Source organism: Hemitrygon akajei, chromosome 5 (assembly GCF_048418815.1).
Source record: "Hemitrygon akajei chromosome 5, sHemAka1.3, whole genome shotgun sequence".
Taxonomy (NCBI): Eukaryota; Metazoa; Chordata; class Chondrichthyes; order Myliobatiformes; family Dasyatidae; genus Hemitrygon; species Hemitrygon akajei.
Window position 1 is genome coordinate 77,983,465 of NC_133128.1, and position 72,089 is coordinate 78,055,553.

Genomic DNA, 72,089 nt, shown 5'->3' on the forward strand with positions numbered 1-72,089 from the left:
CAAAACTTCCTAAAAGTATTCAGGAAGCAAAATCTTTGTTGCTCAGTGTATTGGGAGAACTATATATTTGTTATATGGATTAAACATATTTTGTAATACACAGCAGAGTAGATCTTCAAATTGATGGCCATGTGACGAATATTCCTCAAATGTAGTAGGAATCATATGAGTTCAGCTCTTTTCAAGGTGGTGGAAGAGGTGATGGAGGAACAGGAGACTGAAGAAAAAAAGAAGAAAGGAGGAAGGGAGAAGATAAAGAGATACATCAGGAGCCCTTTTCTGGCCAGTCAGTGTGAGACCAAATGAAATAACTATAAAATCTCAATCTTACATTCCCTCCGGCATCAATCATCACAATGTCAACATAAAAGCCAACAATAATCAATATTTCCAAATTACCAAATTATGAGAAAAGCTACTCAAATGTCAACTACTCATTTTTGTGCTTTCCATTGTTGCTTTCTTTCCACATATATTTGCCACCTAGTACTGTAATTCCTATGCAGAGTGGAGCATATTGTTGCCTGAGGACATGGAGAAATTCTGAAATGGGTGAGATAGGTGATTGGTGATAAAGGATACTTAGTGAAGTCAGGACAAGGGCTCAAAGTAAAGGTTCATTTAAAAAATGTGAAAGGCCCAGATGTTTAACTCGAGAGAAGCAGTATGCTTTTATACTCTTTTCTCCAATGTTCGTTCAGAGTTTTCTCATACAGCTATTGGCAAATTCCAACCTGAAACTAGCAAGTGGGGTAAAGCCTGATAAAGAGCACAACACACTCATTCCCACGAGAAAAAGATGACATGATTTAAAATATTCTGGGATATTATATACTAAAATGACCACAAAAATTGAGTGAGCATATACAGTTTCAACATTGTTAAGTTCAATGTACAGTTAGTATCCTTCAGGTGGCCAGAAATGGTGCTAAATATTCTAGTTTATATGATATTTCAAAGGAACAGGCTCAAAGGGAAAGTAGAATAGCATTGTTAATCAAGAAAGGTATCAGAGCTGTGTAGAATCGTGACATAGACGCAGTGGGTAGAAATTAAAACTGATTTGGATTGAATCGAGTTGTGTTGAATAACAGGGAAAAGAAGATATGGGTGGGACTAGTCTCATAAGCCCCCAAAATGTGACTTCTCAATAAAGCAGAGCATAAATCAGGAAATATCCAGAAGAAAGGCAGATAGTAGATGCTTTCATGAGTGAGAGAGTTAGAAGTGAATGGAAGGAAGGGACAAAGATGCAAAGTGAGCCAGTCATTTAAATACAAAGGGATTTCTTCTGTAAGAGGGTGGTGAATCTCTGAATTCTCTGCCCCAAGGGTGGTAGAGGCCTGATTACAAAATATACACTGTTAAGGTGGAAATAGGTAAATATTTGGAAGTTGAAGTAACTGAGGGCTATGGGGAACCTGAATGGAAGAGAAGTTAAGGCCAACACAGATCAATAGTGATCACATTGCAAAGTGGGTCAGGCTTGATGGACCTATTCCTGCTCCTGTATTGTATTTTTGTGACCAACAGTAACATTCCAGTAATGTCACATAATAGACTTTATAGTGACAGCTATGCTAATATGAAATTATACAATGTGCTTAGTATGGGGCAGCGGTATAGCATAATGGCTAGCATAACACTTCACCGTGCCGGTGATTGGGATTCAAGTCCCTGTGAGTGTGAGGGTTTCCTCTGGGTGTCCCGGTTTCCTCCCACATTCCAGGGCAGGGTAAGTAAGTTGTGAGCCTGTTATATTGGGAAAGAAAGTATGGCAGTACTTGCGAACTGTCCACAGCACATCCTCGCACTGTGTTGGTCATTGACACAAACAACGCACTTCACTGTACGTTTCGATGTACATGTGACAAATAAAGCAAATCTTTAATACTTAATTACATATGGAAGAGATGCAAGCGCTGGAAATCTAGAATAACACACACAAAATGCCAGAGGAACCCAGCAGGCCAGCTAGCATCTATGAAAATGAATAAGCAGTCGGCATTTCAAGCCAAGACCCTTCATCGGGGCTGTTGATGCTATAATGCTTTTAATGTCATGAAGCAGATGACTTTCCTTGAGGAGACCTTATTAGTAATATTAATTACCAATCTTGCTGTAAGTGGAACACCTCAATGATTATACGTTATGTATAACGTACATGTAAAGCCAGAACAAATAGACTGAGGAACAGCTTCCACCCCAGAGCTGTGGCCTCCATCGCACCACTCCCACAGAACAATGACTGAAACTGTGAGCACACACAAGGACTCAAATACTTGCACTAACGACACTTTGTGCATTACTGTGATACTCTGGTGCTGCTGTGACTTATTTTCTGTTTCTTTTCTATTTATTACTGTCTTGTTTTTATCTACAGCTTTATTTAATTGCCTGAGAGGAAGCCAAACAGAGTTACATTGTATCTATGTATAATGACAATAAAGATCATACATCATCTTCATCTTCTTCAAATTCGAGGCATACTTGTTGGCCTACCACAACTTTGAAAGGTTCTATTGAACAAATGGGAGAAAAGTTGCTGGTTTAAGTGCATTTGGCAATCTGGCCACAAACTGTACCCATTGTACACTACCTCAGATTTCTACTCTAGCTCACAGGCATATTGCCAAGTGGAACATCTGATTGTTCAGCTAAGGGAGAGCAATGTAAGAGGGAACCAAGGGGCAAATTCTTCATACAGAGGATGACACATAGCTAGAATGAGCTGCCAGAGGGACTGGTTAAGGCATGCACAATAACATTTAAAAGACATTTGGATTTGGTAAATGGATAGGAAAGTTTAGAGCAGTGGTTTCCAAACTTGTTTGGTTAACATCTGCTTGGCTCCCAGACCATTTTCCCTTTCTGGCTATTGCATAAAAACAATAAAGAATTTTGATTTATGATGCACAGTGAATGAAAATAGGAATGGTAAATTCATAACACTGACAAATAATTGCAAATATATTCAAATCAATTTAAAGCTATAAAAGCTACAAATGGTTGATTTTCATCAACCATTTTAGTGCATACATTAGTAATCCAACTATTCACTTCTTCTTTGCTTTTTCATTTTTCAGTGAGATGGATGGTCTTAGTGCAATGATATCAGCTTCTCAATATCCAGCTGAGTGTCACTCAGAAAGTGTCTCAAATCCCTACATTCAGTAATTTGCAGTATGTTTCAATGCCTTGAAAGAAATTAGGTGACTGCACTGAAACCGTGTTCCAGTAAATACGATATTGGAAAGGCAATAAAGAACATTTTGACCATCTTCTGCAGAGCAAGATAGTGTTCAAAGATTTCTCTCTGGAACCAAAAGTCTTGATACGATAGTCTTGATAGTCTCAGCTTCAGCTCAAAATCATTTTGTAACAAGATTAGTTCTTCCTCCATCCTTCCTGTTGATTCCTCATCAGGAATGGATTTATTACCCAATTTGGAATTTGTATCAAAAGAAGATCCTGAAATCTCTTTGACTTGCCTTCATGCAGCTCACCCAGGTGGGCACAGTATACTTAATGTTTGATGATCATCTTCTGAAATTCTTTCTTTCTCTTCTGACTCAGTGAGCGTCAGAAATTGGAAAAGGTCACAACAGCCAATGTTGCTCTTAAATAGGGTTAACTCGGACGGACACTGATTTGACTTTGATAAGATTCACATAACTTATTTGCAATTGCAGATTGATTTCATTAAAATTTGCCAAAGTCATGTTTTGAAGTGTTTTCCATTCTGAAAGTTTTCACAAAGTGACTGAAAATAAGACAAGCTCGTGTTTGCTTTATCAGATGCATCCTCTTCAGATGTTCAAGGAGTCTTAACGGTTTCTCGCCTCTTTTGAAAAACATTTTCACACAACAGACACATTGCCTGCTGTTTGTTGCTTGGTTCTGGCATAAATCCATATTTCAGATCCTCCACACTATACTGTCAACACTTCTTTTTCATTTGGTCTGTTTCTACACTTTTCATGATGGATTAATGACTACGATCAATCACTGATTGTTTAAGTCCAAACTCAAGGGCTGCAATCAATAAGGGGAAAGTTATGACATTATCACAGCTCAGGCAAAACCTGACTCTTTGTCTGAAGGTACATAAAGTGGGGCAGTGATATCTCGGTTGGACCATGGGCAAGAGAAATGTGGTCAAGGGCAGATTCTGAATTTTACCATATTGAATGTCCTAATTCACAGAAATTGTGTGACTGCGTGATTAGATAATGGGAACTTTACTAACTAACACTGTACTACAGAAGTGAATGGCAATAATGCATGGGCAGGGCCCTAATATGATATAATTCCTTCAGTCCAGATTTCTCATGATATGCCAAGGACTGGAGCTTTCCAACAACCATAATGTGCTTCAAGCAAAGTCTATGAGAATGGTGGGTTAGCAAGAGTTGAGGTGTTTAAGTGATCATTGTAATTAAATATGAGGCACCAAGAGTCAAATGTTTACAACATCATATAATTCATTTCTTAAATTAAGCCTATAATCACTCAGCAGCACCAATGTTGAGAAATATTGAATTACCTGGCTCTGTGTGAAATTATAACAATTGCAGTAAATGAGCAATTATGGAAGTAAAAGAGCATCCTGACTTGGCTGTGTCATCGCCTGGTACAGGAACTGTATTACCCTCAATCGCAGGTCACTGCAGAGAGTGGTATGGACAGCCAAGCACATCTGTGGACGTGAACCTTCCTCTATTCAGGACATTTACAGCAGCAGGTGTGTAAAAAGGGGCCCGGAGGATCATCAGAATCTCCAGCCACCCCAACCACAAACTGTCTCAGCTGTTTCCGTCTGGCAAACGGTACTGCAGTGTTAAGGCCAGGACCAACAGGCTACAGGCTAGTTTCTTTCCCCAGGCCATCAGAATGACCAATACACATTGATCTGATTGCAGTCCTGCTGAAGGGTTTCTGCTCGAAACGTCAACTGCACTTTTTTCCGTAGATGCTGCCTGGCCTGCTGAGTTCGTCCAGCATTTTGTGTGTGTTGCTCGGATTTCCAGCATCTGTAGATTTTCTCTTGTTTGAGATTTGATCTGATTGCATATCTGACTGTACATTGACATATACAAAACAATTCTCTATACAATCTTAGTGTTTGGCAATATCCTCCCACATTTCCCTTCATTAATTGTACATAGAGACAGAGATGCAACATAAAGATTTTTACTCCCTCATGTTGTGAATTGGATGTAAGAAATAAATACTAATCTAATTAATGAGCAAGGAAGTCATGATTAAAATTTACAAAATGCTGGTTTGGCCACAACTGGAAAATTGTATCCATTTGTGGACACCACACTTAATGAAAGAAACCAAGTTTTTGAAACGTATAGAAGATATTTACAAAAATGATTCCAGGAATAAAGGACCTTAGATTCAAATAGTTGGAGTTGTTCTCATTGGAAGAAAGATGCAAGGAAACATGAAAGGAGCATTTGAAATTATGAAGTGTATAGACGGAATTGGCTGAGGGGACATGACTGAAGATGGGGACATCTTCAAAAGGTAGGGGACATAGACTGAATATGGTTGGCACAAGAACAAAAAGTGACACAAGGAGAAATGAGGGACCGAGACCTTCAGAGCTGCTCTTCCATGCGGCCGAGATAAATAATAATTTCATGTAGTAAGAGCAGGAGGGCAACAAATTAAGTGCAGAATATTGCAGGATATTTTAACTAAATAAACATTAAAATAAGCATCGCTTCTTATTCTTTAGGAATGGTTAAATTCTTCAAGGATTAAAAGTCAATTGTTTAATCTACTATGTGTATTCAAAGGTTCAAAGGTCCAATTTAATGTCAGAGAAATGTATACAATATACGTCCTGAAATGCTTTTTCTTCACAAGCATCCACGAAAACAGAGGAGTGCCCCAAAGAGTGAACAACAGTTAAACATAAGAACCCCAAAGTCTCCCCACAAGCTCTCCTCCCTCCCACCAGCAAAAAGAAGCATCAGCACCTGCCACCGAGCACTCAAGTGTGAGCAAAGCAATAGCAAAGACACAGACTTGCAGTTACCCCAAAGACTTTGCGTTTCACCCGGCATTCGACATACCACAGGCTCTCTCTCTCCCTAGTAAGGGAAAAGGAGGTGTCTCCATTTTTCCCAGCAAGTGGGGAGACATAACAAACAACTCGCTGGTTTATGATGTTAAAAGTCCGTTATGTTGCTTTTTCCGAGCTCTGTTCTCAAAGATCTCAAAGATCCCGGGTCTCTGGGCACACAGCGGTAGATTTTCCGACTCCCCCGACGACACATGGTTCTCTTGTCGTGACACCAACTCTCGAACTGTCCATCTCCAGAGCCCCGAGATCTTAGGCTTCCAAATCCGAGCCGGACTCTCAGGCCAGACCCTTGGCGTGCCGAACATCAGCCAGTCCTGACACCCCGAGAACAGGTCCCATTCCCACAAAGAACAGAAGTCAGCATGTAACTCCAGGTCAGGGTCTTCAAAAGAACAATGAAAGAGAAAAATTAAGATATCAAAGATGGAAATGGAGCTGTTTCCGAAGATGCAAGCAAAGGAGTCGCCGTTTAGCGCCATCTTAACTTTGCCCCGCCTCCAGATCTCAATATGCTGTTTTATTTTACAAAATTTCATTAGCATGTTCAAACTGGATTCCTGGTTTACCAAACTGACAGAAATTGTGAAAAATTCAAACCAAAAACACCAGCAAAGTCTCCAGAATTCATAGTCACCAGGACCAGGACCATAGGTGTTGAACTTCCAGATGGTATCTTTCATACTGGCAAAATTTTAAAACACAGGGAGGGATAAATCATTTGACTTTCAAAAGAGTACACTGGAATTCCGATGGCTGCTTGCTGTCCTCTGCTTTATTCACCAGTCACGCTGCAATCCCACTAACGTGGCCTTAGCACAAAAACTACCTGGCAGAGTTCATGAGCAGAGAGCAGAAGGTCAAGCTAACAGTGATGACTAAAGCCAGCCAGTATTTCACAAAGAGGAGCTATCCTACGACTGAAACTGGGCAATGAAAGTAATTTGCAAATATTATCAGTTTTCACAGAAGGAGATGAGACACCCAGATCTCCTGGTGTGTCTCTGAAGATTCTTACCCACAGACACAAAATCTTCCAGTCTTCCAGTCAGACGGTCATGTTGTAACAGGAAATGGCACCAATTCAGAGGACCAGAGTGAGTCACACTCCACTGTCATTGTGCCTGATTTGCATTTACCTCAGAGCCACATCACAGAGCTCCAGCTTTAATCAGACAAATAAAAAATACAAGACCTCATAGCATGCAAGCTAGATCACCTATGAAGACCTGAGGCATCAATCAGTCAGATGCGCAATTTTCCGAGGAAGAGTACAGAAAGAGGAACAATATTCAGGACTGCCGAAAGGGCAGTCTATGGGACCTACAATTTGTATAATTGCAAATGGTCTTCAGCCCAAATTGTTTTCTGTCCTTCTCAAACAGAGGACAGCCTATTAATGTCCCGAAATCAGACCCGGTGGAGGTTAGCATAGGGGACCCAGATTTACATCGCACCTTTGTACTTTCTCCGGATGTGCCTGTAAACTTGTGTGGAAGAGATTTATTGTGTAAAATGTCGTGCACTCCTGAGGGACTTAATGTGTGTATACCAGACAGCCACTGTGGACTGAACAATTTCAGTAATAGTCAACCTACCTTGTAAAAGTGGCAGATACTCACAACCCACATATCAAGGAGTCTGGAACATTTTTACATGAATGCCTTGAAAGCCTCTGGAGATTTCCCAGGATTCTGTTTAGAACTACAACCCAGTGGCACTGTTATCTTCACTATACAGCTTCCCTATATCTAGACTCAGCTGCAAATGACCATTTTACTCAGCGGAAATTGGAGACCTAAATCAGTGAGGAAATTATTCTATACACTGCTGAAATATACATGGGTGATTCCAATATTGCAGAGCCAGGGTGACTCCCCCACGAGTTTCAGTGGATGGTAGAAGATCAAGAGAACAGGGAACCCACCTAACCCTAGCAGCTTCTAGAGGTAAGGCAACAAAGGACCCTGGACCAATGGTTAAGGGTCGGCGAGGTCTGCACAACAGAATGTCCTGGCAATGACTGGGCGGAGTCTGTGGTGATTGGAAGGAGGTAAGGGCATTCTTTTATCTCTCCCCAGTAATTAAGAGCAGACGCAACCTTTGAGCAGGAAGTTGTAGGAGGGTTGATGTTCAGTGTTGATGTGGAACCTTTACTCTACAAGTCACTCCACAACGTTGGTCCCTCCAGCCAAATGAGAGGGATAGGGTGTTCACAGCTGAGCCGCATAATATGACCATCAATCCAAGTGCTCCACTGCCAAGCAGGGCACTGTACCCTCTTTGCCTGGAAGCTGAAGAGTGGATTGAGAGATCCTATAAATCAAACATGGTATGCCCCTGGTTTATCGCAAGCTGCGAATAAAGTTTGTGAACAATGTATGATGTGTATTTTACAAAATCCAGGAAAATTAGTGAAGGTGGAAGGTTCTCATACACCACCTTCTGATGGACTGTTTGTGAACTTACAGATGGATTTTATTGGATTACCTTTGTGTGAAGGATATAAATATGTATTGGTCATTATTGATGTCTTTGCATGATGGGTTGAAGCACTTACTTGTAGAAAGAATGATGCAATTACAGTAGCTTAATGTTTATTGAAGGAAATCATCCTGAGGTTTGGGATCCCTTGGAAACTATCTACTGACAACGGTACCCACTTTATTGGGAAGGTAATGAAAGACATATATCAGGCCTTACAGATTGACCAACATTTCAATTGTAGCTTCCATCCTTAGTCGGCAGGCTTAGTAGAAAAGGTGAATGGAATGATTGAAAACAAACTTAGTAAAATATGTGAGTGATTGAAAGTTAACAAGGTGAGCAAAATCTTTTACTAATCAGAAAAAATTCCAAACATGTGATCAACTACAAAAACAGCATGAGACAGTGAAATATCTGGAGAGCAAATCTTTGCATTAACCAAACAAGTGAAATAACACTGTAGTTCAATCAATACGCATTGTAAAACCTACTTCTGAAGCTCCGCCCAAGGAACATCAAAAAGTCTCCCTGTACAGCCCCACAATCCAAACTCAGGAGAAGTTTGGACTCTGGGAAAAACAACACCATCCGAGCTCTGAGGAATTCCAGGATGGGCGTGACATGGACTCTACAGGGGCCCCCAGTAACTCAGATGAGAACGACAGTGAGAAAACTAAAAGCTTGTCAGCTATGTCAGGTGAAACTATTGCTAACTAATATAGAAACATAGAAAACCTACAGCACAATACAGGCCCTTCAGCCCACAAAGTTGAGTCAAACATGTCCTTACATTAGAAACTACTAGGCTTACCCATCGCCCTCTGTTTTTCTAAGCTCCATATACCTATCCAAAAGTCTCTTAAAAGACCCTGTAGTATCTGCCTCCACCACCGTTGCTGGCAACCCATTCCACGCACTTACCAGTCTCTGCGTAAAAAATTTACCCCTGATATCTCCTCTGTACCTACTCCCCCACCTTAAACCTGTGTCCTCTCATGCTAGCCATTTCAGCCCTGGGAGAAAGCCTCTGACTATCCACATGATCAATGCCTCTCATCATCTTATACACCTCTATCAGGTCACCTCTCATCCTCCGTTGCTCCAAGGAGAAAAGGCCGAGTTCACTCAACCTATTCTCATAAGGCATACTCCCCAATCCAGGCAACATCCTTGTAAGTATATTGACAAGATACTGGTAGAGCAATCGACTATTGATCAGCCGCTCAACAATCTGCTGAAGGACCATTCCAGGTACTGCTGGTTACTGATACAGTATCAAGGTAAGAGGGAAATCATTGTGGAAATACACATTGCACTGTAAAAAGCAGTGACTTTGCTGTCTGTTTCCTGATGCTACCACCAGCACTTGTACAGCGATGGACTTCCCTTGCAGCAAGTAAAATAAACGCACTTATGATTGATCCACCCTGAGTTAATTGGTGTTTGTTATAAGCTGTAGTGAAAAGATGTTTAACACATTCTTTGTTGTTTACATAACTCATTACAGGTTAAATGTAAAAGTATGTGAATGTTATACGTCATTACACCACCACTGCCTATTTACACACCTCACTAAAGTAAAAACAAAGCATACATTCTCCAGGTCTCCCCGTACTTTTCCTTCAATTCGTTTTTAAGTTTTGAAGTTAAAAACATAACACTTACTAAATCAAGAGCTTATCAACCTCTGCTTTAAATATATTCAATGATTTGGCCTCCACTGCCCCCTGTGGCAATGAATTGCACAGATTTATCACACTCAAGCTAAAGAAATTCCTCCTCATCTCAGTTCTAAAGAGATGTCCTATTCTGAGGCTGTGCCCTCTGATCCAAGAGTCTTCCACAATAGGAAACATCCTCTCCTTGTTCACTCTACTTAGGCCTTCTAATATTCAGTATGTTTCAAAGAGATCGCCCCTCATTCTTCCAAACTGTAATTCTCTCCCTCTCTCTCTCTCTCTCTCTCTCCCCCCCCCCCCCCTCTCTCTCTCTCCCTCCCTCCTTCCCTCCTCTGATAAGGGTGCCATAAATATTGAGGACGTGAGAGTCCATGAAAGTGAGTCCCTAGGTTGTGGCAACAGTTCAGTGATGGGTCAAGTGAAGTTGAGTGAAGTCATCCACACTGGTTCAAGAGTCTGATGGTTGAGGGGTAATAACTGTTCCTGAACCTGGTGGTGAGAGTCCTGAGGCTCTCGCGGGGTTTGCCTCAAGTTTAGTGAGGTTACAATCATTACAGCAGTTCCTGGATACTTGTGGAATTTTTACAAGTTTTCTAATGATGAAACAGAAGCTCTGAACCAACAATTAATCATCACCAAACCTTCACCTACAGTGACCTCTGATCACTTTAAAGAGCTCACATCATTAAGATCCAATTTAACAAGCCTGCAAACTAATGTATATTGCCCACAGTGATGTCAGGCTCTGCTTGCTTTACATAAGCTGCCAAGTGAGTGGCTGAAATTGTGAGATGGTATAGAGCGTAATGGTACTGTCTGGTTTATTGTAAATAATTTTATTGTGAATAAACTATATTTTGTTAAAAAAATAAGCTTGTCAAAAGCTACAATCCTTCCAAACGTAGCAGCACAAGCCAAACTCAAAATGCACAGAAATTTGTTTCTACTGTATGTGACATTAAAGGAGATAATTTCAGCACATTCAGTCAATGCGGCTCAGAGTGTGGTAACTTCTACTTTACAAAAAGACCACTCGACAACTTGATAGCCAAAAGAGCATCTTTATCTGGGACGGCAAATGATATTTACAATACAGAGGCTTCCAGGTACCTCGTGCGGCCTGGGTGGAGGAACTATATACAATGCATACTGGGAGTAAAAAGAGCGGAAGTAAAGACCCCGCCAACCCCGGATCCCGCCTCTCGTTACCAACAGCTCCCCGATTAGTATTAACTTACTTTTAATAATACTCACATTACAACACTTCTCCCCCTTTAAAATCCAACATTCCCCAAATATAGAAGAACTGGGAAATAAAAACAGTGGTATCATTAGCAATAGGTTACCAATACAAAAACACCTAAAAAACATGACAAAATCAACATTCAATCTAACAACAAAAAAATCTATCCAATCAAAGATTCAGTCTGTCAGGAGGTTTGTGAGATCTATGCACTACCCCCAGTGACCCAGCAGGCACCGCTGGTGAGGATGTTTTGGGTGGATCTACTGTTGGGGACAAGAGAGGGGTCCGTATGTCCGTGTGAGAATGTCCATCCTCTTCAGGGGACTCTGCCCCCTCTGCCAGTGTCTCTCCCTCTAGCAAAGTCACTGGTGGACATGCTTTCCTGGTATGCATGAAGTGGTCATTGCTCCTTAACTGTTTTGGACTACTGAGCTTCTTTGAAATCGGTGGCAAGCTATTCTCAGCATTATTGGGATAAACGGCATCTGCAGGTTTGCCACCTGGCTTGGAACGCACTGAAGAAGGAACTTTGGTTTTTGAACCATCGTCACGACCGTGGCTCAGAATAGACCCAATTGCAAATTTTTAATAGAGTTCCTTGTTATAACTTGGAACTATCTGGAGTTCAACAGCAGGAAATCATAATGTGTTTCGGAAAACCTCTTGTGCTTGAACAAAGGTTTTGTCTGTTAAATCACAGTCATTGACTTTGATGATACATTCATTCTCCTGGAGCAGGTTCTCTTTTCTTGAACGGCTATTCTCTTCAATACCATGAATATTCAGGCCAAGGAATCTTCCACTCAGCGTAGAGTTAAAAGGCACCACCTGGATTCCCAGGGGGCCGCCATCTCCAGAAAATTCTACTTTCTTTGTCAAATCACTTAGAGTGCTTTCTGAATGCTTGTCCGATGGTCCTGGAGGTTCTGTTCTTACATCGTCTGCGGGTGCCCCGTTTGCTACTGTTACGATTGGCTTCACATGCAGGTTCCTGTTAGCGGGATCGTCAGGCTGAGATGCACCTTGCTGTAACTGGGCAGGTGGTACAAGAGCTGGGTCACTGCTTCGCCGTACTAGAAGTGGCGTGCTGGCTTTCAGTGCCGAGGAGGTGACGTCAATTGCTCCTGTAATAGGCTGACGAGACACAAGCTGCGCTGCGAGCTCACTCTCAAATGTGTCCGGACTATGTCTGTCACTCACATTGCCATCGGCGACTTCATCTGCCCGCTGCAGCTCTTGTTCTTCCGTCATGTGTGCAGACTTAAATTCGTGCCAGTTGAGCCGGATTTTGTGAAGCCAATCGCGGCCCAGAAGACTGGACCCACTGCCCTTAGCTATCACCAGCCTGGCTTCAGCCTTCTGGCCCCCAGCTGAAATATCCACATATAACACCCCTAAGTGAGGTATGGGCTGCCCCGTATAGGTCCTGAGTTGGAGCTTAGATGGTCTGATGGGAGGCAGGTTGGATCCCCATGTCCTCCTGTAGGTCTCTGCACTAATGACCGATGCAGTAGCCCCTGAATCAATCTCAAACTTAATGTCCTTTCCCCTGACAGTGACTGTGGCATAATGTGGTTCAGGTGGTCCCTCATCTGTTTCCACCCCAAACACGTTGTAGGCACACGCTGCCTCTTCGTCTGCTTCCCCTAGGTGGTGTGTGGCTGCCCGAGTCTGTTGAGCTTTCCCCTGTCCAGGCTTAACCTCACCCTTTATGCTCCTGCACTTTTTAACGAAATGTCCCTTCTTGCTACAAGCATGGCAGACAGTATCTTTGAATTTGCAATCATTTACATAGTGCGTTCCTCCACACCGAAAACATTTCACCCGCTTTTCCTGTTTACCAGTCTCCCTCCTGACCTGGAGCACTGCCGCCGACTGCGACCCCCCATATCCTTTCTGTATATCCTTGGCATTATCAGCGGCCATCTCCATGCCTTGAGCAATCTCTAGGGCTGTCTTGAAAGTCAACGGTGGGGTTTCCCCCAACAAGCGGCATTGTACGGCAGCATTATTAATGCTGCATACTAATCTGTCACGGAGCATGTCATCCAACACGGCTCCGAAATCGCAATGCTCCGACAGCTGCCGAAGCTCGGCCACAAAATCGGCCACAGACGCTTGTAATCAGCTTGTACGTCTTTGCCCCACACACGCTCAGGAGAATAGAGTGCTTCTCAGCCTCCTCAGTGACTCCATTAGCACAGAAAAAGTGTCCCAACCTTTCCTCATACTCCGGCCACCCCTCGATTCGCTCGTCGAAAACACCGATCGTTCCGAACGTAGCCATCCGAACACTGGGTTCCTTGTCCACTCACAGCTCCTGATCGAAAACGGAGCCGACCCGTCCACAAAACCAGTTTACCTCATCGTCCAAAATATGTGGTAACTTCTACTTTACAAAAAGACCACTCGACAACTTGATGGCCAAAAGTGCATCTTTATCTGGGATGGCAAATGATATTTACAATACAGAGGCTTCCAGGTACCTCGTGCGGCCTGGGTGGAGGAACTATATACAATGCATACTGGGAGTAAAAAAAGTGGAAGTAAAGACCCCGCCATCCCCGGATCCCGCCTCTCGTTACCAACAGCTTCCTGATTAGTATTAACTTACTTTTAATAATACTCACATTACAACACAGAGTATAACCCCATTCCCAACTAGGTTACCCTGCAACCTCTTCTCTCTATATTCCCATCAAGATCCCCAGATCCAGCACTCATGTACGTAGTACTGCTAATTTGTATTGGCCCACTAATATACTGACCCACATACCATTGTGATGTGAGAGGAAACTGGGAGCAAACCAAACTAGTGCCCAAGAGAATGCAACAGGCAGCACCAGAGATCAGGTTGCTGCAGCAATGAAACAGCAGCTCCACTAGCTACACCGCTGGGCCTTGTGTAAAGTTCCAACCAAAATGGTAACCATGGCAACCAAACAATAGACTTTACACAGAACGATAACATGGCAAATATCTAGATACTGCTATTCAAGATATACAAAAATGCATTTGCCTTTATTACATATTACATTTTTACCAAGTGCTAAAATAAAATCTTCAGCTTTATTTGCAGGATATAAAGTGAATTAGCTAGAAATCTTCATAAATCTCAATCTAGTTAAAATGAGTACTACAAAATAAGCACTGAAATATACGGAGGTTTTCACTTTTATCTCTCCCACTCATGAACTTATCAAATCAATTTATAAATAGTTATAAAATTATTGTTTGGAAGTAAAACCTGAATTAGAATGCAAAGCTATATGTATGCTATATATATATATATGCACACACACGCATACATATATTAGTATATATGTATATAACCGTATATATACTATATGTTTATATACATGTTACTGTTTATATCTAAGTATATAAACAGATCCAAGTGTTTGAATGCCCATGAACATCTCAGAGAATCTATCCTGGGCTCTACATATTAATGCAGTCATGAAAGAGGCATGCCAGCGGCTATACCTTTACTAGGAATTAGCAAAGATTTGGTATATCGCCAAAGACTCATGCAAATTTCTACAGATGTACCATGGAGAGCATTCTGACTAGCTACATTACTGCCTCCTATGGAAGCTCCAATGCACAGGATCGAAAGAGGCTTCCGAAGTTTGTAGACCCAGCCTACTCCATCAAGGGCACAAAGCTCCCCACCATCAAAGACACCTTCAAAAGACTACCCTCAGGTAGTCGGCATCCATAATTAAGGACCCTCACCATCCAGCACGTGGCCTCTTCTCATTACTATCATCATGGGGGAGGTACAGGAGCCTGAAGACATGAACTCAACATGATAGGTACATCTTCTTCCTCTCCGCCAACACATGTATTCTATAAACACTACCTCACTTTTCCTTTTTTGCACTAAATATTCATTTTATTTCTTACTGTAATGTACAATTTTTAATGTCTTGTGCTGTACTTGTGCCACAAAACAAATTTCACGACATATGTCAGTAATGATAAACCCGATTCTGATTCTAAATTCACTCCATATCACAAGAAGGAAGAATTTAAATGCATTCATTATTATTCACATATTTTAGACTTATTATCTCTATTACATGCATATACAGCACATTAATTTAAAGCCATTTTGTATTTTAGCAAGTTTACAGAAGTAAATATAAATGTTTCCTCGCGCTAGCCAAGGAAAAGACGATCAATAGCACCATCTAGTGGTAGAGAGGCTTACACCAAGAGAGGTTATCTCATCAGATGCAGGCAGAGAAAATCAGAATCTGAATCAGATATTTTATCACGGATTTAGATGACGTTACAATTGTTTACATTGTTTATTAAGTGTTGCACATGAACTTCAGGTACTGTATGGAACACTGAAGGGAGGTAAAAGAGAAAGTGTGAGCTGGAAATGATCTTAATTCCAAACAGCGATTCTCCACACAAAATTTTCACCATAAGTTATGGCAGGGTTCCACTCCTGTGAACTGTTCGTAATTGGAACAGTTTGTAAGTCAGAAATGCGACCACGCGAAACACTCACAAAAGGCTGGAGGAACTCAGCAACTCAGGCAGCATCTATGGAAGTAATTAAACAGTTGACATTTTGGGTCGAGACCCCTTCTTCAGGACTGTGAAAGAAGGGGGAAGGTGCCAGAATAAAAAGATGGGGGAAGGGGAAGTAAGCTAGATGAAAGGTGATAGGTGAAGCCTGTGGGAGGGAAGTTCTCACATGACAGAAGATGCCTGCAGCCCTCTAGCGGCCAGCAAATCCGTACCGCTAGTCTCCCAAGTGCTTGTTCACATACAGTAGCAACTGCTCAAGTAAGAGTTGATATTTCCTATACTGAACTTACCTAGACATTCGCTTGGTAGGTGTAAATGATATAGTTGGAAATATGCTGAAGCACATTGGAGCACAGGTCTTCACCATTATACCAGGACTGTTATAGAACCTATGGCTTGATTCACTCAGACTTCTCTTCAGGTCACAAGAAGTGTATTGGCGGATGAATACCATCTGAGAAGTGATACAGGTTCTTCCCGATGAATGGCCCACAGTTTGAAATGTTGGCTCATGCTGATGATACTGTGTATTGTATATACCTTGCTCAGCAAGTCCAGGGAATAGATTTTTAATTTTTTCCACCAAATATTGATGATAGTGAGGTCAACTTTGGAAGGTTACAAAACTGACTGTTCATAGTTGTTCCTTTGCAGTATTGTTAACTCCAGTGAAAGCTGAGAGGCCCAGGAAGTTTTGGCATTTTAATTAGCAGCATTTTGATGGAGCAAAATGTTTACTAGCTTTTGTTAGAGAATAGGCCAAATTGTTCAATTCTACCCTGCTCATGCCGGGGAAAAATTAAAGGTGTATTAAAGGTATTGTAATGTTTCTTAAAATATTCAATGAAATGATTTGCCCTTTTATTATATTATTTGTCTTTAGCGCTCATAAAAATAGTTTGTCCTTCAAGGTAGTGGCAATCTACATCTCTGTATAATAAAATAAGTTGGGTTTAAGCTTGGAAGTGTGCCTGTTAGCCCTCAGACTAGAGTTGGACATTCCACACCAGGGGTGAGTAAAATGAGCTACTTTTTAATCAGAACGACGATTGAGATTTCAAAGTTAGAGTTTCACAGCAGTTTTCTCTGAGTTGAGAAGCAACCAATCAGCAAGAGGCATTGTGTAAAAAGAGCTACCTTTCAGTCAGATCAGCATTCATCGTTTAAAAAGCAGAGCTTCGAACCAGTTTCCTCTGAGTTGGACAACACACACAGGAGTGCATAAAAATGTGGCAATCGAGATTTCAAAGGCAGAGTTTCACGGCAGTTTTCTCTGAGTTGAGGAGCGACCAATCGGCAAGAAGGATTCCACAGAAAGGGCCAATAAGAATTATTCAATTACAAGCAGAGCAGCCACTCTTTGAGCAGCTTTGGCCTCTTCAAGTTTAGGTGATATTGGGCTTGGGTGAGATAGTTATTGTAAGTTACACTCTCTCTCTCTCTCTCTTCTTATTTGTTCTTTCCTCATCTATTAGTGCTTGGTATAGTGAGAATGAGGTTTATAGTGAGACCCTCATTCTCCCAGATAACCACACTTGCACCACGTGCACTGAGTTGCAGCTCCTGAGAGAATGTATTAAGGAACTGGAGCTGCAGCTCGATGACCTTCAACTCAAACAGGAGAATGAGGAGATGATAGACTGGAGCTACAGGGAGGTGTTCACCCCTTGGTAGCAGGAGACAGGTAACTGGGTGATGGTCATAAGAAGGAGGGGGAATGCACAGCTAGTGCAGAGTACAGCTGTGGATGTTCCCCTCAATTATAAGTATATAACTTTAGATACTGTTGAGGGGGATGACCTACCGTGGAGGAGCCACAGTTACCGGGTCTCTGGCACTGAGTCTGGTGCTGTGGCTCAGAAGAGCAGGGAGGTGAAGAGGTCTGCAGTATTGATAGGAGATTCCTCAGTAAAGGGCATTTCAATGGCATGAGAGAAGAGCTGGCTAGAATTGATTGGAAAAGTACACTGCAGGGATGACAGCAGAGCAGCAATGGCTGGAATTCTAGAAGCAAGTCGGAAGGCACAGGATATCTGCATCCCAAGGAGGAAACTTATGGGGTGTTATGGGGTGTTAGCGTTCATAAGTCAAAGGATAGAGTTTAAGAGTTGCGAGGTAATGATGCAGCTCTATAAAACTCTGGTTAGGCCACACTTGGAGTACTGTGTCCAGTTCTGGTCGCCTCACTATAGGAAGGATGTGGAAGCATTGGAAAGGGTACAGAGGAGATTTACCAGGATGCTGCCTGGTTTAGAGAGTATGGATTATGATCAGAGATTAAGGGAGCTAGGGCTTTACTCTTTGGAGAGAAGGAGGATGAGAGGAGACATGATAGAGGTGTACAAGATATTAAGAGGAATAGACAGAGTGGACAGCCAGCGCCTCTTCCCCAGGGCACCACTGCTCAGTACAAGAGGACATGGCTTTAAGGAAAGGGGAGGGAAGTTCAAGGGGGATATTAGAGGAAGGTTTTTCACTCAGAGAGTGGTTGGTGCGTGGAATGCACTGCCTGAGTCAGTGGTGGAGGCAGATACACTAGTGAAGTTTAAGAGACTACTAGACAGGTATATGGAGGAATTTAAGGTGGGGGGTTATATGGGAGGCAGGGTTTAAGGGTCAGCACAACGTTGTGGGCCAAAGGGCCTGTACTGTGCAGTACTATTCTATGTTCTATGAAGAAGTATTCTAAAGGCAAGATTACAGAACCATGGCTAACAAGAGAAGTCAAAGCCAACAAAGAGAGAACATATAATAAAGGAAAAATTAGGGGGAGGTTAGAGGATTGGGAAGCTTTTACATACCCAACAGAGGGCAACTAAAAAAGTCATTAAGAGGGTAAAGATGGAATACAAAAGTAAGCTAGCCAATATTATTAAAGAGAATACCGAAAGTTTCTTCAGCTATATAAAGAGTGGATATCTGACCACTGGAAAATGATGCTGGAGAGGTAGTAATGGGAGACAAGGAAATGACGGATGGACTGAATAAGCATCAGTCCTCACTGTAGAACACACCAGCAGCATGCTGTAGTTCCTGGCATGAAGTGTGTGAAGTTATATTACTAGTGAGAAGGTTCTTGGGAAACTGTAAGTTCTGAAGGTAGATAAGACACCTGGACCAGATGATGTACACCCCAGGGTTCTGAAAGATGTGGCAAAGAAATTGTGGGGATATCAGTAACAATCGTTCAAGAACCACTAGATTCTGGAATGGTTCCGGAAGACAGGAAAATTGCAAATGTCACTCCACTCTTCATGAAGGGAGAGAGGCAGAAGAAAGGAAATTATGGGTCAGTTAATCCGATCTCAGTGGTTGGGAAGATGTTGGAGTCAACTGCAGAGGATGTGGTTTGGGGGTACATGGAGACACATGATAAAATAGGCCATTGTCAACATAGTTTCCTCAAGGGAAAATCTTGCCTAACAAATCTGTTGAAATTCTTTGAAGAAATAACAAGCAGGGTAGACAAAGGAGAATCAGTTGATGTTGTGCACTTGGATTTTCAGATGGCCTTTGACAAGGTGCCACTACATGAGGCTGCTCTAAATACTTTGCTGCATATTGAGTGTTTTTGCTTTTCATTAATTAGGCATGATAGTCTGTTTTTAACAAATTTCATGTCACATGCTGGTGATAATAAACCTGATTCTGATTAACAAGCTATGAGCCCGTGGTATTACAGGAAAGATTCTAGCAGGGATAGTGCAATGGCTGAGGGAAAGGGAGCCTTTTCTGAGTGGCTGCCGGTGACTGGTGGCATTCCACAGATGTGTGTTGAGACCGATTCTTTTTATGTTATTTATCAATGAGTTGGATGATGGAATTGACGGCTTTGTTGCAAAGTTTGCAGACAGTATGAAGACAGGTGGAAGGGCAGGTAGTTCTGAGGAAGTAGAGAGGCTACAGAATGACTTGGACAGATTAGGAGAATAGACAAAGAAGTGGCAGGTGGAGTACAGTGTCGGAAAGTGTACGGACATGCACTTTGCTAGAAGAAATGAAAGGGCTGACTATTTTCCAAATGGAGAGAAAATACTAAAATATCTGGGAGTCCCTGTACAGGATTCCCTAAAGGTTAGTTTGCAGGCTGAATCTGTAGTGAGGAAAGCAAATGCAGTTTTAACATTCATTTCAAGAGGACCAGAACATAAAAGCAAAGATGTAATACTGAGCCTTAATAAAGCACTGGTGAGGCCTCACTTGGAGTACTGTGAGCAGGTTTGGGCCCCTTATCTTAGAAAGGATGTGCTGAAACTGGAGAGGGTTCAGAGAAGGTTCACAAAATCTATTCATATGAAGAGCGTTTGATGGCTCTGGCTCAGTGTTTCACTGGAATTCAGAAAATGAGGTGTGACCTAATCGAATGGTGAAAGCCTTGATAGAGAGGTTTTGCAGAGAATGTTTCCTGTTGTGGGAGTGTCTAAGACTGGAGAACACAGCCTCAAAATAGAGAGCCATCCTTTTAGAACTGAGATGAGGAGGAATTCCTTTAGCCATGGAGTAGTGAAGTTGTAGAAGCTGTGGAGGCCAAGTCTTTATGTATATTTAAGGCTGAGTTAATAGATTCTTGATTGGTCAGGGCATGAAGGGATACAGGAGAAGGCAGGAGGTTGGGGCTGAGAGGAAAAATGGATCAGTGAAATGGTGGAGCAGACTCAATGGGCCAAATGGCCTAATTCTGCTCCTATATTTTATGGTCTTAAATCAGCTGATGGATAATCAAGAGTTGATATATCCTCCTCAGTCTAGTGCAGATTAACAAAAAATAGCTTACAAAAGTGCAATCCATTGTTTTTTTTTCCCTAATGAGAAAAGTACTGATTAGTACTAAGCTTTGGGATCATTAATCAACAAACAAAAGATATAATGTGAATACATAAGATGAATTTCATCTGAGGAACAGACTTGAACAAAGTAGGCTTCACACAGTTTCAAATATAGTGCCTTAAAACATCTAATTGCTGCAAACTTATTGGCAACCATTTAATCTCAAATTGTACTCCTACCACAAAATGAATTGAAAACTTGATGTTTTGGTGTTGCCAATATAGTGGGAAATTTTTTGGCTAGGTTTCTATTCAAATTACCTGTGATTAGCAGCAGGAAAGGTAAGTAATGACACACAGTGGTGTGCATTTCTGGTCATGCCTTTACAAGAAGGATGTGGAAACGTTGGAAAGGATACAAAAGAATTTGACCAGGTTGCTGCATGAATGAGAGGACATGAGATGAGTTATAAGTTGAGTTTACACAAATTAAGGTTCTTTCTCGGCAGTATCAGAGGCTGAAGTGAGATCTGATTAGATTATGAGTGGCATCAATAGGGTAAACATTCAGAATCTTTCCCCGGGATAGAAATGGCAACTATAGGATATGCATTTAAGATGAGAGGGGAGAAACTTAAAGGAGATGTGCAGACATGTTTTCTTTTACACAGGGAGTGGCAGGTACCGGAAATAAGTTGCTGGGGCAAGTAGTGAGAGATCATGGTGTTGAAGATAATGTTATATAGGTAAATGAATAGGCAGGGAATGGGAGGATATTGATCATATACAGACAGAAGAGAATTAGTTTAATTTGGCATTGTGGGCCATTTTGTAGTGTTCTGTTATAAAACATTAGTTACTTTGTTCATGGATGTTGAATTAGCAATGTCCCCCTAATATTTATTATCATGCCTAATTAGCGAAAGGCAAAAACACTTGATAAGTAGCAAAGTATTCGGAGGAATTCTACGTAACTCATAACAACTTTCTAATATCCTATTTCCAGCATCTGCAGTCTCAATTGTGTCTCCTGTGTTGTGCACTGAATTGCTACTGGCTTTGCTTGAGCTATCGCTCTAGCTTGTCTTGAAACGTAAACTCTGTCCCTGCTTAATGTTTTGAGTATAGTGGATTCTGGTTAATTGGGGCACATCAAGACCAGTACATTTTGGCCCAATTAAGTGGCCAAAGTTTCATGGAAATAGTTAAAAAGGGTATTAAAAAAAAGACCAGCTATGTTTAACTGAGAAACAATTTATGTATTTAAATGAAATACAGAACAAATTAGAACACTATCAATAGTTAGTTGTCTGTTGTATCCAACAATGACAGGAGATCTCTGTCATTTTAAAAATGTTTTAAAAATGGAAAAAGTCATTGCACTAGGGCAGTTCCATTCTTTCAACCTCAGACCAGATTCAGTGATATAATCAGTTGTCACATTGTATTACAGTGCTATAAAACTATGTAGTAGTTCCTAATAGTTATCAATGGAGGAATGCAGCCAGTGTACACTGCCAAGTTCTTTTGATTGACTGTAAGTAAATAAAATCAGTGCAACTAGTGAATACAATGGACTCTCTTTATATAATGTTTTTCATATTTCTATCTTCTAAATCTTCATTGTTATTGTAACTTTCACTATGATTTGTCAATATGTTCAAACTCTTTGCAGATCCTGACATGTCGAAGTAGTGAAATAATTTCATTTTCACCCCTAGCCATTTCTGTCATCTCCAGGTCTGAATGCTTGAAACCGCTGTACCGAAAATATTTCCGAATTGTTTTACTGCTTATTTCTTGGCAACTATCAGTTTTTGAACGCAAACACATGCAACTGATACTATTTAAAACTGTTCTCCCTCAGTACCAGTGCATAAGACTGATGATAGTTAGAAACTGTTCGGCAAGTCTCCCGTCCCAAACAAACGAAGCTATTTTCTCGATTAGTTTTTGTTCCTTAAGATTTGTCCCAAATTAGCGGCTTCCCCATTAATCCTTTCCAAATTAGCCGGCATGCACTGTGTTTCCAACCCTTATGAGTTGTGTTTATTTTCAGATTTCCAGCAACTGCGACATTTTGCTTCGCTGGGGCTGGGAGCTGCTGGGATCACGCATGCGCCGTGGGATCTCACGGTTCCGCCGAGCGCCAGTCGTTTCCGTGTTGTCCTGCGTCAGCGGGTCGCCGAGATGTTTCGGACCGTGGGCAGCTGGTTCGGGCTGGAGGAGGCGCCGCCGAGCGGCCCCCTGGAGGGATCGGCGAGCGAGGACGCGGCCCCGGAGGTGACGGGTCAGGTCAAGGGGCTAGGCGGTGAGTTTGAGCCGCGGTTGACTGCGTGCGCCCGGCAGCCCTTCGCATCGTCAGGCCCAGGCCGCGGGGGACTGCTGGCTGCTTTCATCGGCTCTGGCTGTCGTCTCAGCCAGTGGTACCCCTGCACACAGCTCGCGGAGAGGGTGAAGCCCTAGTCCCTCCCTGATGCCCTCGCATAGTGAGGAGGAAAGTGACCTCAGCCCCGACTCTGCTCAGGTGTTAGTGGGGTGGGGTGTTAAACACACACAGCTCTTAGTGGCGAGAGGGGACGAAGCCAGGTGGGACGGGGAGGAGATAGCAGGTAAAGGGCCGGAGGAGGACTCTGCTAAGGTAGGAGAGGAGATTGGACCATGGGAGAAAGTGGAGGAGGAGGGGCATCATGGGGAGGTGATAGGCAAGTGAGGAGAAAAGGTAAAAGGGGGACCAGAGTGGGGAATTGAAGAAGAACAATGGGAGAGGAAACAAGAAGGGGGAATATTGCTAAAAGTTGGAAAAATCAGTGTTTATGCCATCTGCATGAAAGCTGCCTAGAGGGAATATACAGTATTAATCCTCCAACCTGGTCCCCCAATATTTGTCTTGTCGCACCAATGTAGAGGAGGCCACACACGGAGCACTGAATACAGTAACTGATCCCTACAGATTTGCAGGTGAAGTGCTGCCTCACCTGAAAGGACTATTTGGGTCCCTGAATGGAGGTGAGGGAGGAGCTGAGTGGGCAGGTGTAGCACATTTTGCACTTGTAGGGACCTGACAGTGGTAAGTGCCAGGAAGGAAATTCGTGTGGAGGGACAAATGGACAAAGGAGTCTTGGAAGAAGTGATGCCTGCAGAAAGCAGAGAGTGGTGGGGTCCCGTTGAAGATCGCAGAAGTTGCGAAGAATGACATATTGGATGCAGAGGCTCATGGGGTGGTACATGAGGACAAGGGAAACTTTATCCTTGTTAATTCAGTGGGAAGATGGGGTGAGATGGAAAGAGGTGACCTGATGAAGGGTCTTGCTCCCAAAATATTCACTGTTTATTCATTTCATTTCTTAATTTCTACGTATTCATTTCTATTGATGCTGCCTGACCTGCTGAGTTCCTCCTCAATTTTGTGTGTGTTACTCTGGATTCTCTGCATCTGCAGAATCTCTTGTTCGTTTCAAGAGTGTGGGGAGGGAAAATTGGATCCTGCAAAACAAATGTCAAACCCATGAGGGTCCACTACTTTTCATGTTATCTGTTAATGATCCGGATAATGGAACTGATGGCTTTGCAGCAAAGTTTGTGGATAATGAAAAGATAGGTGGAAGGGTAGATAGTGTTGAGAAAGCATGGAATCTGCAGAAGGACTCCATGGGCAAAGAAGTGGCAATGTGTTCGGGAAGTATGGTCATGCACTTTGGTAGTACGAATAAAAGTATACACAAGTTTCGAAATGGTGAAAAAATTCATAAATTGGAAGTGCAGAGGGACGTGGGTGTCTTAGTGTAACTTGCAGGTTGTGTCAACTGCAATATTAGCATTCATCTCAGGAGGATTAGAAAGCAAAAGGGTTAATGTATATGGAGCATTTGATTGGCTCAGGCTGCACTCACTGGAGTTTAGAAAAATGAGGGGGAGTTTAGACACAGAAACATAGAAAACCTACAGCACAATACCCTTCTGCCCACAAAGCTGTGCCGAACATGTCCTTACTTTAGAAATTACTTAGGGTTACCCATAGCCCTCTATTTTTCTAAGCTCCATGTACCTATCCAAGAGTCTCTTAAAAGACCCTATCGTATCCGCCTCCACCACCATTGCTGGCAGCCCATTCCACACACTCACCATTCTCTGCATAAAAAAACTTATCCCGACATCTCCTCTGTACCTACTCCCCAGCACCTTAAAACTGTGCCCCCTCATGCTAGCCTCTGGCTATCCACATGAGCAGTGCTTCTCATTGTCTAATACACCTCTATCAGGTCACCTCTCATCCTCCTTCACTCCAAGAAGAAAAGGCCAAGTTCACTCAACCTATTCTCATGAGGCACACTCTCCAATCCAGGCAACATCCTCGTAAATCTCCTCTGCACCCTTTCTATGATTTCCACAGCCTTCCTATAGCGAGGCGACCAGAATTGAGCACAGTACTCCCAAGTGGGGTCGGACCAGGGTCCTATATAGCTGCAACATTACCTCTGGGCTCCTAAACTCAATCCCATGATTGATGAAGGCAAATGCACTGTATGCCTTCCCAACCACACTGTCAACCTGCGCAGCAGCTTTGAGTGTCCTTGGACTCAGACCCCAAGATTCCTCTGATCTTCCACACTGCCAAGTCTTAACATTCATACAAAATTCTGCCATCATATTTGACCTACCAAAATGAACCACTTCAGAATTATCTGGGTTGAACTCCATCTGCCACTTCTCAGCCCAGTTTTGCATCATACCAATGTCCGGCTGTAACCTCTGACAGCCCTCCACTTCCTCATCCAGGTCATTTATAAAAATCACAAAGTGTAGGTTATCCCAGAGGCACACCGCTGGTCACTGACCTCCATGTCAAATGTGACCTGTCTACAACCACTCTTTGCCTTCTGAGGGCACGCCAGTTCTGGATGCACAAAGTAATGTCCCCTTGGATCCCATGCCTCCTTACTTTCTCAATAACCCTTGCATGGGGTATTTTATCGAATGCCTTACTGAAATCCATATACACTACATCTACTGCTCTACCTTCATCAATGTCTTTAGTCATATCCTCAAAAAACTCAATCTGGCTCGTAATGCACGACCTGCCTTTGACAAAGCCATGCTGACTATTCCTAATTATCTCCAAATTTTCATAAATCCTGCCTCTCTTACCAGCCTCTGAAGTAAGACTCACTGGTCTATAATTTCCTGGGCTATCTCTACTCCCTTTCTTGAATAATGGAACAACATCCGTAACCCTCCAGTCCTCTGGAACCTCTTCCGACCCCATTGATGATGCAAAGATCATCACCAGAGGCTCAGCAATCTTTTAGCTCTCTAACATTACCTAGTTTTTTGAACCTTTCATAAGCTTTTCTTTTCTTCTTGACTAGATTTACAACAGCCTTTGTATACCACAGTTCTTGTACCTGTTGGGCCTGTAATTCCGCCCGGTGTTCTTTTAGGAAGAGAGACAACTAACACCGGAATATAGCAAAACGTGGCTTTATTGCAGAATTCGTAACTGGCACAGCGAATCCACGGAGTCGCTGGAGAAGGCGTTCTGTTTTCCCCTTACAATCTGCTCTTATTTATACCCCTTTTCCCCCCAGCACAACCCCCCGTTACATATTAGGTAATATCGGGCACTTGTGTCCATCTTATTGGCCCGCAGCCATATGCTCACGAGTTACCTGTTTCTTTTGTTTACTGAATCGCGTGACACTAGCAGTTTCGATGTAGCGGGGTCCCCAGTTTCGCTCCCCCTCCCTCGCATTCCAGCCTCCTAACATTATGTGTGTTACGTGAGCCACTCCTGACCTGTAATGGCAGTCCCGAATTAACCCCAACACTCCCTCCCTTGGCCTCCCAGAGGCCACATCCCCACATCCCTTACAATCTTTTCCGCGGCTGCCGGGATCAGGCAGAGAGGTGAGCGTCCCCCGGCACTCTTTGGCGTGTCCTCCCTATTTGCTTATCCTGATTTGTCCGACCTAGGGTCACAAAATATGGGTAGGGGTTCCCTAAACATCCGCAATTTTTACAAGTAGCATGCAACATTTCAGAAAACTTATTCAATAACAAATTCACAATCCCCCCCTTGCCATGGTCCATTTCAGTCCGTGTCCTCCCATAGCGCGTCCGCTTTCCGGGAGGGCCGTGTCCTCCCCTTCCACCGGGAACAAGGGTGCCTGGTACGCCGGTGGAGGTCCATTCTTTCCAGTCAAGGCTCGATCTATAGTCCGGATGACTAGGGTCCTAATACAGGGTATGCAACAACAACCACACGTGATAAAGATAGCAATTGAAATAGACAGTCCTAGAGCCGACTGTCCCAGAAACGCTCCCCACTTGCCAGAGGTCTTATTTAGCCAGTAGAAAATGATGCCAGTTATTGTCCCCCTCCCTTCTTACCTTTTAATGCCCTGTTGGAGACCTCGGTGACAGGGTATGGACCATGCCACCGTTTTCCGTTCCAGGTGAGCTTCCCCAGGCCTCGGAGGAACACTTCCACTCCTACCTTGATGGTGTCCGACCCCTGCGGCTGCTCACTGTTAGATTATTGAACTCGCAGTTATCAATTTTACCATATTTCTAAAAACTCTCATATACTCTGTTACTCAACACACAAATGTCTGAGTTTTCGGTAACTCGAAATTGAAGTGCTCCATGGCTCCCTAGTACACAGAGAGGATCAAATGTGGGACGGTCGCCTTTCAAAACCTGACCTTCGCGTGGGAGATTTCTCCTCTTAACAACCAGTTTAAGGTAGGCGCCGTCAGTATCCCTGTGTACTACGGTGTCCCGCGACTTAATTCTCCTCACTCCTGAGACTTTTATGCCCATCGTGGGCGGCGGGTACCCTCACTCAGAAGACTTTTCCACGGGCGGAGAATTTTCCTAAAAACAGATAAGAGTTAGTACTTACCAGTCACGATTCTGCACCGGGAATGATCTCTCCCAGGGTAATTTGGGGTTGGTGAGGGTCCGTCAGCAGACAAGATCTAACTCAGTGATTTGACTATCTAGTGGAAGTCTTAGATATAACAGGCACTTCCTGACCTTAGTCGAGCTTGCGGCCGCAAGTTGTCTGCCGTCGGACCCGCCAGCCTGTGTTGTCTCTCCCTCCCCACGTCGGGGTCACCAAATGTTGGGCCTGTAATTCCGCCCGGTGTTCTTTTAGGAAGAGAGACAACTAACACCGGAATATAGCAAAACGTGGCTTTATTGCAGAATTCGTAACTGGCACAGCGAATCCACGGAGTCGCTGGAGAAGGCGTTCTGTTTTCCCCTTACAATCTGCTCTTATTTATACCCCTTTTCCCCCCAGCACAACCCCCCGTTACATATTAGGTAATATCGGGCACTTGTGTCCATCTTATTGGCCCGCAGCCATATGCTCACGAGTTACCTGTTTCTTTTGTTTACTGAATCGCGTGACACTAGCAGTTTCGATGTAGCGGGGTCCCCAGTTTCGCTCCCCCTCCCTCGCATTCCAGCCTCCTAACATTATGTGTGTTACGTGAGCCACTCCTGACCTGTAATGGCAGTCCCGAATTAACCCCAACATACCCTACTATCCTTTTCCTGTCTCATTGGAACGTACCTATGCAGAACTCCACGCAAATATCCCCTGAACATTTACCACATTTCTTCTGTACATTTCCTTGAGAACATCTGTTCTCAATTTGTGCTTCCAAGTTCCTGCCTGGTAGCCTCATATTTCCCCTTACTCCAATTAAGCGCTTTCCTAACTTGTGATCACTATCTCCAAAATGCTCTCTCACTGGGAGATCTGATACCTGACAAAGTTCATTTTCCAATACCAGATCAAGTACAGCCTCTCCTCTTGTAGGCTTATCTACATGTTGTATCAAGAAACCTTCCTTTTAATTGAATTGAATTGAAACTAACTGAACATTGAAAGGCTTAAACAACACATGCAAAATGCTGGTGGAACACAGCAGGCCAGGCAGCATCTATAAGGAGAAGCACTGTCGACATTTCGGGCCGAGACCCTTCATCAGGACTAACTGAAGAGAAAGAGAAATTTCCCCCTCCCCCCACTACTTTCAAATCTCTTAGTATCTTTCTCTTCAGTTAGTCCTGATGAAGGGTCTCGGCCCGAAACGTCGACAGTGCTTCTCCTTATAGATGCTGCCTGGCCTGCCGTATTCCACCAGCATTCTGTGTGTGTTGTTTGAATTTCCGGCATCTGCAGATTTCCTCGTGTTTGCTATTGATAGGCTTAGATAGAGTGAGTCTGGAAAGGATGTTCGTATTATAGGTAAGTCTAAGAGCAGAGGGCAAAGCCTCAGAATTGAGGGACATTCCTTCAGAACAGAGACAAAGAGGAATTTCTTTACCCATTAGGTGGTGAATCTGTGGAATTCAATGCTAAAGATGGCTGTAGAAACCAAGTCATTGGATATATTTAAAGCAGAGGTTGATAGGTTCTTGACTAGTAAGGGTGTCAAAGGTTATGGCATTTGGATTGAGGGATAATAAATCAGCCATGATCCAATGCCAGAGTGGACTTAATCGGCTAAATGGCCTTATTCTACTCTGATATAGTCTCCAATGCACGTGTCCCCCGCCCCCCCTTTACAAAGGTTTCTTATGAAAAGTTTCTTATGAAACTTTTCTTAAGCCGAAATGGTGAAAAGTGAAGAACCATTAATTTATAAGGGAAAATTTTTTGTAAAAGCGAAAATCCTTTTTAAAATGCAAAAACTGGTTACTAATGTAGGTCTTTTGTAAAAGCAAAGTGGCGTAAAGCGAGCATTCGTAAAGCAGGGGGACACCTGTACACAAGAGATGGAATGAGATTCTGCTGCATAAATACCTTGCCGCATTTGACAGCACTTTTTCTCTGGAGATTTAAATATACAATCAAGATTGACTGGAGCAGCACTGAGCTTCTGTTATTTAAATGCTGGATGTGCTGATTAGATATTAAACTATGATGCTTCCGTTGTTTGGACAAGTTCACTTAATGCCTTCTTTTGAAACTTACTGTTTTGCAATTATGTTTTATCAGAATTTTAGGCAGTCTTGACTTGTGTATTTGGCTCTTGAAGAATCAAACAAATTCTTAAGAGATCAAAGATTCATCTCCTGGATGATACTGAAAGCAATTAATTATTCAGCTTGATGGCTTATTGATTTACAAGCTGGGGTGACTGAAATAGAAGCCAAAAAGTGTGATTTTCCACACAGGATCTGTGGAGGGCAAATGTTATATTATTTCAGGACAATGATCTTTTATCAGAACAGAAAGGACTCCATTAATACTTAATTTTTTTGTGGTATATACCTTCTTTAATTATACTAAATTAAGAAATTTTCACTGATATTTTAAATTTATTTCTGATCAAAGTGGATTCTGTTCCCCAAACACATCTGTGGAATCATAGAAGTGTATAGCAGAGAAATGGGCCCTTTAGGCCCACTCACCATTCCAAACATGATGCCTGTCTACCCTAATCCCATTTGCCCATGTTAGACACATGTTATTATATACCTTTCCTATCCAAGTACCTATTCAAATATCTTTTAAATGTTGTAACTATATCTCATTTTTCTGCAGTGTTTCCTAACCTTTTTAGCCCCCCCCCCCCCCCCCCAAAGCAGCTTCATACTTGCCAACACCCTCTTAGGCACAATATACTTTCTGGAGCCCCCATAGTGTGAAAACATGTCTACCATATGCTGACATGAGAAAAATTACTCTGCTTTAAATTTTATTTGTATTTAAACCAAGCTTACACAATACCTGTGTGATCCTTCAGCTTGAAAAGCATTTTGGCTTCTTCATCATTCTGAATTTTCACCTTGCAAAGAAATGGGTTAATACTCAGTCTGGAATTTCCAGATTGTTCAAATCCTGGAATTGATTCAAAGAATCCTTCTTCAATGACTGCAGTTGTTAGTAGTGTTCTTGCAAATCATCGTCTCTGAAAGAGAATGCCATACTCTACATGCAGGGAGAATACAAGAACATTCTTCTACCAATGTTTGCATTTTCACTCTGCAGCTTCATTTTGTCATAAGATCGGCTAAGTATGCCACATCTCCACGTAGAAGTTCAGTCTTGTTTCCCAAGCTGTTGTCGCCTTTGAGCAATAGTTCAAACACAGTGTGAAAAAGATCGAAGAAACATTTTAAGCAGCAGCCTTTTGACAGCTAATGCTCTTCATTGTGAAGAATCAAGCATTCAAACTCTTCATCATTATCTTGGCATAACTGCCAAAGTATTCTGTTATTTAATGGATGAGCTTTAATTTTGTTGATAGCAGATATTACAGGAGTCATGCTTGGATAAAGTTGTTGGCTGAGGTTTTTGGCTGTGAGATGTTGGTGATGAATTACACAATGGATTACAAACAGACTTGGAATTTCTTTTTTCATAAATGCCACTAAACCAGCATGGCGACCTGTCATACATGGTGCTCCATCCGTTGCACAAGAAATCATGTTCCTAATCAGAGTACTGTTAATCTTAATATACATATTGAGTTTGTCATAGATAGTTTCTCAGTTGATATTTATTTTTAACTTTTTATGAAAGAGAATCTCTTCATAAACCTTACCATTTTTGATAGACCGTACATGTGCCATTAGCAATGTTCCATCTCTTAGTTGACTTACCTATTTGTATCCCATATTCTGTTTTTCGTAGCTCTGTGCATAGTTGATACTCGATGCTTTCACTCATTTTGTCAATATGACGAGCTACAGAGTTATTCAGGAATTGATTTTAAAAACTTATACATTTTGGGAACAGTGTGAGCACTTCTGATATAGCAAGTATTATTAATCTTTCACCAATTGTATGAGATTTTCCACACTTTGCTATCATTTTGGAAATGGTATAAGTCGCAATGAGATCACTATCAAAGTTGAGTGTGCAATACTTTTCAAATGCTTCTGTAGTGTTCTCGTGCAGTGCGTAGAAACTCTGAACTAACACCAAGTTAAACCGAAGTCAATGAAGATGGGATTGCAGTAAGATTAACCGTTTACTGTTCACTCTTCCACATTAACATATGGTGAAAACTGTTGATAAAACAATACAAAATATATACAATATTTGTTTCCTTCTTGGCATCACGCTTACATCATAAATACTTGTAAAAGTAAAACTACAACAAACTATATTACATTAAAGTCTCGTTAAAGTACAAACGTTTGTACAACATACAGTCAGAATCTACCTACGTCATCAACAGCTTTAAATACACTTCAACACAAACTTTCCAGCAACGCTTTCAATAGCACAAGAAAATAAACTTTATCAACTGTCATTACTTTTAACAGAATCAGCGTTAACATTTTTACTTCAATATATTGATTGTCTTATGAACTTACAGCGTTGCTTCTATGATGTTACTTAGTGTGTAGAAATGAAACTTCTCCCGTTTCTCCAAAGATGAAGATGTAATGTAAAGATTTTTACTCCTGATGTATGTGAAGGATGTAAGAAATAAAGTCAATTCAATTCAATACATGTTGTCAAGACCTCAGACAACGTCAGGAATCAAAAGATAGAGCATTGGGAATGGCTGCTCTGGCAACATGTTCCAAATAATCACTATGCTGTTTAAAAAAAAATCTTGAATTACTCCCTTCTCACCTTAAAGGTGCTTTCTAGTTCTAGACTCCTGCAGCTTCTAACAAACCGTGTTAAGGAGTTGGAGCTGGAACTGGATGAACTCTAGATCATTCGAGAGGCTGAGGGGGTGATATATAGGACATAGAGAGAGGTAGTTACACCCAAGGTGCAGGGCACAGGAAACTGGGTGACAGGAAGGAGAAAGGGTTAAGAGTACCCCTGTGGCCATCCCCCTCAACAACAGGTATAACACTTTGGATACTGTTGGGTGGGGGGGAGGATGACATAGCAGAGGAAAGACACAGTATGCAGGTCTTAGGTACTGAATTTAGCTCTGTGACTCAGAAGAGAAGGGGGGAGAAGAGGCAAAGCTGTGGTGATAGGAGATTAGTTATGGGAACAGAAGAGGTTCTGTGGACAAGAACGAGATTCCCAGATGGCACGTTGCCTTCTGGGTGCCAAGGTCTGGGACATCTTGGATTGAATCCTGAGCATTCTCAAGTGGGAGGAGGAATAGCCAGAGGTCATGGTCCGTGTAAGTACCAATGACAAGGGTACACACAGTGATAAGGTTCTGCAAAGTGAGTTCAGGGAGTTAGGTGCTGAATTAAAGGACAGGACATCCAGGGTTGTGATCTCAGGATTTCTACTCATCCCACGCCGTGTTAGTGAGGCCGGAAATAGGAAGAGCATACTGTTTAACAAGTGGCTAAGGAATTGATGTAGGAGAGAGAGCATTAGATTTTTGGATCATTGGGCTCTCTTCCAGAGAAGGTGGGACCTGTACAGAAGAGACATTTTGCACCTGAACCGGAAGGGTCTAATATCCTAGCAATAAGATTTGCTAGTGCTGCACCGGGGTTGGAGGGGGGTTTAAACTAGAGTTGCAGGGGGGTGGAAACCAAAGTGCCAGAACAGATAGTGGAGAGGTTATGGAGACAGTACTGCAGCATAAAAGCCAGGACCAGCAGGCTCCAGGACAGCTTCTTGCACCGGGCCATCAGTCTGATGAACTCACGCTGATCTGAGTGTATTTCTATGTTACATCGACTGTAACATAGAAATAGAGACTGCTCTATTATTATAATTACTATGATTGCACATTGCATATTTAGATGAAGATGTAACGTAAAGATTTTTACTCCTGATGTATGTGAAGGAAGTAAGAAATAAAGTCAATTCAATTCAATACATGTTGTCAAGACCTCAGACAATGTCGGGAATCAAAAGATAGAGCATGGTGCAACTAGTGTCCTAAGCTGAGCATATTTAAATGTCAGAAAGGCAGATGAACTCGGGGCATGGATCAACACATGGAATTATGATATTGTTTGCAGGAGGAGCAGGACTGGCAGCTCAATATTCTGGGGTTCATTGTTTTAGATGTGACAAGAGCGGGAGGGTTTAAAGGGGGAGGGGTGGTGTTACTAGTCTGGGAAAATGACACTCGGTGCTCAATCAGGACAGACTGGAGAACTCGTAAGGCTTTATGAGTAGAACTGAGGGCTTAATGGGGCTGTATTATAGACCACCCGACAGTCCTCAAGATTTAGAGGAACAAATTTGTGTAGCGGTCACCGACTATTACTAGAAACATAAGGTTTTCATAGTAGGTGATTTTAGCTTTCCACATATTGACCAAGATTTCCATATTGTAAAAGAACTAGATATGATAGAATTTGTCAAATATGTTCAGGAAATTTTCCTTAATAAATACGTAGAAATCCCAATGAGAGAATGTGCCATACTTGATCTGCTATTAGGGAATGAGTCAGAGCAGGTACAGAAGTTTGTGTCGGGAACACTTTACATCTGGTGATCATGATACTATTAGGTTCAAAGTAACTACGGAAAAGGATTGGCCTGGACCGCAGATTGAGATTCTAAATTGGTGAAAGTCCTATTTGAAAGAGTGCAGGGAAAATTTACAAAGATGATGCGAGGAATTCAGGAGCTGAGTTATAAGGAAACATTGAATAGGTTAGGACTTTATTCCTTGGAATGTAGAAGATTGAGGGGAGATTTAATAAAGGTATACACAATGTTGAGCAGTATAGATGGGTAAATGCCCGCAGGCTTTTTCCACTGAGGTTGGGTGAGACTATAACTAGAGGTGGAATGAACTGCCGGTGCAAATGGTACATGCGAGCTTGATTTCAACATTTAAGATAGTTTTGGATAGGTACATGAATGGCAGGGGAATGGAGGGCTATTGGTCCAGGTCAAGGGGACTAGGCAGCTTAAATGATTCATCACAGAATAGATGGTCTGAAGGGCCTGTTTCTGTGCCATACTTTTCTACGACTCCTAACTTCTGCCTATACAGACAGTTTTCTACAGATGCTGGAAATCCAAGTGCTGGAGTAACTCAGTAGGTTGGCAGCATTATGGAGAGGAGTAAACAGTCGATGTTTTGGGCCAAAACCCTTCATCAGGACTGGAAAGGAAGGGGGGGGAACCCAGAATAAGAAGGTAGGGGAGTGAAAGGAGTACAAACTGGTAGGTGTTAGAAGAAGCCAGATGAAGGGCAGGATGGGTGAGGGACAGGGGGATAAAGTTAAAAGCTGAAACATGGTGAGTTGAAAAAGGTAAAGGAATGAAGAAAAAAGGAATCTGATAGGAGAGGAAAATGGACCATGGGTAGAAGTTAATAGACGAGTGAGGAGAAGAGAGAGGATAAGAGGGAAGCCAGAATGGGAAATGGAAAAAGAGACCAGTGGAGTAGGATTACTGGAAGTTAGGGAAATTGATGTTCATGCTGGCAGGTTGGAAGCTACCCAGATGGAATCTGAGGTGTTTCTTCTCCAAGCTGAGAGTGACCTCATCCTGGTAGTAGAGAAGACCATTGATTTATATAGAGATACATCTGGCCCAACAAGCCACACTACCCAGCAATCCCCCGATTTAACCCTAGCTTCATCACTGGACAATTTACAATTAACCTACCAACCCAGTACATCTTTGGACTGAGAGAGGAAATCCACGCGCTCACGGGAAGGAAATACAAACTTCTTACAGAGGGCGCCAGATTTGAATTCCAATGCCCCAGGCTGTAAAGGGGCATGCTAACTGCTCTGCTACCATGGATTAACATGTCAGAATGGGACTGGGAAGTAGAATTAAAATGGGTGGCCATTGCGAAATCCTGCCTGCTGTGGACGGAGTGAGGGTGCTCAACAAATGGGCCCCCAATCTATGTCAGGTCTCACCGATGTATGGGGAAGCCGTACTGGGAGCACTGCATACGTTAGATGATCCCAACAGACTTGCAGGTGAAGTGTTGCCTCACCTGGAAGGACTCTTTTGGGTTCTGAATGGTGGTGAGGGAGAAGATGAAGGGGCAGGTGTAGTTCTACTCATCTTCATTGGCTGATCCTTCTAGGATATCCGCCCTGTGTACTGCCATAATGCTACGTCTGAATCAGAAATGCAACATTCTCGTCCTCTTTTGCACCCTCATCATGCCCTGAAACAGTTGTGCTTTTCCTCAACAACACTGAAACACTATCAGCATCCAGTGTTTCGATCTGTGTTCTCAACTCACCCATCTTACCTATGAGTCTCCTTCCATTGAAGTAAAAGCATTTGAATCTCCCATCCCTCACGTGTCCTTACTGTCGCTGTATACTCTTCTGTTTGCATCTATCTGTTCTATTTTCTACATATGATTCAATTTATTTACTTATTGCTCTGTCATTCTTAATTCCATTCCCCTGTTGCCTCTTTTGTTTAAACCCTCCCAAATAGCATGAGAAGGTTAGTGGTTCCCAGTCCAGTTCAGGTGCAGTCTATCCTTGTTTTGATCAACTCCATCCCAGAAGAGATCCTAATTACCCAGAAATATGAAGCCTTCCCTCCTGCACCAGCACTTTAGCCATGCAATCATTTATCATATCTCCCTATTTCTATACTGACTCGTGTGGTACAGGTTGTAATCCTGAGAGCAGAACTCTAGAAATCCTGTTTTTTAACTGTCTACTCCCTAAATTCCCTTTTGTAGGATTTCATCTCTTATCTATGTCCTTGGTACCAATATAGACTGGTATGATAAAATTTATTTAACTCAAATTGTGCTTAATACCTTTCTGTTTATGGAGCATAAAGCTCCTACTTATACTTCATTGCGGATGCAGAATTCTGACTTTTGAAGTATTAGGTTCTGGCTACACACCACTTTTCCTTTTACTCACTTTCATTACAAGCCTGATAATCCCCAGGGCCTGCTAGAATGCTGAAGACATGCCTATGAGCCAGCTGTGTTTCTAGCTAGGTGTTTCCAACACAACTACGACACTGGTATCACTAAGTGAAACTTATGTGCTTCACAGCCCCCCACCCCCCGACCCAGCAATATATTCTGCCCACGTAAAGTTGGGTAAATTCATTTTGGCTAATTACTGCACTATCAGTCTGCTCCTCAGTCATCAACAGGAGGTGGCTGGCTGTTGTTAACAATGCTGTCACCTGATATTAGCTCACATAATCAGCACTCTTCAGTTTTATGACATAAGGTAAAAAATAATATCTTCTGGTTCAGCTCTCGTGTATGGAGAGTATTGTAGATTTTTAAAAAGTTGGTTATCAGCCAGTTTCATAGAATGGAGCATAAACAAGTTAAATAGCTGTCCAAGTTGAAGCTGGGTTTCTGTATGATTACTCTTACAAGACATATTGTGTACTCCATTTTTACTGAATCTGAATTTATTAGAGAAGAGTACTTTCTTTCAAAACATTTTAGATTTCAGAATATTTAAATATTATAAAGAAATTTAAACATTATATTTTTGGTTTGTTTATATTACTTTAACAAAAATTCTCATTTCAACATAAACATTAAGATTTGTGACACAAAATTCGAAGAAAATTTATTATTGAGGTATGTATATGTCACCATATAGTATCCTGAGATTCGTATTCTTGCAGGCACTCAAAGGAGAAAAAAGAAATACAGTAAAATCAATGAAAAACTACACATGAAGACGAGCAACCAATATGTAAAAGAACACAGTCAAATACAAAATTAAATAATACTGAGACCATGTGTTGTAGTGTCCTTGAACATTCATTGTTGAGGTGAGTAAAGTTATCCATGCCAGTTTTGGGATAATAACTGTTCCTGAACCTGGTGATGTGGGACCTAAGGCTCCTGTACCTCCTTCCTGATGGCAACAGCAAGAAGAGAGCATTGGCCTGGATAGTGAGGACCTTTGATGATGGATGCTGCTTTGATGGACTGGGCTGTATCCACTACTTTTTGTAGGTTTTTCTGATCTTGGACTTTAGTGTTTCCATCCCTTACCATGATGCAACCTGTCAGGATACTCTCCATTAGAAGTTTGTCAAAATGTTAGATATCATGGTGAATTTATGCAAACCTCTAAGAAAGTAAAGGCACTGCTGTGCTTTCTTTCTAATGATAATTACATGCTGGTCGCAGGACAGATGCTGTGAAATGCTAAAGCCAAGGAATTCAAAGTTACTAACCCTCTCAATCTCTGAGGACTCTCATGAGGACTGGGTCGTAGACTCCTGTCTCTTCCTCACGTAGTCAATAATCAGCTCTGTGGTTTTGATAACGTTGACTGAGAGATAGTTGTTGTGGCACCATTCAACCAGATTTTCAGTCTCCCTCCGATATGGCAATTCATCACCACCTTTGATTCGGCCAACAACAGTGGTGTTGTTAGCAGACTTAAATATGGGATTAGAAAATGTCAACATTGCAGCCATCTGATGAACAAAAATGTAGGGCTGAGGCAACCCATTCACTATTTGATGTGGAAGCTTAGCGGAAGGTTAAATTCAGGAGAACACTGTATGGAAGCTCTCATTTGCTTGGTGCACTGGTGCGGAATATTGTGGGTAAGCTTAAGTTGTAACCGAAGTCAGAAGTTACAGTCAATTTTCTCCTATGCAAAAGTGTTATTGTTATGAGTTGGGAAAGTAATTGTGTCCCATTGAATGCTTATCCTGTCAGTGGATTTAGATAATATTGTGGAGACAGTGCTTTGCAATCATTGTGCTCTCTCAGGCTAACATCCCCAGCATGGAGACTTTCAGCATGTCCAGTGGCCTCCACCCTGCAGGCCATGTTGATCAAGTGCCCAGTATTTTATTCCCGAAATTTGCTGAAAGCTCTGTCATTGCAAGAGATTATCAGGTGAATGGGCATGTGGTTCAGTGATATTCTGAAAACATCCATGAAAATCTTAATCATACCTGCCATTTCCTGGGCACTGTTGGCTGAATCTTGTTTTTTAAAAAAGAGCATAAAAGGTTCAATGTACTGTAAATGGCAGAAGACACACACCCACCTAGCTCATCAGGCAACTTCTGCCTCCACTTTAGCAATATGCAAATCACTCAGTGGCCTCATCAACCACCTCAGAGTCTACAGGACTGGAGTGGAAGTAAGTTATCCTGATTTATGAGACACTGACTAGGAACAGAAGGAAGAAGAATCACAATTCACCATATGTTATATTGCTGAAAAAGATAACAGATTGATCCCACAAGATAATGTAGTTGTAAATGCCTATCTAGTTTGGTATTCAGAAACTTTGTTTATTAAACTTTATAAACCAACTTAATAACTTGTATAGTCTGTTCACTCCTGTTTTCCAAGGTAGGAAAAGGAATTAGAACAACTATGTGTCTCATTTGTTGATTACAGCAATGTCATATTTCAGTTATAAAATTCAGGAATATTATTTTATTAGAGACTGCCATTTAAGTAAATTAATGCTAAAATGGGAATCTACTTATTATATAGAGTGTGTACATCAAAGCAGATACTAGATCCTGAATTAAAATTACAGTGTTGTGCAGATGATCAGAACATCTTAATTATAGATGGACTTTATAAAAGAACAGAAGAGAAAGGATTGACGTGCGCTGGAGCTTAGACCACTCAAAAGTCTCACGCATACTTACAACCAATCATTCAGTTCAAGATCAAATAACATTAATTTATTCCCTTAAGGTCTTGTGTCTCGAAGATAAACTTGTTATTTTACAAATGTGATGCAGGCATACAAAGAAATACAAACGTAATTCATGTAAGGTGGAAGGTAAAAATAAAAACAGAAGGTGTAAGTAAAATAAATGGACAAGATCAAAAATGTCTTCAGCAGCATTGATTGATGGTGAGAGCTGGACACCAGAGAGGAACATCAACTCCATAGACCCTGATTTACTAATTTTCCAGTTTCCAAACCACTCCTGTGAGAGAAGGGCAGTCAGATAGTTACATGGGCAACTTCATTTCCTCAAGTGTTTACTGGACTTAAGGTCTTTGTTTACTAATTTTCTGTCGGCCCAATGGTTAAAACTAGCAGATACATTGAGAGTCACATGAGGAGATACAAAAAAAATCAAGGCAAGAAGCTGATCTATATGGTATTTCCCATTTGTGAGATGAAAACTTATAGGAAATCTAAATTTTCTTTATAGATTTTTTTATTGATAGATTTTTTGTCAGTAAAACTGTTAATGCCTTTTTTGAGCTCTTTATTGACTTGAGATTTATGTTTGATCATAGATGTGGAAAGTTGAATTGCAATATCTTTTGTTTTATCCTTCTCAGATTATCTGTTCAGTTTTGCCACTGCTGCAACAAAAAAGATATCTGAATCAGTGGTTGAGACTGCACAAACTATAAAGAAATCTGTGGAAGAAGGAAATATTGATGGTATGATTGACAAGGTTTGTACTTTTCAATGGAAAGACATTTGTGTATTTCCACATTGGGCAAATAGGTGTTAAGTAGTAAACTATATTGATTATTGCAGTTTGAAGTTTTTTTAAAATTTATTCGGAAAAAGTGATTGTTGCTGGAACACCCAGAATGTATTGTCTGTTCACAATGGTTCATAGAAAAGGTGGTGGAAAGTGGCTGCCATGCCTCCCTATTGTATCGGAGTGAAGGTGTTAGTAGGGTTTATTGGGTGGAAAGCTCATGGATTTAGAGCTAATGATACAAAGTAAATGAAGATATAAAATCAGACAGGTGGGGTAGGCACCTTCTAGAAGGTAGATGTCGTAGATTTGGGAATTATGAAGAGTTGTTACTTTCAGGGAAGTAAGAGTAAATATAATGCATTGATTTCCCTTGGGAAGTGTTACAATTGCATGTAACATTTTCAAAGAACCAGTATAGTAACTTTGTGCTATAGAATGTAATCATTCCACTTACCTCACCAAATTATTATATGTTTTGTGTGTTTACATTTGCAACATTGATTTTTACAGAAACTGGCAAAATTGGAATTTTTTTATTTTTTATTAAAATTGCTTTTCTTGTCTTCTCTTCCTATAAGCGATCTACTTTTAACCCCAAGAAAGGACTTTAAATAAAGCCATCCTTACCATTTCAGTTTTAAAAATGTTGTTCACCTTGTGAGAAATTTCAAAGCAACTTCAAAGATTGCAGAAATCTCATTTTTACATGTATTACATTAAAATAGCAAACACTATTACTTAAATAAAACTAGATATAATTTCCTATTTAACATTCCATTATTATAAAAGAAGGCTAACTTACATGCAGATAATTTCATGGCTAATTCTGAATTTATTCACATGGATATGACATGAATTTCATTCTTGTTTACTGATGCAAATCTCAGTTGCAACTGCAAACAGTTGTTGATATCTAATATGCATCAAAACTTTTGTGTTATGGCCACAAATTAAATTTAAAAACTATTTATGTTTAAAATTATTGTTTAACAAAAGTCACTTAAGAAGCACATCACTGATATATGAAGATGAATTTCCTGGGTGCATGATTAAATTTTATTCAGCTGATAGTGAGTTTGCCATGTTCAACTGTTTGCCAAAGTGTATGTGTAACCATTTGCTTTCACATTTTAGACTATCATTGGGGATTTCCAAAAAGAGCAAGACAAGTTTGTGCAAGAAAAGCTTGTAAAGAAAACAGGTGCTTTCCTTTTCTCATATTATGTGACTTTTTAATATTTTTCCATCTTAACATATTTAATATTTAATTCCTGAAGGTCTTTTCAAATTCTGTAAGCCCTTAATCTGTTGAGCATTTCTTTATCTAGATATTTTAGTTTATTATACATTTTTTTTTAAATCACCAGTATGCACTAAACTAACTTAGATGTTTCACTTTCCACTGCTTTGGTCTTGTGCTATTCTTATCATCTATCATCATGTAATATGCTTTTAAAGAATTTGCAAATTTGCTATTAGCCATGAAAAGGACAATAATAGCCAATAATGTAAAGAAATATTAAAAATCTACATAAAATATTGCTGCCTGTGCCACCCTTCAATAAGTATAAGAACAGGATGATTTGGCATGAATGTGATGCAGGGAGCAGGTTTTCAGATTTCTGGATCATTGGGATCTCTTCTGAGGAGGATCTGACCTGTACAAAAAGAATATGTTACATCTGAATTCAAGGGGGACCAATATCCTGGGGGCAGGTTTGCTAGAGCTGTTGGGAGAATTTAAACTCATTTGGCGTTTATCACTGAAGTGATAGGTCAGAGGATGGGGCAGTTGGTGTACAAGTAGATGCAGTGTGTAGTGAGACTGTGAGGAAGGACAGGTCGGTGATAAAGCAAAATTGCAGTCAGTGCAATGAATTGAGTCCTTCTGCATACTTCCTGGAGCCAGATTAGGAGAATGGGCAAATAAGTGACAGATGGAATATAATATTGGGTAGTGTCATGCACTTTGGTAGAGGAAATAAAGCCAGAGACTATTTTCTAAAAGGGGAAAAAATTCAGAAATCAGAGGTGAAAAGAGACTTGGGAGTCCTCATGCAGAATTCCTTAAATGTTAATTTGCAGGGTGAGCCTGTAGTAGGAAAGGCAAATACAATGTTAGCATTCAGTTCAGGAGAATTAGAAGGCAAAAGCAAGGTTATAATGTAGAAGCCTTATAAGGCATTGGTCAGACTGCATATAGAGTATTGTGAGCAGTTTTGGGCCCCTTATCTAAGAAAAAATATGCTGGCATTGGAGAGAGTCCAGAGGAGGTTCCCAAAAGTTATTCCAGGAATGAAAGGGTTAATGCATGAAGTGTGTTTGATGCTCTGGGTCTGTACTTGCTGGCTTTTGGAAGAATGAGGGATCTCTTTGAAACCTATCAAATATTGAAAGGCCTAGATAGAATGCATGTGGAGAGTATGTTTTCTATAGTGGGGGAGACTAGGACCAGAGGGCACAGACTCAGAATAGAGGGATGTCCATTTCAGACTGAAATGAGGAATTCCTTTGGCAAGAGGGTGGTGAATCTGTGCCTTTGGAGGCTGAGTCATTGGGTATATTTAAAGTGGAGTTTGATACATTCTTGATTAGTATGGGTGTCAAAGATTGTGGGGAGAAGACAGAAGAATGGGTTTGAGAGGGATAATAATTCAGCCATGATGGAATGGTGGAACAAACTCGATGGGCCAATTGGCCTAATTCTGCGCATATGTCTTATGGATTAAAGTGATTTCAGCTGTCTGAGAAAACCATATTTTTTTTGTTCCATGGTGTTCTAATACTTTTCATACACTTTAGGAACTAAATTCTAAAAGCCCCATTATTCTATGAAAAGTCTCAATCAATAAGTTTTTTATATATTTACTTGTATTAAATGTTTGTTCATAAATCACTTATCCAAAGTGAAAGTTTATGTGGGTATCCAGATTGATGAGGTATGGTTAGGAGAATTAGCCCTCAGATTTTGTGCAGATTGTCTTGCAAACTCAAAAAAACTTTGATAAGTTCAAAGTTGTAGTATAAATGTAGTCTGAAATTCTATATACGTATGATAAATTTTAGTAAGAGTAAAAATTTCAGTGGTAGCTTAAGTATAATTTCTTTTAAATAAGATAAAATGCCATTGTAAGCAGTACTTTGATTTTTACAGATGCTGCAGTACCTCCTTGGGTTGGATACAGTGAGGAAGAAACTATTCAACAGCAGATCTTAGCATTGTCAGCAGTACGTCTGATTATCTCTAATATTTTTAGGTGGATTTGTGTAAGATGATGTTTAAGATCAAAGACTTTAACATACAATAAAATTCTGTTAATTTGCCATACTCAGAATTTAGCGAATAGTGAACATGTGGATTATCAAAATTTTACCGTACACAAAAAAAAGTTTTTTTAAAAAAGCTTCATTTTGCTTAGGGAATATATTACATGACCTAGAACTGGGCAATTAAATAAAGTACACCATTTTTGAATTTGTCCCTCTCACAATATAGTTTGAAATTTATACCCGGCCCATATTTTCCTTTATTGAGATACTGCTTAAATCTTATTATCTGATTTGTGCTGATTTGTATCACTAGTAAAATTGTATATCTTTTGTGCTGCATTTTTAAAGTTTAGAATATCCATCCTTTAAGTTCAAGTTTAATCGTCATTTAACCATATGTGAATACCAATGAATCCAGCCATATGAAACAATGTTATTTTGATGCAAAACACAGTACCAGCAGTCACATATAGCACACATAAGACCGAAGTACATTTCAATCACAAAAAATAGTCCAAGTACAAGTCCATGAATGTTGCACCAGTCTGCTGTCGAATAGAATACATGCAAACACTCAAGGACAGCACCAACACCAGCATGGACCCCATGCCACACCACGTCTAGCACCAATTCCAATGCCTCTTTCCTAGACTGCTACAAGTAGGTGACAGCATGGCTTCAGGGTCAGTCGTCGCTGTGATCAAGACCACGCAGCTTCCCCCTGCCACTGGTCCTGCTAATAAACCAGTGAACCAGACTTGCAGCATTCCACATTACCAATGTCCAACAATAACAGCAACTAACAGTCATGACTGCACACTGCCTTCGCACACCGACTCCAGTGTCTCTGTAGAAAGCAGCAAAGTAGTCTGCACCCCCAACAAGCAACTTACTGATGGGCTAGACATGCAATACTTTAAGCTCTTAATGTTCAGCAGGGTCTTGCGATCGTAAAAGACATTAACACCTTTGGTTCGCCCCATAGAAGCTGATACATCTGAGCACGCTGCCATCTTATCAGAATTATACACGTAACACAAGTCAAAGTGACATCAAATTCTCTGTCTGGATCTACAAGATAGGTTAAACTATAGTTCAGTGATAACACTGAAATTCTCAACAAATGATCATCGATAGTATGAAATCTAAAGCCTGATTTTCATTTTTGTTGTTCTGGGCCATTCTAATATGCAGCCATACGTAAAAATAATTCCTATTACTTTTTTCAGTACAAGATTCAGAAGCATGTTCTTCCCAGATTTCTGAACAGCACAGAAACACTTGCTCGTTATTCCTTTTTGTTTTGCCATAATGATTTTTTAATTTATAGCAATTTGTCTTTGCACTGTACTGATGCACCAGAACAAAATTTCATGACAAAAGTCAGTGATAATAAATCTACTTCTGACTTGCTTTACTTGCAGCAACTCATCAATACCAACCCACCTACAGTAATGTGCACTCTAAAAGCACCCAGACACTTTTTTATATAGGAAGTTGGATTTTATTCAGTGATTTGCTGTAATTTATAGCCACGTTCTTGATTAATCTTAATGCATTTTTAAACATAGTACTTGAAAAGGTAAACTGATCTGTGTTCCCAGGAGAGGAGAAATTTTCTGCGAGACCCTCCAGCAGGAGTCCAGTTTAATTTTGACTTTGATCAGATGTATCCTGTTGCTGCTGTAATGCTTCAGGAAGATGAACTCCTAAACAGAATGCGATTTGATCTTGTTCCGAAGTTGTAAGTTTTGCACTTTCCTACGTTAAACAAAAATGCCAGAACAAAGTGAAGGCTAAATAAAATTATTGTATTTGTCTTTTAATAAAATCTAACTCAGGACTAGTAAGGTATCCCTTCTACATGTACTTTATATACAATGCTAAAATTGAAATTTTCTTTACTGCTAACTAATTTGGAAAGTTGCAAATTTGCAGCAGAGCACTTAATATATTAAGATGGAGTGTGAATGTGTAGAACAGCCTGATAGATTGGGCATCGTTTTATCAAAGTGGGAGAGTCTGCACAGCAGAAGCATTTTTTTTACAAATTTTATTGTAGTTCATTTTATTTCTGTAAATGCCTGCAAGAAAATGAATTTCAAGGTAATACATAATGTACTTTGATACTAAATATATCAAAGGACTGATAAATTTATCAGAATCTGATGAGAAAGGAGAGTGGACCATGGGTGAAAGGGAAAGAGAAGGGACACTAGAGGGAGATGATTGGCAAGTAAGGAGACCAGAAAAGGTGAGAGAGGGGCCAAAATGGGGAATGGAAGAAGAGGAAGGGGGAAAGAGGAAACATTACCAAAAGTTAGTAAAATTGATGTTCAGGCTACCAGGATGGACCAAGACAAAATATGAAGTGTTGCTCCTTTAACCTGAGAATGGCCTCATCTTGGCAGTAGAGGAAGCCATGGACCAACATGGCTGAATGGGAATGGGGATTGGACTTTGGGAGATTCTGATGGTTGCATATGGTGCAAAGATGCTTAACAAAGCGGTCCCTCAATTGATAGCGGGTCTCACCGATGTAGAGGAGGTCACACGAGGACCACTGAATACAGTAGATGACCCTGACAGACTTGCAGATGAAGTGTTGCTTCACCCAGAAGGACTGTTGGGGCCCTGAATGGTGATGAGAGGGGAGGTGAAAGAGCAGTTGTAGCATTTCTGCTTGCAGGGATAATTGCCAGAGTGACAAATGGACAAGGGAATCACAGAGGGAGCAATCCCTACAGAAAGCAGAGAGTAGGGAAAGATGGTATAATCCCTTTGAAGATGTTGGAAGCTGTGGCAAATGATGTGCTGGATCTGAAGACTCGTTGGGTGGTAGGTAAGGACAAAAGAATATCACTGTTAAGACAAGAAGCTGGAGTAAAGGCAGACATCTGGGAAATGGAGGAGATGAGGGTGAGAGCAGCATCAATGGTGGAGGAAAGGAAACCCTGTTCTTTGAAGAAGGAGTACATCTCTAATGTTCTGGAAAGGAATGCCGCATCCTGGGAACAGTTAGCAGAGACGATGGAACTGAGAAAGGGGAATGGCATTTTTACAAGTGACAGAGTGGGAAGAAGTATAGTCGATAACTGTGAGAGCCAGGAGGTTTATAAAAAATATCAGTAGGCACACTGTCTCTAGAGATGGAAACAGAGATCAAGAATGGCAGGAGAAGGGTCAGAAATGGACCAAATGAATTTGAGGGTATGGTGGAAGTTGGAGGCAAAGTTGATGAAATTGGCAAGTTCAGCCTAAAGCAGCATCAGTGCATTCATCAATGTATCACAAAGTGTTGGGGAGCATTACCAGTAAAGGCTGGGAACATGGTCTGTTCCACATGGCCAATGAAAAGGCAGGCATAGCTGGGGCCCACGTGGATGCCCATGGCTACACATGGGTTTGGAGGTGTTTTTTTTTTTACTAATGTATTGATTCACGAATCAGATTTTGCTGAGAAATATTCAATATGTCATCCAAGAGCTGTTCCGCTTTTGTTAGAAATCTGCAAGGTCTCATAAATTAAATGCAATTAAAAGAAAAATCTGAGTGACTTAACAATTTTTTTAAAATTAGTTTCTTTAATGGGATATTGAACAATCCTCTTAAAAGAAATGTCTATATAGGCAAATTAGATAATGTTAAGAAATATTAACTGCTTAATTTTGATGTGATTAAATATTCCTTTGGTGGTGGTGTCTACAAAGCATTCATTTTGAAGACTGTAAATATCTACTGAATCTGTTTAAAATAGGACTTATTTTTGGTGACCTTCTATTTTAGAGTGAAGGAGGAAGTATTTTGGAGAAACTACTTTTACAGAGTGTCACTTATCAAACAATCAGCGCAGCTTACTGCTTTAGCTGCTCAACAACAGGCAGTTGACCAAGAGGACAGAGAAGACAACAATACAGATGATCCCCATTTGACAGGTAATGGGTCATCTGTAGAATTTAGGCAAATTATATTTTTATATAGTAAGCTTCCCAATTAGAAAATGGTGCAGAAATTACAGGCAACACGCAAAGCACTGCAGATGCTGGAATCTGGAACAACATACAAAGCGCTGGGAGAACTCAATGGGTCAGGCAGTATCTATGGAGGGAAATGTACAGTTGACTTTTTGGGTCAAGACCCTCAGTTGGACTTAAAGATGGCCAGTATGCCTAAAACCTATACTGATTTCTCTCCACAGATGCTGTCTGACCTGCTGAGTTCTTACAGAGTTTTGTGTGTTGCCTGTAATTTCTGCACCATTTTGTATTCCCCAATTATGTTTTCTCAATTTCATTTTAAACTTGGTCTTAAGTGAGATTTCCTGGTTTCCAATGCTCCTTAATTTGAGGCTGGGTGTTTTTTGGTGGTGGGGATGGAGGAAGCAAAACTATATTTAGCTTCCAATTAAAATAGGGTGCCAGGTTTTCCTGTAATGGAACCTTTTAAGTAGTCATTTACAAGACCTACATTTAATTGGTTTTAAATACTGTTATATAGTCTGAGAGATTATTGTATTATTTTTATTAAATCATTTGATAAATTATATTTCACCCTCTTCCATTCCCCACCTCAGTGGTTTCTGATTAGTGAAGTGGAGTTTGAATGACCTACAGCTGGCTGCTGAGTAAACTGTTCGCATTCAGAATCTGGTTTATTATCACTGATATAACCATATAACAATTACAGCACGGAAACAGGCCATCTTGGCCTTTCTAGTCCGTGCCGAACGCTTACTCTCACCTAGTCCCACCGACCTGCACTCAACCCATAACCCTCCACTCCTTTCCTGTCCATATACCTATCCTATTCTTTATATGTATAAGACATAAAGAATGACTATTAAGTTATAATAAGAAATAAATAGTGCAAAAGAGGAATAGCGAAGTAGTGTTCAGAAATCTTATGGTGCAAGAAAAAAAAAACCATGTGTGTCTTCAAGTTCCAGTACCTTCCTTGTGGTGGTAATAATGAGAAGAGGGTATGTCCTTAATGATGAGTGAGGGTCCTTAATAGTGGATGCCTCCTCCTCCTTGATGGTGAGGAGTGTTGTGTCTGTGATGGAGCTGGCTGAGTCTACAATGCTCCGCAGGCTCTTACAATCCTGTGCATTGGAGCCTCCATACTAAGTGGTCTTGCAACCAGTCAGAATGCTCCCTAACGTATATCTGTAGAAATTTGCTAGAGGTTTTGGTGACAGTCCAAATCTCAAGCTCCTGATTAAGTATGGCCACTGGCATACCACCTTTATGATTGCATCAATATGTTGAGCTCAAGATAGATCCTTTGAGATGTTGACACTCAGGAACTTGAATCTGCTAATCCCTCAGCGAGACTTATGTGTGTTCTTCCAGTTTCTTTCCTGAAGTCCGCAGTCAACTCCTCGGTTTTATTGACACTGAGTGCAAAGTTATTGCAACACCACTCAACCAGCCAATTATTCTCACTCCTGTACACTTCTCATTGTCATCTGAGATTCTGCCAACAGTGTTATTGTCATTGTCAAATTCACAATGGTGTTTGAGCCAAAACTAGCCACATTATCATGAGTGTAGAGTGAATGGAGCAGTGTGCTGAGCATAAAGGTGTGCCTGTGTTGATTGTTAGTGAGGAGGACTGGTCTCCCAATGAGGAAGTTAGAATCAGTTTAATATCACCACCATACAGTACATCGTGAAATTTATTGTTTTGCAGCAACTGTATAGTGCAATATATAGTAATAAAAACAACAAATTACAATAAGTATATATAAAAAATAAGCAGTTCAAAAAGAGAGGGAAATAAATACGAAGTTCATCGGTTCATTGTCCATTCAGAAATCTGATCATGGAAGGAAAGAGGCTGTTCCTGAAACGTTGAGTGTGTGGCTTCAGGCTCCTGTACCACCACCTTAATGGTAGCAATGAGATGAAAGCATGTCCTGCATAATGGGGGTCCTTAATGATGGATGTCATCTTTTTGAGATGTTGCCTTTTGAAGGTGTCCTTGATGCTGGGGAGGCTACTTTCAACTTTCTGCAGCTTTTACCGATTCTTTGCAGTGTCCCCTCCAAACCAAACAGTGTGTGTTCCTTCATCTTACCCTTCCTGAAGTCCACAGTCAGTTCCTTTGTCTTATTGACATTCAGTTCAAGGTTGTTGCTGTGACAGCACTCAACCAGCTGATCAATCTCATTCCTGTATGTCTCCTCGTTACCATCTGAAATTATGCCAACAATATTTGTATTGTCGGCAAATTTTTAGATGGCGTTTGAGCTGTGCCTAGCCACACAGTTATGGCTGTAGACAGAGTAGAACAGTGGGCTGAGCACGCAAACTTGAGGTGTGGTAGTGTAGTGTTGATTGTCAGTGAGAAGGAGATGTTACTTCTAATCCGAACAAACTGTGGTCTCCCTGTGAGGAAGTCAAGGATCTAGTTGCAGAAGGAGGTACAGAGGCCTAGCTTTTGGAACTTTTTGATTAGAACTGGCAGTATGATCATGTTGAATGATGAACTGTGGTCAATAAATAGTGGCCAGACATAAGTATTACTGATGTCCAAGTGATCCAAGGCCGAATGCAGAGCCAGTGAGATTGCATCTGCTGTAGACCTATTGTAGCGATAGGCAAATTGCAGAGGGTCCAGGTCCTTGCTTAGACAGGAGTTGATTTTAGCCATGACCAACTTCTCAAAGCACTTCATCACAGTAGATGAGAGTGCCACCAGGTGATCGTCATTGAGGCAGCTCACTCTGCTCCTCTTTAGCACTGGTATGATTGTTGCCCTTTTGAAGCAGTTGGGAACCTTTGCAGCAGTAAGAGATTGAAGATGAACATGACCACTCCTGAGAGTTGGTTGGCACAGGTTATCAGATCTCTACCAGGAATACCATCAGGGCCTGATGCCTTGTGAGGGTTCACATTCTTGAAAGATATTCTGATGTTGGCCTCCAAGATAAGAGATCATAGGTCACCAGCTGCTGCCGGGATTCTCATAGATGTAGTTTTATTCTTCCTTTCAAAGCATGCATAAAAGGCATTGAGCTCATCTGGGAGTGAAGCATCACTGTCATTCATGATTTTAGGTTTTCCTTGTAGAAAGTAATACCCTGCAAACACTACCAGAGCTGATGTTCGTCGAATTCCGTCTCTATCCTCAAACAGAATTGTTTTTCCCTTCTTAAGACAGTCTTCCATAGGTTGTACCAGGATTTCTTGTATAGTTCTGGATCACCGGTCTTGAATGCTACAGATCTATCCCTCAGCAGACAATGAATCTCCTGGTTCATCCATGGCTTTTGGTTTGGATATGTCCAGTATGTTCACAAAGGCACACACTCATCCACACTGGTTTTGATGAAGTCAATGGCAACAGTGGCATTTTCACTCAGATTCGAAGATGAATCCCTGAATATGTCCAGTCCACCGACTCAAAGCAGTCCAGTAAGCACTGCTCCCCCTCCCTTGGTCCTCACCACTGGTACTGCAAACTTTAGTCTCTGCCTTTACACTGGGAGTAGAAGTACAAGCAGGTGATCGGACTTTCCAGAGTACGGGTGTGGGATGGGACAGTTAGTGTTCTTGATAGTGGTATAACAGTGGTTGAGTATGTTGGATGTTCTGGTTCCACGGATGATATGTTGGTGATAGCTGTGCAGAGACTTCTTCAAGTTGGTCTCATGAAAATCTCCCACAATGATCAGGAAAACATCAGGGTGCAAAGTTTCATGTCTACTGATTACATTGCTCAGACAGAGCCTGTCTGAGGTGGAATGTACACTGCTGCCAGGATGACAGCAGAACACACTCAACAGATAAGATGGATGACATTTGACTGCTAGATGTTCCAAGAAGGATCAGCAGGACTGAAACAGAACTGCCACATCTGTGCACCACAGTGAGTTAATTATAAAGCATACTCTACGTCCGCTGCCTTTAAGAGACTGAGCTGTCCTGCTTTCGCGAAGAATGGTGAAGCCAATGAGCTGCAGCGCTGCATCTGAAATGACTAGTATGAGCCATGTTTCTGTGAAGCATAGTACATAGCAGTCTCTGATGTCCCTCTGGTGCAGCAATCTTGCTCTGAGGTCTTCAATTTTATTTTCCAGCGACTGTGGTTTTGCCACCAGGATAGCTGGGAGTAGAAGTTTAAAGCCTCTGCATTTCAATTGAACTTGTAAACCGGCATGGTGTCCCCGCTTCTGCTTTCTTAAAGGGGAACTGCACCTGTGATCCAAGTCTGCTGTCCGAGGTTCATCGACTTTACTTATCGTTAGATTTTTTTTAACATCTTCAAGTGATCCTGCTTACTAAAGCATCCATGGATGTGAGTGTGGATTTCAGCTAAACAGGAGTATTTGATAATTCACATCAGAGCTGTGTGCAGTTGCCCCTTAATGGCGCCATCTTGAGTCAATGATCCTGTTGCGGAAGGTGGTACAGAGTCCCAGGTTTTGAAGCTTGTTGCTTAGTACTGAGGGCTTGATGGTGCTCAACACAGAGTTGTAATCAATAAACAGCAGCCAACGAAGTATTGCTGTTGTCTGGGTGGTCCAAGGCAAAGTGGAAAGCCAGTGAGATTGCTGTAGACCTGTTGTGGTAATAGACAAATAACAGCAGGTCCAGATCCTTCCTCAGGCAGGAGTTAATTCAAGCCATCGCCATCCTCTCAAAGCACGTCATCATAGTTGATCTGAGTGCTACCTAGCAATAGTCATTGAGACAGCTCACCCTGTTCTTCATGGGCAGAGGTATGATTGATGCCCTTTTGAAGCAGGTAAGAACCTACAGCTGCAGCAGTGAGAGGTTAAAGATGTCTTTGAACATTGCAGCCAGTTGGATGGCACAGGTTTTAGTATCCTGTCAGCTACACTATTAGGCCCTGACACCTTGCAAGGGTTCACCCAGTAGATATCCTTTGTAAGGAGAGACACAGAAGGTTGCAGATGATGGAATGCAGAGCTAAAAACTGCTCTATGCCCTTCTGCAGAATCTCTACCCAAAACCTCAACGTTGACTTAATGCTGGCTTAGTGGGAAAAGCCAGAGTGTTGTCTCTCTTGATTAGAGGTCTGAGCAATATGGTGTGCTGCAGGGATTGGTGCTAGGTTTGCTGTTGTTTATCATCTATGTTAATGATTTAGATGATAATGTGGTAAACTGCAACAGTAAATTTGTAGATGACACCCAGATCCTGGGCACAGTGCGCAGTGAGAAAGTTATCAAAGCTTGCAATGTGATTTGGAGCAGCTTGTGAATGGGCTGAAAATTGGCGGATGGAATTTAATGCAGACAAGTGTGAGGTTATTGGGGTAGAGCATACACTGTGAATGGTAGAGCACTGAGTAGAACAAAGGAACCTGAGAGTATAGATCCATAATTCCTTGAAAGTCACATTACTTTCTTAAACAGGGTCTTGAATACAGGAGCTGAGATGTTATGTTGACATTGTATAAGACATTGGTGAGGTCAGATTTTGAGTATTACAGTCGGTCCTCCTTATCCACGAGCTCTGCATGCACGAATTCAACCAACCGCGAATCGAGAAAACCTGGAAGTGCTCTTCCAGCACTTGTTGTTGAAGCATGTACAGACTTTTTTTTTCTTGTCATTATTCCCTAAACAATGCAGTATAACAACCAGTTTACATAGCATTTACATTGTATTAGGTATTATAAGTAATCTAGAGATGATTTAAAGTATACGGGGGGATGTGCATAGGTTACCGTTGATCGGGATTGAAAAAAAATTGTAAGTTCTCTTTACTATGTAAGTCGGAACAGGTACATCCGGTATTTTTTAGCGTCAGTTAGTCAAACGTTTGTCTTAGTATATAGTATATATTTTACCTTTCTATGCATATGAAACACTTAAGAACGTATGTTTCAGTGCCGGGCTCGGGAAGTTCCCGAGTTTGATCCAGTGACAGACCACTTCCGAGCGTGCTCTCCATCCGTGCCTGGTTGATGTGGAGGGTCAAAAACCCAAAACCCCAAAACCCAATAACTAAACCACTGTGTTGCTTAGTAATAATTGTAGCTTTCATTGGGGCAGGGCCTTTCTCACTTTATCCTTTAAAATTGTTCCGATCATTGACCGACTGTAGCCTAACGCTTTTCCAATGACCAATGGTGTTTCACCTCTTACCGATCGCTTTATTATTTCCACTTTATTTTCAATCATGATCGTGATTATTTTCGTGAACAGAAACACTGGGGATTCAGAGCTCGGCCGCCGGATCCTAATGTCCACCGCACTGAGACAGTTTAAATAAGATCTGGGGTTCCGCTGGGTCCTAAGGTCCACCACATTTAGACGGTTGAATAAGGGACTTGAGCATCCGCATTTTTGGTATCTGCAAGGGGTCCAGGAACCAATCCCTCACGGATAAGGATAAGGAGGGAACTGTATGTGCAATTCTGATCACCTACCTAAGGAGTGCAGAAAATATTTACATGGATATTGCTGGGACTTGAGGACCTGAGTACAGGGATTGGTTGAATAGGTTAGGACATTATTCTCTGGAGTGCAGGAGAATGAGAGGAGATCTTATAGAGGCATACAAAATTATGAGGGTTATAGATAGGATGAATGCATGCAGGCTTTTTTCTCTGTTGATGGGTGAGACAAGAACTAAAGGTCATAGGTGTAGGGTGAAAGGTCATAAGTTTAAGGAGAATCTAAGGGCAACTTAGAAGGTGGTGCCAATGTGGAATGATCTGCCAACAGAAGTGGTGATTCCAGTTCACTTATAACATTTAAGAGATGTTTGGATAGGTACATGAATGAGAGACATGTGAAAGACTATGGTCCAGGTGAAGGTTGATGAGACCAACCAGGAAACCCAGTTGACACAGACTAGATGGGATGAAGGACTTGCTTCTGTGCAGTATTGCAATGACTCTATTCCCTTTCTAAGCCCTCTCCCCACAGATGCTGCTTGACCTGCTGAGTTCCTCAACCTTTATCTGTTTTAAAAGGGATGATGTTTAAAGTCAATTTTAAAGTATCAAATTTATACCTAATGGCCCTATTTCAAAATTTGTAAAACATAGTAAAATCAATCAAGAATTTCAAATAATTTGAGCCACAATTAATAAAATATAATTGCCATTAATTTTGTAAAATAGATTATTAATTTGGCTAAATTTTCCAAGCATGGCAATTTGACAATACTTTGATGCCGTTTCATTTTAGGCTTAGTCCCCATGTACCTCCTCAAGCAAAAATGCAATAAGTAAACATATTTTATCTCTTGCAATAAATTATCAAACAATTATATTGTTTATATTCATTATTAGGAAAAAATACTTTATAACATTGTTTTCTTTTTCAGAAACAATAAGGTCAAAAACACCACCATTTCCTATCAAAACTCAGACAGAATCTCCAGAGGTAATTTATATTTAAGTGTTAATAGCTTATTACTCCACTAAGTACGTAAGTTTTGTTTGGGCAGTAATGTAGCATTTGTTCCTATTTCTATACAGGAAATAAAATTCTACAAGAAAAAGTTATTTCTTGATTTTATTTTCAGGAGGAGGAAGAAATTTCTACAAGTCCAGGTGCTACAGAATTTATTAGTGATGCATATGATGGATGCAATTTAAACCAAGAGGATCTACGGAATGAAATTAAGCAGTTGGTGTTAGATAAGAAGGATGGTGATTCAAAAGAAAGTGAGTTATTCAGATGTAATAGCAATTACAGCCTGACATTTCATTTCAATATTATTTGTCAAAAAACTGAAGAAATAAGTTTTTTTATCTAGTCTGTACAATATATTGTCAGTGTTAAATTAAAAAAAACAGCTAGTATATGATGCAATTCTAATAGCATTTCCCAGTCTTTGACCAAAAGATATAGGAGTAGAATTATGCCATTCATCCCATCGTGTCTGCTTTGCCATTCAATCATGATTTATTATCCCTCTCAACTCTGTTCTCCTGCTTTCTCCCTGTAACCTTTGATGCCCTTATTAATCAAGAGCCTATCCACCCACTTTAAATATATCCAATGACATGGCCTCCACTGCCACATTTGGCAATTAATCCCACAGATTTGCCACCACCCACTGTCTGAAGAAGTTCCTCCTCATCGCTGTTGTAAAGGAACGTCTTTCCATTCTGAGGCTGTGCCCTCTGGTCCTAGACTCTCCCACTATAGGAAACATCCTCTCCATGTCCATTCTATTTAGATCTTTCAATACCCAATAGGTTTCAGTTGTATCCCCCACCTCTCAGTGTTTTAAACTCCAGCAAGCATCCTGGGATAACTATCATAAACCTCCTCTGGACTGTCTCCAATTCCAGCACATCCTTTCTTAGATTTGGGGCCTAAAACTACTCATGATACTCTGGCAATCGCCTTATAAAGCCTCAGTATTACGTTCTTGTTTTTATATTCTAGTCGTCTGGATAGGAATGCTAACATTGCATTTGCCTTCCTTGCTACCAACTCAACATGCAAGTTAACCTGTAGGAAATCTTACATGAGGACTCCTAAGTCCCTTTGGTTCTCTAAATTTGCTTCTCATTTAGAAAAGAGTTTATGCTTTTATTCCTTCTACCAACATGCATGACCATACTCTTCCCTATACAGTATTACGTCTGCCTCTCCTTTACCCATTCTCATAATCTTGTTCAAGTTTTTCTGCAAGTTCCTTGCTTCCTCAACACTACCTGCCCTACCACCTTTCTTTGTATCATCTGCAAACTTGACCACAAAGCTATCAATTCCATTATCCAAATCATTGACATAGAACATGAAGTGTTCCTAACACCCTCATGGACACCACTAGTCAGCAGAAACCAACCAAAAACTTCTTCCCATGCTAATTTCTTTCTTGTAATTCCATGGGCTCTTGTTTAGCAGCCTCTTATGTGGCATTTTGTCAAAGACCTGAAAATCCAAGTAATCAACAACCACTAACTCTCCTTTGGCTGTTCTGCCTATTATTTCCTCAGAGAATTCCAACCAGTTTGCCAGGCAAGATTTCCCCTTAAGAAAACCATGCTGATTTCAGTCTATTTCATTGTGTGCCTCCAAATACCGAAATGTAATTCTTAATAACGGACTCAGTAACATCTTGCCAACCATTAAAGTCAAACTAACTGCCCTAAATTCCCTTTCTTCTGCCTCTCTCCCATCTTACTTTGCAATTTTCCAGTCCTCCAGAAGCTTTCCAGAATCTGGTGATTCTTGAAATGTCTCCACAATCTCTTTATCTCTCTTTCAGAGCCCTAGGTTGTAATCAGTCTGGTCCAGATGACTTATTTAATTTTAGATCTTTCAGCTTCTCAAACACCTTCTTAGTAATATTGACTACACTCATTTCTGCTTCCTGACAACTCAAATTTCTGGCTGGTGTCTTTACTGTGAAGACTGACACAATATATTTATTCAGTTCATCCATCATTTCTTCATTCCCCGTTACTACCTCTCCTGTGTCATTTCCCAATGGTTCAATGTCCATTCTTGCCTCTCTCTTACTCTCTAAAGATTTGAAAAATCTTTCACTATCCTCTTTTATTATTGGGTAGCTTACCTTCATATTTCTTCTTTCTCTTGCTCCCTAAGCAAATCTGGTTCATTACATGACAGCCAATCTGGAATTACCTTTTCATTAGTGTGTTCAACCACAAGCTTGGTTTCTTATACTTTGTGACTATCATGTAATTCAGTTTTTATTTTAATAATTAGTTGGATTTTAAACAAAAGATCTTTTACAGTTTAAAGCATTCTGTTTTAGATTTGATGAACCTAATTTTAAGCCACTTTAATATGGAGCTTTAATTACAGTTTAATAGTTCTGTGATATACACAATTGTTATTGTTATATTATTCTGACTTTTTTTGCTAAGCAATATTTGCAGCCATTCTAGGTTACATATGCAGTTTGTTGATCAATTTCGAACACAGATTAAAAAGGACAATGATCTCATAATGTAAATAGGATATGAATAACAGAATATTCAATTCTTAACCTTTGACAGATTAGTTTGATTTAGCTGCTCTACCACTGAGATTAGGCCAGATTGCTTGACATCTATAATGGGAAAAGTCTTAGAAGCTATTATTAAACATAATAGTGCACTTTTTTAAAAAAATAATCAAGGTAATTGGATAAAGTGAACATGGCTTTGTAAAAGTTAAATCACACATGACTAATTTATTGGGGCTGGCTGATGATGTAGTGACATCAGTGCCGGACTTCAGAGCGAAGGCTCCTGAGTTTCAATCTAGCCGGCTCCCTTGCACGCTTTCCATCTGTGCTGGGGTGAGCGTTGAGCTAGCAACTTGGCCTCGTAAAAAACAAGAAAGCCTGCTAAAAAATTGCCATCACGACGGCGTCCCGATAACTCCACTCAGAGTTATCTAATCTTCTAATTTACTGGAGTTTATTGAAAACATTATTGTCTACAGATAAAAGGGTGAACTAAACTTGAATTTCCATGAGGCATTTCATCAAATGTGGAATCAAAGGGGAAATAAACAAGAATGTTCTGAGAGGTAACATACTGGTGTAGCTAATAGAAACAGAGGAGGCATTTGGTTGATAATATATAGCAAGTGATGGGAGTAAGGAAAATCTATAAGTCTTTTTTTTTTTAAAAAAGATCACCCATTTAAGACAAATGAATCAAATTTTTGACATAAGGTCATGAGTTTTTGAGCAACAGAAGAAAGCTTTTGAGCATTTTTAAGGCAGAGGTAGTAGATTGCTGGTGAGCAGAGAGGTGAAAAGGTGCTCAGAGCATATGGAATAGGAGTCAAGATTATGTTTGGATCAGTCATGTGCTGAGCAGGCTTTGGGGTCTGCTGGCCTGTTCCTGCTCTCAATTCTATTTGTGTTGTGATTCCTATTTTCATCGGTTACTTCTGTTAAAAGCTACTGTGAATGGTTATTTGAGAAACATTGTTCCAGATTATGCATTTTTAATAAATATATCCATTGTAACAGAAATATTTTTCCCAATAGCATCTGCTGACTGGGAAGAGGAACTGCAGAAGGAACTTCAAGAGGAACTTCAAGATTATGAGGTGGTGGCTGATTCAGGAAAAACAGATGAAAATTGGGAGAAGGAGATTGAAGAACTTTTGCAATCTAATGGTTGAATTTGGACAGTGCTACACTCCAGTATTTTCACTGGCACAAATCTTGACAGGACTGGTATAATTCTAGAATTTTCTTCACACAAAGTCATCTGAGAAGATAACTTTAACACTAATTTGTGGAAATCATTATAAAATGGGACTTGTCGTATGATTGTCCATAATCCAGAGTAATTTTTTATATTCTCAAGGCAGATGAGAAAAGTTGAATTTCTAATTACAGAAATTTATGCATTCTGTGTTTATACCAACCATTAATACTACTTAATGCATTCCATGCAGGTGTAATAGTAACCTGTAGCTGAAAATAAAATATCTGCCTAATATCTGCCTGGAGTAAGTAAGATTAAGTATGCATCAGGTTTCATTATGCCTCTTATTTTTGTCCCAATTAGATGATAGAAGTTAGATAACTTCCTTAACAAATTAGTTATGGACTTGATTTAATTCAACTGTACTTATTACAAGCAACTGTTTGGTCTTAAGTTTTTTTTGCAGAATTAAATCAAACTATTGCCAAAATAATCAAAATTGACTGCTTTGCATATCGATTAATAAAATGAAACAGACTTTCATTTTTTATGGAATAAAACTTGATAAACAGCTATATTTCCATAATGCTTATGTTGATTAAATAGCAATCCCCTGATTCTTCAGGGATTTTTTTTTTGTTGAGAATTGGGTTTGGACATAAACTTTAAAACTTCATAAAACATTGCAGAAATTTGCATAATTATATGCAATTACATTTTGTCAAGAAATATTAGTCACCAGACTTCAAATGCTGGAAATGTAGATATATTTATATTTTGCTTTGGCATTTATATTTTTGTGAAATAAGTCAAATCCTGTATTCATGTTGATTCTGAAAGCTGTTAATGATTAAAAACATTTATGCTTATTTTAATAGTTCTCTACTCCCAAGGTTTATGCCTTCAATGGTTAAAACATTGGAACATCAAGTCTGCAGCAGTAATTTATCACCATTTTCTGTACTGAGCTCCCACCTTTCTGATGAACTCTAGAATTAAAGTGATTTGAAGTAGGTAAATGACTTGTTATCACTCGGAGATCGTATCTGCATTGTCTTTCAGCCTGGATTGTATATTGAATAACTACGGTAGGTCCTTTGTGTTTCAGTAAAATGCTTTTTTAGTTTCATCACAACACTTTAAGGCTTTAATAAAAGCTTAATTTACTTAAAAGTTGTACAAAGTTTTACTCCCAAGCTAAGTGGAGGCTTAATAATTGGTTTTCTTTTATTTCTTACATTTCATTATTATAATAATAATAATAATAACAAAAACAGATGATGTGGTTCTAAGTGCTTTACAATGGGATAAAATGCAAACATGAAAATAAAAGAAACTTATGAAGAAACATATTTGAAATATGTCAATCAATATGCAAATAACATTTAAAATTTGCCAGTCCAGTGAATTCCAATTAACCAGGCCATCAGTTAATCGGGACAGCTACTTATTTGAAACAACACTTAAAGAACAAAAGCTAATTGAAAAAGTAGCTAGGATTCTCTTTGTTTAATTGGGACCGGAGACTGGTGCCAGTTTCTAACTAGCATCAGTCACATGCATTTATTGGCCGTTAGACGTGACAGGTGCTTAGAGCAAACAGTATTTAAATAGCATTGGTTGCATGTGTTAGTGTTCAAAAAGCAGTGATTTTTGCCACTGATAGTCATAGAGAAGTATGGCACAGAAACAAGCCCTTTGGCCCATCTAGTCCATGCGGAAACCATTTAATCTGCCTTCTTCCATCGACCTACACCGGGACCATAGTTTTTCACACCCCTACCATCCATGTATCTATCCAAACTTATCTTAAACATTTGATAGCGAGAAATAAGCAGTGAGACAATTCACAACTGTATTGCTCACTGCAGTTTCAAGCATTCAGGCTCAGAGGTGCCAGAAATGGCCTGGAGTAAACATGAAAGTGATGTTCAAGATAAGAACTGTGAAGAATTTGAAGGTATTGATGATCATCTTGAATGTTGTAATAAAAATGAAGATTTGGAAAATGCAATCATTGAAATCATTCTATGATGGCAGTACAGTACCTGCACTAAATGTCTGCACTGATTTGTTCATTTTGAGCAGGGGTTCTGAACTTTTTTAATGCCACCATGAGTCCGACCATCAACCGAGGGGTCTGTGGACCCCAGGTTGGGAACCCCCAGGTCAATCAAAAAAGCATTGCTGTGTACACTGGGTGAATTCCTCCAAAGATAACCATTAGGAACTAATACAATTTTATAATACTGTAGTAATTTTGGTCAATGTTTTAATTTGTTCTGTATTTTATTTAAATACATAGTTACTTAGTTAAATGATAGTTTGCCTTTTTAAAATTTTTTTAAACTATTTCCTTGGAACTTAATTGGGACAGCCACTTAATTATGCCAAAATGCATTGGTCCTGATTTGTCTCAATTAACCAGATCCAATATTTCCCAAAAATGGATCTTTTAAAGTAAATGTAAGCAATATTTTCACTATTATATAGAATAATGTGTTCTATTATGTGTTCTAGAATAATAATTCTATTATATAGAATAATATAGATAAGTGAAGCCATGAGGGTGGGAAAGGTAAATGGATAGAGAAGATGGAATCTGATAGGAGAGAAGAGTGGACCATAAAAGAAAGGGAAAGAGGAGGGGAGCCAGGGAGAAGTGATAGGCAGGTGAGAAGAGGTAAAAGGCCAGAGTGGGGGAATAGAGGAAGAGGGTTTTTTTTTTCCAGAAGAATAAATTGATACTCTTACCATCTACTATATCTATACCTCTCATAACTCTATGAACTTCTCTGATATCTGTTGCTGTTATGTTTGACGTTGATTTATTTGGTATGTCATTGCCAATTGGCAGGGTACATTGGCAATCAGCCAGGCTGTGACCAAGGTGTGAGAGATGATTCTCCACAGTGAGTGAATCTCAATCATTTGCACAAACTATCCACCAAGCAACAGCATTATTCACTTCTGCAACCAATGCCAACCATATAATTATTTGAGGTTAATGTATGGTGCTGTTTCTTGGAAATGATAGATTTGTATTAACAGTACAAACTCTGCAATGGAGGAATGATATGGTCAGTCTCGGCCACAGTGGTACTCAAACTGGTGGTGCAGAAGTGTGGTATCACTGAGTCTTAGAATTACAGAGCAAAGAAACAGGCCCTTTGGCTGCTAGTCCATACTGATCAAGGTGTCTACTTCTATTTGCCTGTATTTTTCATATCCATTAACCTGTCTAAGTGCTTTTTAAACATAGTAATTTTAATCTCTTTCCATTAAGACAATGGTATGCCTTTTGATTCTTACCCTAAGGCAGGACCTCATGCTTGCCCACAATGAACTCAGCCAATCATACAACCAATCAAAGTCCTATTTCTGAGTCTTTGCATCCTCATTGCAACATGACCTCCAATCTACTTTCATGTCATTTGCTGACTTAGATACCTTATTCTCTGCTTCCACCTCCAGTTGCTTCATATAATTGAGGGCCAAGAATTGATCCTAATTACTTTCATCCAGCCTGTAGCTCTCTCTAGCATGATTAATAGTCTTTAATCCATGATAACACATTTCCTCCAGTACTTTGGGCTCTTAAGCACCAATCTAGCTCTAGCTAATCTAGCACTTCGTCAAATGCCCAATGGAAGTCCAAATATACCACATCTTTAACCTCCCTTCTATCAACCTTCCTTGTCACATCCTCAAAGACTCTAGAAAATTTGTCAACCAGAATTTTCCTTTCATGAAACATTATTTGCTTGGTTCACATAACGAGTTTCTGCAAAATGATGGGCAAAATATTACTTTATTATTGACCCTAATATTTTGCCAACATAGATGTTAAATGAACTGGCTGATGAAATTCCAAAAAGAAAATCTGCAGATGCTGGAAATCCAAGCAACACACACAAAATGCTGGAGGAACTCAGCAGGTCAGACAGCATCTAGGTGAAAAGTTCAGTCGACGTTTCAGACCCTTTGGTAGGACTTACGGCCCAAAACGTTGTCTGTCTTTTCCTAGATGCTGCCTGGCCTGTGGAGTTCCTCCAGCATTTTTTGTGTGTTGACTGATGAAATTGCTCCATTTGTTCAGAGTTCCCACTGTTCGTGCATTTTTGAACAACACATTATTCCCTACCATCTCTTCTCATTCTATCACATCATATCTCTCTGTATTAAACTGTGTCCAACCATTCTCTCTCCAATTTGCCTGCTGATCTGTGCCCACTGGCAATCTCTTACTGTCCTCAGCACTGTTTACCACATTTCAGAGCTTTGCTACATTGAAGTGTGTCTGCTACTTCTCTGCAGGCTTGCCAATCCTCTTTGTTGTCTGTCACTATTCTAAGCGCCATTTATCACATATCCAAACTCACTAAATTAAATGCATCAGTTCTGACAAATGGTTTCCAATCTGAAACATGAAATCACAATCAGAATCAGGTCTATTATCACTGGCATATGTCATGAAATTTGTTGTTTTGTAGCAGTAATACATTGCAATACATAATTTGAAAATTCTTAAATTACAATAGGAAGCATTTATATATTAAAAAATTAAATAAGTAATGCAAAAAGAGGAATCAATAGTGGGTTGTTAATGGGTTCACTGTCCATTCAGAAACCTGATGGTGGGTGGGAAGAAGCTGTTCCTAAAACATCGACTGTGTCTCTTCAGGCTCCTGTATCTTCTCCTTGACAGTAGTAATGAGAAGAGGACATGCCCTGGGTGATGGGAGTCCTTAATGATGGATGCCGCCTTTTTGTGACATCACCTTTTGAAGGTGTCCATTTTGCTGGGGAGGCTAGTGCCCATGATGGAGCTAGCTAAGTTTGCAACTTTCGGCAGCTTTTTCCCATCCTGTGTGGAGGCCCCTCCATACCAGACGGCGATGCAACTATTTACAATGCTCTCCACAGATGCTGCCTGACAATTGATTATTTCCAGCACTTTGAGTTATACAGCAGGGAAACAGGTCCTTTGGCCCATTTGGTCCATGCTGACCAAACTGAGTTACATCCCTCTGAATCTTTGCTGTTAGTTTATCTCTTCAACTGTCCTTTAGAGGTTGTAATGGCATCCTTCTCTATCATTTTTTCTGACAGCCTATTCCATATGCCTACTTCCCTCATTGAAGAAAACCTTTAAATCTTTCTTCCTTCAACCTATGCCTTCCCCTACCATGGAACTGTGTTCTCTGTGTAATAAAGTGCAGTCAAAATAAAGTTTAAAGTCAGCTCACCCACACCAGTATTTAAAAACAAAGTGATGGTGCTTATTGGTCATTAATCAGGAAGAACTGAGAGAATTTAATCAAAGCAAGAAAACCATGCAGAATACAGCTGCAGGTAGTGATAATGCAATGGCGTGGCACACTGCATAGCAAAAACTGAAAATAATTCATTGCCAGCTAAGACAACTGGCATTACCTACTGTAAATGAAGTACTGTAAACCAGCTAGCAGAGAAGGCTGGTAAGCAAACTGATTTATGATTGTTGTCATATGACAGACAGACAGACATACTTTATTGATCCCGAGAGAAATTGGGTTTCATTACAGCCACACCAACCAAGAATAGTGAAGAAATATAGCAATATAAAACCATAAATAATTAAATAATAATAAGTTAATCATGCCAAGTGGAAATAAGTGCAGGACCAGCCTATTGGCTCAGGGTGTCTGACACTCCGTGGGAGGAGTTGTAAAGTTTGATGGCCACAGGTAGGAATGACTTCCTATGACGCTGTGTTACATCTCGGTGAAATGAGTCTCTGGCTGAATGTACTCCTGTGCCTAACCAGTACATTATGGAGTGGATGAGAAACATTGTCCAAGATGGCATGCAACTTGGACAGCATCCTCCTTTCAGACACCACCGTCAGAGAGTCCATTTCCACCCCCACAACATCACTGGCCTTACGAATGAGTTTGTTGATTCTGTTGGTGTCTGCTACCATCAGCCTGCTGCACCAGCACACAACGGCAAACATGATAGCATTGATCACCACAGCCTCGTAGAACATCCTCAGCATCATCCGGCAGATGTTAAATGACCTCAGTCTCCTCAGGAAATAGAGACGGCTCTGACCGTTCTTGTAGACAGCCTCAGTGTTCTTTGACCAGGTACTCATTGAAACATGAGTAACATGTTTCAATGCAGAAGAGGAGAAAATAAACACTGGAATGGAAGAATACACAATGATCATTATTATGTCGTGAAAGTGAATTAATCTGCCAACAATCCAAATCTTGGGGTCTTTAGCTATGGATCTAGTATAGATGGGGGAGGATTTCCTACTTTGCATGTCACTGGCAACCAGGACCTTAGTTGTGGCTATATTTGTAGTTCTGAATAATTTAATGTTATATAATGTTAACTGGTAAAATATGTCACTATTAGCACACATGTCTTTTGCTAGGGCAGGCCAACACAATGGAGTTGGGACATGTTAAATCCACAGCACCTTCAACTGCCACAACATCCACAAGGAGGTGCTAGCTATCCAAAAATGCCTGCTGACACGATCATTTGTACAGAAATCCATCATGGAAACAGTCAACCTCGTCAAGAATGGCACAGGGTTAATTAGATCGGAATTAAATGCCTGTCTCAAAGAGTAGTGTGAGAGAAGTGTGTTTGTGTTCGTGGGACATTGACACTAGTATTGAGGAAAGAGGGAGCTGTTATGATGGGACAGGCTCCACATGAACTTTGCTGAGACCGAGGTCATGGCAAATCACATTACTGGGGCTGTAGATAAGGCTGTAAACTAAATAGTAGGGAGTAGGTTCAACAGCTGGGAAAAGTGAGAATAAAGTAAAAGGGAGGGAGAGTGCAGGAGTGGTTATTAAACTCTTCAGAATGAAAAATATGACAAAAGTTTAGAAAGATAATAATGTAACTTCAGGGAACATGGAGACAAAATTGAAAAGAGCGATGGTGAATACATGACTGAAGGTGTTCATATGAATGCATGCAGTATACATAATGATCTTGTCGTGCACTTAGAAATTGAGAGGCATGGCATTGTGGGCTTTACAGAGTTGTCGTTAAAGAAGGTCACAGCAAGGAACCTAATGTCCAAGGATACACATCCTATCAATAAGTCAGGCAGGTGGGTAAAGGGGGTGGGGTAGCTCCATTGGTAAAAAATGAAATCATATCCTTAGAGAGAAGTGACACACGATCAGAAGGTGTAGAATCCTTGTGAGTAGACTTAAGAAACTGCAAGGGTTATATACTGGGTTCTGAATAGTGACCAGGATGTGGTGTACTTTGAAGGCGCATGAGGGGATGCCTGTTCTGCCTGATTTCACCTTGTGATGTTCTGATCACAAATGATCATGCTGCATGCTGCCAGATTATTGTTCCTTTGGTTAATTGGTCTGAAACCCAGACAGCTTCACCACTTCTGAGTGGCAACAAAGATTTTGCTCTGTGTCTGAGATCATGATCTTCATTTTCTCACACTGTGTTGTCTCACAATTTCTCACTTTGTCTAAGTCCAGTAAGTGAGGTGGGAGAAGGGGAAGGAATAACAGGTAGGCTTGTTCTCAGTCTCCAGCCTATTGTCAGCTCTGATGGACTGCAGCCATTCACAAGAGGCGTGGAACAATGAGCTGGCAGAGTTTTGTAGGGGTCTTTTGCCTTCAGTAGGAGACTCTTAACTACCCTTTCAGCTTCTTCATTGGCCTGTGGGTACTGTGGACTGCTTTTCTGGTGTTTGAACTCATAGTCCCTGGCAAAGACTTTGAATTCTGAGCAGCTGAACCATGGACTGTTGTCTGACACAAGTGTCTCTGGCATTCCATGGTGAGCGAATACAGCTTTCAGGTGCTGTATAACTGCTGCTGAGGAAGTAGAGGATACTTAGACACCTCAACATACCATGAGTGGTAATCTCCACTACCTCTTTTCAGGTCAAAAATGTCTGTGGCTGCAATTTGCTATGGAAAGGCTGGGAATTCTGTGGGACGGAGAATTCAGTATGATTTTAGTGCAGCTTTCTGCATGCTTCACTTTGTTTTACATAATCTCTGAGCTGCAGGTCACCACAGTGATTGCCTTGTTGCCCTGATGTCATTTTTTGTTGCCCTGATGTCATTGATGGATTTGACTGATGGTTTTGGCATGTATAGAAGCAGGAAAGACAGGTCAGGAGCCCTTTAGCAACAAACAGTGAAGAATGGTGAGTGTGTCTCTTTCCAGCCAGTAGGGTCTGAGTTCATGAGTTCCTTTTGGATCAGCTGACCACGTTCACTGCATTGCATGACCTTGCAGCAGATTTGGTCCTTTTTCAACTCAGTGCAAATTTCATCCAGTTTACTCTGTGATGCAGGAAAGCTTTCACGTAGCTGAGCTAAGTAGATGTTGCCATCTTTGATGAGCGTGGACTCAGTTTCCTTCACCGACAGAGTGTCTGATGTTGTGAAAGATTTGCTGGAGACATATTCAATGTTATAACAGTATCACATAAGCCTTATTCTAAATATTTGCAGACGTGGAAGTAAGTCATCCAAGTACTTCGAGCTGAGGAGGCTGACAAATGGCTTGTGCTTTGTTTAAAGTAGAAATTTAGTGCCTATCAAACAGCAGCCGAAGCGTTCACAAGCCCACATGAGAGCCCGTGTCTCCTTTTCAATCTGGGCATAACACTTCAGTAGGAGTCAGTGCCCTAGACACAATGCCATTGATTTCCACACACCACTGTAGCGTTAGATGAGCACTCCACTAGGCCAAAGGAAGAGGTGTCTGCTGAGACCTTGGTTGCTTTGTTCAGATTACAGAATGCCAATGTTGGCAGAGAGGTAAGCTTTGCTTTAAGAGATTAGAATGATTTCTCCTGTAGTTCATCCCAGGTCCAAACATTTGGCTGAGAGAGAAGGTCTCATAGTGGTTTTGTTTTTTTTAATGTCAAATCAGCAATGAACTTTCCCAGCTGGTTTACCATGCCAGGGAAAATGTGGATCTCTGATACATTTGTAGGTTGTTCTATGTTCTAAACTTCTGCCAGTTTGCTGAATCTGGCTGCACTGCCTCTGGGGACAGTTGGTGGTCTAAGAACTTCACATCCAACTCTGTAAATTTGCATTTATTTTTGTTGAGGGTGATTCCATTCTGTTTCAGTTTCTCCAAGGTGCTTCCTCTCTTTTGTCATGTTTCTCACTTGAGCTTCTGAAGATGACCATATTGCCCATGTAGCAGCCTATTGCTCCAAAATTTGTTTCATCCTCATCTGAATGAGTTCAGGGGCTGATGAGATACCAAAAGGGAGTCTCCCGAAGGCACAGCGTCCATATGGTGTGATAAAGGTTGTGAGTTTCTGTGACTCAGGAGCTGAATGGATCTGCCAGAACCCCGAGTTTGCATCTAGTTTGGTGAAGAACTTTGCTCCACTCAGCATACCCAATGTGTGCTCAACAGAGGGACGAATAAACTTCTCCTGCCTCACTGCATTATTCAATTTTGTTAGATCAACAAGATCATCAATATGCCATCTGGCTTGGGAAAAGGAACAGTGCCTGCACACCAGTCAGAAGGTCCTTTCACTCTTGTTATGATGTCAAAGCATCGCCACTCTCTCAAGTTCGGTTTTGATTTTGATCATTAATGGAACTGGTACACACCTTGCTGTGGTCAGAAAGTTGTGTGTCGTTCCTGGCCTCAGTTGGATAAGGTGATTTTCTTTCAGTACCTGTGAACAACTTTGAGTACTTCTGCAACTGAACATTGTATAGTGAATCTAACCTTGCAATGTGTTTCAGCTTCTCAATGGCATGTTGTCCCAGTACTAGTGAGAAGAGATTCTGAACAACATAGACATCTTCTTTTAACTGCTTCTCATTTTTACGGATAGAAGTAGTAAATATTTCTTTCACACTGAGCTTACATTTCCCTAGCCCCGTGACCACTTTCTTTGTTGGGTTACCAGTTTTGTGAACAGACGTTTGGGGATGGCTATGACATCTGCCCCAGTGTCCATTTTGAACGTCACTGCCTCACTTTGCAACTGGACCATAGTAAACCAGCCTTGACTATTTGAATCTAGAGCCCCAAGGAAAACTCTCTCTTCATCTGAACCATGGTCTTCTTTGACCTTCTGAAGGACTGGTTTTGAGTGACACTCATTTTTATAATGGCCAACTCTATTGGATTGGTGGCATTTCATCTCTTTTGTTGGACAGACCTCTTTGATGTAGAAAAGAGACTTGCTGTACCTCAAGCATTTGGGCATTTTACCTGTTCTTTGTTTTACTTGTATTTTTATTAAGCTGAACCCTACTGTCACCTCTTTTGTAGTCTTTCTGTCTGCACCTTGTTTCCTCTCATATATCACATTTTGCTTTCCTGTGAAATATTCTTTGAATTTAGCCTGCACTGTTTTCAAGGAAGCAAGATGGCGACGGCGCAGTTTGCAGCGGCCTCTCTGGAGTTGATATCTGTTATTTGTTAAGCGGGGTGCCGTGCACAATCCTAATCTGATGAAAAACGGACATGGGAGCACAGAGGAACATATGGAAATCTCCAGGAAGGCCTTCTTCATTGCTGCTGCTGTTGTGAGGTCCGGGTCTCTGCTGAGAAGAACAGGCCCCCAGTCTTCGGGGTTGCGTTTCCGGTGGCCGTTGGCGGGGGCGTTATAGTGTGCTCAGCAGAGGATGGTGCTCGGAGAGGCTGTGCCGGAGGGGATGGTCGGAGGCTCGGATGTTCCACGGACTCGGAGTCCGCTGCGGTCGAGGCGCTTTCACTGTGTGCTGCATCTGCAAGGCTGGGTCCAATGGAGCTTACATTGTGTGCTGCGTCTGCGAGGCTGAGTCCGGCGGCACCTTGGAAGTCCATAGCGGGGTACTCCCTTCTGCCGCCTGCGTAGGATGATGAGTCTATTGGGACCCTGAGAACCTGTGGAAACTGTGTGGTGGTTTCTTTCGAACTTATAGTCTTTTAACATTTTTGGACTATTTTTACTGTGCCCATGGTCTGTTTTTTATCAATTATGGTATTGTCTGCACTGTTGTAACTATATGTTAACTATAACTATATGTAACTGTGGTTTTGTGTAGGTCTAGCTTTAGTTTTTGGTTTGTTGGGTGGTAGAGTTGGTCTCCTGACTTAGTGTGTCTGGGTAGTCTTGTTTTGTCTAGTGGGTTTGGAGCTCCTTTCCGGGAAGTGTGCTAAGATGGTAGCGCAATATTAATATGCAGCAGCCTCTCCGGACTCTGGATTTGGGGATTACCAAACATTATGTGGATTTTCTGGTGTAGTCTGTTTTTTCGTGTGCTTTTGTGATATCATTCTGGAGGAACGTTGTCTCATTTTTTAACTGCATTGCATTTGTGGTTTCTAAATGACAATAAACTGAAACCGAACTGAACTGAACTCCTTTGGCTGAGCTTCTGTCAGTTTTAATCTACCCATGATGTCATCAGCTTTGTCACTCATGTAGAATATCAGTGTGCTTACTTGATGCTCTTCTGAAACCTGAGTGGGATTGCCTGCAACCCTAAATCTCTCAAAGTGTCTGAGTCATCTTTCAAAGTCCCCTGGCTTAGAGACATCGTGTCTTGGGGAGCTTTATTAGGTAAGTAGATGTAGGTACCACAGGCATTTGCAGCATTTTCCTGTTTGTTTATTTATTATTTTATTAATTTGGACTACAAAAGTCATCTTTTCTCTCTCTGAGAGCTTGACTGACTTCTCTGCTGAGTCTGTGTCTCTGTGCACTTCCCCAGGCTAGTGGCCCACAGCTTATTACTATGTATCCACTTTCGGGTGCAGCTCAAAGACATTGCCTAGCAACCCTTACCAGGTCTCAGCTCATCCTCAGTGCATGCAGTTAGGAACTAGCAGTTTAGGTTGATAAGGCTTTGGATATTTTCCATAGATGTATTCATACAAGAACAGTCTTACTCTAAATTCTTTCCTTTTGGGGATCTAGCCCAAATTCGTCAACGATCAATAACTCTGACACCATATTGTGTTCGATATTGAGGAAGAGTGCAGAGAGACACCCAGACGCCTGCCTTGCAGGATCTTTAACCAAACTTTTTTGATAACTCTGCTTGTACAGTATGCAAACTCCTCTTGTGTGGGAGTGGTATAGCATGCATCAGTACATGGAAATATGATGCTGTGGCCATTATGGAGACTTGTTTGAGAGAGGGACAGGAATGGGTGCTTAATATCCCAGGGTTTTGATGTTTTAGTAAAGTTATAGAGGGAAGTAAAAGAGTGGGGGAGATGCACTATTACTCAGGGACAATATCACAGTTGCACTTAGTCTATACGGGTAGAACTCAAAAATAGGGGAAGAAAGTAAGGCTACAATCCCTCTGATGGGATCGTACGACAGAACCCCCACCCCCATAGCCTCCAGGACACGGAGGGTCAGATATGCAGGCAGATTAAGGAAAGGTGTAAAAACCAGAGAGTTGTTGTAGGACCACTTGAGGATAAAGTGGGTGGGGGTGGGGGGAGTTATTTGCTTGGATGTGGAGGATGTGGATGAGATCCTTAATAAGAACATTACACCAGTATTTCCCAAGGAGAAGGACGTGGAGGACAGGGATATCAGTGCTGAGTGTATTGATATGCTTGGCATTTCAAAGTTCAAAGTACATTTATTATCAAAGTATTTATGCATTATACAACCTTGAGACTCATCTCCTTACAGGCAGCCACAAAACAAAGAAACCAAAAAGAACCCATTTTTTAAAAAAGACCATTAAACACCCAATGTGCAGAGAGAGAGAAAAGCACAAATGGTGCAAACAATAAAAGCAAGCAAATAGCGTTCAGAACTGAAGTCCACGAAAGAAACTGCATCCACAGACACAAAGCCACAGACCTTCAGTTCAGTGCAGAGCTGAGTAAACGTCGCAGAGCAGCAAGCTGAACCAGCCCGTCCCTAGCCTAAAGCCCCAACATTCTGACCTTTTCAATCTGGCCTGGCACTTAAATTGTCATCCAAACATCGGGTTCTGCTGTTTCGATATGCTCTGGGTCTTGGATCCCGCTGCCTCAATTCGGCGTGTACCCAACTTTTCCAATTCGGCCTAGCACTTAAATCAATCAAACCTTGGAACTTTCCAGCAGCTACACCTTGTCCAGAGCAAAGTTACAGGCTATTGTTTGCAGAGGTTGTTTTCCAGAAAAAGCATGATTATCAAAGTATTTAGTTACTTTCTTTGTTTCATTGACCATCGGAGAGTAGTCGCTGAGTTCACCAGTGTCATCTTAAACCAGAATCCCCATCTGAACCGGGAAAGGAGGAGGAAGTGTTGGGCCTTTTAAAGGGCATTAAGGTAAGTAAGTCCCCAGGACCTGGTGGCATATACCCCAGTTTATTGAGAGTGGCAAGAGATGAGATTTCTGGGGCTTTGACTAATATCTTTGTATTCTTTCTAGCCAGAGGTGAGGTCCAGGAAGATTGGTGAATAGTTCCATTTTTCAAGAAGGGAACCAGGGATCATCCTGGAAACCATAGGCTAATGGGTCTCAGGTCAGTGGTAGGGAAATTATTGGAGAAAATTCTTAGAAATAG

The 72,089-nt window shown here is 41.0% G+C and overlaps 1 protein-coding gene across 1 annotated transcript; it reads left to right on the forward strand.

Moving 5' to 3' along the window:
- Positions 1-22,935: 22,935 nt before the first annotated feature.
- syap1 (synapse associated protein 1) lies at positions 22,936-59,891 on the forward strand. The gene is made up of 9 exons (XM_073045836.1): positions 22,936-23,134; positions 39,999-40,117; positions 41,288-41,354; positions 43,308-43,381; positions 45,028-45,167; positions 47,210-47,358; positions 54,733-54,791; positions 54,934-55,075; positions 58,378-59,891. The coding sequence occupies exons 1-9, from the start codon at positions 23,014-23,016 to the stop codon at positions 58,512-58,514; spliced, it is 1,008 nt and encodes a 335-aa protein (XP_072901937.1). The 5' UTR covers positions 22,936-23,013; the 3' UTR covers positions 58,515-59,891.
- The last annotated feature ends 12,198 nt before the right edge of the window (positions 59,892-72,089 follow it).

What these genes read in the sequence shown, in the direction of transcription:
- syap1 (XM_073045836.1), top strand. Translation starts at nt 23,014, where the DNA reads ATGTTTCGGACCGTGGGCAGCTGGTTCGGGCTGGAGGAGGCGCCGCCG. An exon ending in TCAGGTCAAGGGGCTAGGCG is followed by an intron (nt 23,135 to 39,998) that starts GTGAGTTTGAGC and finishes TATCCTTCTCAG; the next exon opens with ATTATCTGTTCAGTTTTGCC. An exon ending in TTGATGGTATGATTGACAAG is followed by an intron (nt 40,118 to 41,287) that starts GTTTGTACTTTT and finishes TTCACATTTTAG; the next exon opens with ACTATCATTGGGGATTTCCA.